This window comes from Aristolochia californica, unplaced genomic scaffold (assembly GCF_029961685.1).
Source record: "Aristolochia californica isolate CCGP_79_NKW_82.1479 unplaced genomic scaffold, dmAriCali1.0.hap1 SCAF_10, whole genome shotgun sequence".
NCBI lineage: Eukaryota > Viridiplantae > Streptophyta > Magnoliopsida > Piperales > Aristolochiaceae > Aristolochia > Aristolochia californica.
Genome location: NW_027181771.1, coordinates 5,050,611 through 5,122,020, shown reverse-complemented (window position 1 = coordinate 5,122,020; position 71,410 = coordinate 5,050,611). Strand labels below are relative to the sequence as shown.

The following is a 71,410-nucleotide window of genomic DNA, read 5'->3' as shown; positions in this document are numbered from 1 at the left end:
TACCATTTCTGTTATTTGCTTCATTTCATCTTCGCAGAACTGCTTCTCTTCTGCTACCTTTTGGAGTAAAAATGGATTGAACTTTGTTTTCAATCTTTGACCAGATATTCTGATAAGAGGGCTTATGGGCAATCTAAACTAGCCAATATCTTACATGCCAAGGAACTGACTCGTCGTCTAAAGGTATCGGGTTCCTCCTATGCCATGTTTCAAGAAAATTTTGTTGGCTGACAAGGTCCCACAATTTGGAGTTCTGCCTGGAACTGAGCTATTCAAAACTTTTAACCATTGAGACAACCTGATTGGTTGGAGTAGTGAGTTCTAGTACTCGATGCAAAATACTGGACATTTTAATACTAGATTCATCGATGATTGATAGAGTTGTTTAGATGGTTTTGAAACTAGCTACCTGCATCAATAACATTTGCTTTTTGCACTGCACAAGGTTGTTGATCATGTATCTATTGTTAAAGAGTTGTTCTGTGGAGATGCAGGATGAAGGTGCAAATGTTACTGCAAACTCTGTTCATCCAGGGTTAATAATGACGAATTTAATGAGACATTCTGCGTTTCTTATGAGTATGTTGTATTATTCTCTTTGTTTGAACTTAATGTGTTGCGACTGAAAAAGATTGGGCAGACTTACGTTCTGATCTTCTTGCAGAGGTGCTGAAAGTGTTCACTTATGTTCTCTGGAAGAATGTACCACAGGTATGTAGTCAGTACTACTTGGCCTGGCAATTTACTATTGATCAGTACTTTGGAAAAAATCATGCTCTCCAGAGTAAATACACATCGATAAGACTGAGAATTGAACATGAATTCTGTTTTTGCTTTACGGTTCTTGGTGTTTATGTTTGATCTCAGATAACTACAAAAACCAACATGCTATCTTAAGAACTTACCTGTTTGGATGCGCTAGGAATCCCTTGCTATCATTTAGCATGGATTTGGAGAAAACGTAAAGAATCTTTATTGAATTGGTGAACTTTCTTCTACTAGATGATTTATATTGTCATCTGACATGCAGATATGTTTTAAGTATTTCAGCATATTACATAGTTTAAGCGTTACGACTCTCGTAAACAATGTTAAATTGATAATCCCACGCATTCTTACGATTGATTCTTATAATGTGGTGAACTTTTCAGGGTGCAGCAACAACTTGTTATGCAGCTCTGCATCCTGGTCTCAAGGGTGTGTCTGGAAAGTATTTCCTCGACTGCAATGAGATGCAGCCGAGTGCACTGGCAACTGATGAAAAGTTGGCCAAAAAATTGTGGGACTACAGCAACAAACTAGTTAACCAAGCTCAACAAAACTGAAGTTTATGATCCCACCGGAATCGGTTTGGTCTTATAAAGTTTCCATTGGATATCTAGGTTGGTGATGCTTAGTCTTGATATTTTGGCCCTATATTTTACATTGTCTGAAAGTATACAAGTATGGCTGAATATACTGTTCTCTATCTTTTGTTTCACTTGGCCTGTTTCTTCACAGTTCCAGATATGTAATTGCCTTTATAACTGGGCTCACTGAATGACCATAGTTAAGCCATTCAAAGTGGGGATTATATTACTATGATCCTCATGTATTAGTTCCATTTAAAAAATGATGTACAATGATACAAACAATCATATGATTTCAAAGTCTAAAGAGATAAAACGAGTACTTGGGCTAAAAACTGCTAACTTTTGATTATTTTTTTTTTTCTTCCTCAATAGTGGTTCTGTTTGCTTTTGTTTACTTTACTTGTAATAGAGGGATGTGTTTCCCAATTGGAAAAAGCACAGTGGTCCATCTATTTATTAGAAGGCCTTTAAAGATGGGCGTTGAGTGTTAAGAATTAAAGACATGTTAACATCTCTTAGCTAACAGATTGATTGAATGTTTGTCTAGTTGGCATGATGCACACTTAAAAAGAAAGAGAAGACAACTTAAATATGGAAACAGTTGATGGAGCTTAAGTGATGAAGGGTGACCAGACTTGGGTACCACTACCGGGCAACGGTATCTAGCTGGCGAAGCCTTCAAAATAATACAGGCTTCCTCTCATATCTTCCACCAATTATCTTCTTGGTCTTGAGATCCCGAAAACATAAAATGAAATAAAATTATGACAAGAAGAGTGTTCCAACAACAAAACTCAAAATTGTACTTGTCGCGCATGCGCCAGCAGATACGCCTGGAGTCCTGGTGGCACGTAACCTAACAGATGCGCTTGGAGCGCTGCCTTGGAGTCCTAGCAGCGCACAACCCTATATCGATCCACGCATGAATATTAGTTCCTATATATATCGATCCACGCATGAATATTAGTTCCTATATATATATTAACAGTGGAAGAAAGAAAACAAGCAAATCGTTAACAACTAGAGTCCTGGTGGCACGTAACCTAACAGATGCGCTTGGAGCGCTGCCTTGAGTCCTGGCAGCGCACAACCCTATTTTGATCCAGGCAGCTTGGAGCGCTGCCTTGAGTCCTGGCAGCGCGCAACCCTATTTCGATCCAGGCATGAATATTAGTTCCTATATATATTAACAGTGGAAGAAAGAAAACAAGCAAATCGATTACACTTCTGTACATAAGAAAAATACATTAGTTCAAAAAGAAAGTTTAAGTGCAACATACACAGATGCATTTTCTGGAAGAGTCGCTTGTCCATAGCAACGAGCTGGTAGTAGCACGTAGCCATGAGCTCATGACAATGTATACTCATAAACATATCTGCCACACTTGAACTATTTGCTAATGTATGTACAATACGAAGTGTTCTACCTACAAATGAATCCATCAACAGTTAACGACAACTATGACATTCATTTGCAGTCACACAAAATAGCCATGATTCTAAGCCCATCTGCTTGAAACACCTACAGTGAATATTTTAAGCATCAATTTGGTATTTTACAAGCACCACTATCTATCATTGCCCATAATTACTTTTTGGAGCATAGATAGTAGTTACAGTGTGAAAAGAAATACAAATTTGTACAAAATTGGGATCGAGCAAGGGATAAAGCTAATATAAAGATACCAACCTTAATAATCTGTTTTAAAATATCTACTTATTCTTCTTCAAAAAATAATTTAGACTTCTTCAAAAAAAAAAAAAAAAAACCTTAATAATTTGTCCCTGTTCACCCTCTTCTCTGCTCTTCACATGCTTAATCTTCAAATTCAAGTCTTTAACTCTCACAGTACTATTGTACTCGAAGAATCGAGTAATCTCCCCAACTTTACCCTTTTCTGGCCCTGAGCACCTTAGCATGCTTCTTTTGCAGAACCTGAAGACTATTTGGTTTAAATTCTTTCAGCTCTTATCTTTTAAGCTGCCATTACATGTTCAAAGGACAAATTATGCTTATTTGAGAAAACAGAATTTCATCATGAGCACTTCCACTCAAACTCTCCAACTAAAAGCACATTTGCCTTAAAGGTCGAGGAATAGAAAGAGAAGATTTTCGACAAGTATGATGGGATTTTCAATTTGGTCTAGTTGCATAATATTTGGCAGGCTATCTGAAGGAGCTTCAGCATAAGAAATTATGATATTCTAGCCTCAGGTTTGGAACAATACACTCCTGCGCAGTGAACAGGACATTTGTATCACAGTTAAAGAAATTATGCTAGCCCGACGGTTTTCACATGCACATATTGTCAAACAAGTAGCCAGCACTAACCAATACATATATCGTGATGCAATCAACAAGGATTGCTCATTTGTTTGAGAAAAAATCAGTGTAAAGCATAACTTGCAGAAATAACAGAGCCTAATAATAATAATAAAAAAAAAAGAACAGAAAAATCTGAGAGAATGTAAAAGGGGGAGACGAAGTTTGCTGCTTGAAAAAGAAGATGAAAATCAAAGTAATGGAGAAGGCTGTAGCTCAAGGGTAAATAAGAGATCAGAAACAATGAAGGTGAGTCAGTGATGCTTTCTCAGAGTGGAAAACAGGAACAAAAGCGAATACAGGCTGAAGAAATGGGTATCCTCCTTACCGTCCCGGATTTTGAAGGCCTGTGATATATAATCAACCACAATATGGAAAAGGGTGTCCTCCTTTCCCGAATTCGGTTTGAGGCAACCAGTACAATCTCCCAAGCAGATGCTGAAGCAGGCGATTACAGGAAGAAAGAAAAAGAGACACAACAAGGGAGGAGGGGGGAGAGTACCTGTAACCTGAGAAGGCACGCACGATCGTACCACTGGCTCTGGCGTCTCGGCCCCTGTTTCAATGTTCACGAGCTGGAGATGGGGGAGGTTCAGGAGCAGGAGAAAGGGGAGCGTTCGCCTTTCCTCCTCCGGTCCCGACTCCGAGTACCTTATTTTACACTGGGTTTATGTAATCGAACCGGTTCACAAGCTCACGAACCGAACCGAGCTTCCTTAGAGTTTATTCCAGCCGAAACCAAACCGAATTCGAATTACTCGCTAACCGGTTTGGTTCGATACCACCCCTACCGCTCACTATTTTATAGAGATAGGGAGGCATTTTGCAAGACATTAGCACATTTAATCACTTTACTATTGATACAACTAAACTCTGAAAAGAGAATAATCGGATTTAGGTTACTCGTTAACTAGATGAATTGGACCATAATATGATGCTTTAAGGGCACAGATACTAGCCGATGATAGTGATCATACATTGGAAAAAGTTTACAATAGAGTTCTTCGAGTTAAACAAGTAATAAAAAATGGTAAAACTACTACTAGTTTTGATGTTGTTCTATATATTTCTTCTTCTATTTCTAGGTCTAAATCATCTAGAGGAATGTGGTAGTGACAGTGGAGGATGAGATCTAGGTCATGCAGATAAAAAGTGTGTCCTTTGTGGTAAGTCTATTCACCTCTTAATGTTGGAAATTTTTTGGAAAGCCTACATGGGTTAATTTTAGTGTGTCAGTGGGCAGTGAAGAAATGGTAAATAGTTAGATAGGGTCATCTGGGAGTACCCAAGAGACACTATAGAAGATACTACATCAATTGGTTCAACTAGCATTAGCTACTACTTCAGCTTCTCAGGCATCCCCAAATCCTCCAATTTCCAATACCATAATGACAAGCTCAAGAATGTTTGCACTTTATTTTTACTCTCCTTTGTCTTGGGTGATAGATTTTGGTGTATGCAGCCATATGTCAAGTATGTCTTCCATTTTCTCAAATGTATCACCATCTTCGTCTCACAAATTAGTTACCTTGGTTAATGGTTCTTATTCATCGATTGGTGGTGAAGGGAATTTTAACCTTTGTCAAGTATCTCTTTAACTTTTGTTTTGTATGTTCCAAAGTTTCCTATCAACTTACTGTCTGCCAATAAAATTACCCAGTCACTTAATAGTTCAACCACACTTTTTTCCATCTATTGTGTATTTCAAGACTTGTAGACGAGGAAGTAGATTAGTTCGGGCATGAGAGTGATGTACTGTACTATCTTGACATTGTTCTAGAAGACAAGTTTGTTTGTATTACAAGTTGGGTCCTCTCATTATGACATTTATGCTGGGGACATCTGTCAATAGTCAAGCTCCATCAATTTATTCCTACTTTTCCTTTTGAAACATCATTTGGTTGTTAGTCATGCTAGCTAGAGAACCATCATCTTAGTTCAATTCCTATCAGTAGTCAATAGAGTCATCGTCCTATTTCTGTGGTACATTCAGATGTATGAGACCCATGTTAGATTTCTAATTCTTTTTTATTTTAAGTATTTCTTGATTTTTGTAGATGATTATAATGGTGTGACTCGGGTGTATATCTTTTGAGAGAAAACAAAAGTATTTGATGTATTTATCCAGTTTATATTGAAATAAAACACAATTTGGTGCTTCCATTGTTGTTTTTCATTCGGATAATGACATTGAATTTGTTAATAATATATTCTTCATTTTTCGCACTAAGCATGGGATCATTCATCAAATAGCTCGTGTGTACACTTCACGAAAATAATGAATACCAGAGCGCTAGAATAAGCACCTTCTTGAAATTGCTCAAACATTTTACTTCAAATGAATGCTCCAATCATTTTGGGGGGATGAAGTTCTCACATGTTGCTAGTTGATTATGAAGATGCTTAGATACTTTTATTTCAAATGAATGTTTCGAAGTCATTTTAGGGGATGCAATACTCACATTTTGTTATTTAATTAACTGAATGTCATCTTTTGTGCTAGGTGGTTGCCTTCCTATGCATTTGTTAAAACCTGGGAGTAAGATATTTGATGTACCCCTTTGAGTTTTTTGCTCAAATGCTTTGCTCATTTTATTAGTCCCTATTTTGATAAATTGTCTCTTTGGGCTATTCGACGTGTCTTTCTAAGGTATTCTTGGACACAAAAGGTTAATTTGTGTTATGATCCTATATCTAGAAAAGTCTATGTATTTGTAGTTGTTATATTCTTTGAGAATACACCTTATTTTTCATCATCTGAAGTACTCGCTTTTAAATAGAATATATTTGTTGTCTTTTTTACCTATTCTTATTCTCAAACTTTCACATACAAGCACTAATCAACAACCACAAAATCCCTTACAAGTGTATCAAAGGTAACATATGTGTGTGCAATCCTCATCAATGAAGAAAGCACAACAACTATCAATAACGCCCATCCCACTATTTCCTCCACCATCTACCTCGAAGTCTGCAAATCCTATTGTGGGTAACCTAGATCTTCATGTTTCTCTTCAAAAAGGTAAACAATCTTGGACTCAACATCCTCTATCTCATCATGTGACATACGCTTCTCTCTTGTGTCTTGTGTTTGTCCAATGTCTCTATTCCTACTAGAGTGTAGGATGATGCCTTAGCTTCTCCAAAGTGGATAAAATGCTTGGATGAGGAGATAGATGCCTTGATTGCTTAGAAAATGTGGTTTTTGGTTGATCAGCCTCCTAGAGCCACTATTTTTTTGTTGTTGATAGGTATAAACAATAAAATAATATGTAGTTGGCATTGTGGAACACTATATAGCTCGACTGGTGGCCATTGGATTCACTCAAAGATATAGTGTTAATGTCTTTGACACATTTTCACTTGTTGCTCGGCTTAGCACTGTTCGGATTTTGATATTAGTAGCGATCAATCAAAGTTGGTTTTTATAATGGCTTGATATGGTGGCCATTGGATTCACTCAAAGATATAGTGTTAATGTCTTTGACACATTTTCACTTGTTGCTCGGCTTAGCACTGTTCGGATTTTGATATTAGTAGCGATCAATCAAAGTTGGTTTTTATAATGGCTTGATATTAAAAAAATATTTTTTTATATGGAGACTTGTATAAAGAAATGTATATGGAGGTATGTTACTCGAAGACATTTTCAAACCTACATGGTATGTTGCTCATAGGGATACAGGTAAAGTGTGCAAGCTTCAAAAGGCCATTTGTGGTTTGACATAGAGCCCACACGCATGGTTCCAGAAAATTAGTAAGGTGGTGATGTCGTTTGGGTTTATCAAAAACCATTGTGACCATTCTCTATTTATTTTGCATAGACAGACTAGAATTGTAGTACTAGTGATATAAATTGATGATATTGTGATCACTAGGAATGATATTGCAGGTATCAAGGATGTGAAGAATTATCCAAAACAACAATTTCAAACTAAGGACCTTGGTACACTAAAATACTTTTTGGGAATAGAATTAGCGATGACTAAAAAAGGTATGATTTTACCTCAGAGAATATGTGAATGATATGTTGAGTACTGACATGGTTTATTGGGTGTCAAACTTGTTAAGACTCTTATGAAAATAAACTCTTGTTTGAATGATGACAATAGTCCAATGCTTAGAGACAAAACTAGGTATCACAGACTAGTTGGACAATTAATTTGTCATGACTAATAGGCTTGATATATCATTTACAGTTAGAGTTGTGAGTCAATTTATGGATACTCCTTGGAAAGTGCATGTTGAGGCAGTTATAGAGAATGTTGAAGTATTTAAAAGGAGCTCTTGGCAAAAGATTATATGATGAATCACATGAACACTTAAACATTGTAGGATATCCCAAAATTAGACAAGAAATGTACTAGAAGTTATTATACATTTGTCAGAGGTAATCTTATCAGTTGGCAAAGTGAAAAACAAAATGTACTTGCTTGATCAAGTACTGAAGCAAAACATCGAACAATGGCTTTATATTATAAATTGAACTTATGTGGGTAAAATCTGCATTAGGGGAATTTGGTTGTGGTCCTATGGAATTGAAACGAGAGAATATTTATTGCTAATAATCCAATATTTCATAAAAGGACCAAACACATAGAAGTGAATTGTCATTTTATCAGTGATACAATGCTGAACAATAAAGTAATATACCCTTGGAAAACGTCTATTTTTTATTTTTGTCCCAAGTTGGAATTAGTAGATATATATACACTCAAACTTGAGGGAGAGTGATAGAGGTTAGGGGTATTTTGGTAATTTTAATTTAAGATATTGTATTATGAAGTTATAGTTAAACATATGTGAATTAGAGTTGTTCATCAATGTAATTTGTACTTAGTTTTATTAGTGTTTAGAAGCTATAAGAGAGCTAGCTAGAGCAAAGGCATTTCTCTCCTTTTCTCTTATAACTACTTAAAGCTAATATAAATGGGTTAGGGGCTGATCTTACCCCCTAACCCTGACAGTTTCTTCAACGTCTTCTCATCACTATCTTCTTCTTCTTCTTCTTCTTCACTTTCTCACTTTCTTCTTCCGAAATTCTTTCTTTTTCATTATTTAACAATTATGACACCTTCATTTATCAGAAGTAGAAAGTTGGAATGTTGCAGTAGAAGATTCATGATCCACGAGCATAAAGGATGACGAGAGTTTTCCGCCCACTAGCCGCTAAAAATGGGGGAAACGAGGAGATCTTGGCATGAAATAACGCATCAAGCCCACTGCGTATCCCTCTATATCAGAATTCAGATACGTCCATCCCAAGATCATGTACCAGAAGCTACATTTTACCCAGTCCCTGCACGAAATCGATAAATCAGATGCGAAAAAACTCCTCCAATTTAACGTTTGCCATTTCTTCATTATTCACTACATCACTGAAGCAAAACGAAAATCACAGGCGCTTTCCAGCTCTCCATCTTCAGCTCCGGAGAGTCTCTCCTCAGCTTGTCCCATTGTTCCCTTCCCACAGCGCCATCGCCTTCACGAAGCAGGCAGACCCTGTCACCATCACGGCGGCAAACAGCGGGGGCACGAGCAAATCCATCTTCGATCTCCCGAAAAGCTGCGCCGGCAAGCATACCACCTGCCCAGGCTCACCCACCGGCACTCTGATGGTATCCTTCTCACCGCAGGCTTTCGAGAAGCTCGAAGACCGGGAAATCGCAGACACAAACGCTAGTTCCGGAGAGAACGACGCCACCGCCACCGTCAGCGTTAGCAGCGTAGTCCACGAGACTGCGTAGGCAACCACCGGACTGTCGCGGATCAAGTTGCGGAGAGGCAACGGGATGCGGAAGGAGCGTGTCATGGCTACCAGGCGCTAGCACAAGCTGTAGGAGAAGCTCTGGTCCTATGCGATTGAGAGAGCTTTTTGCGAGGAATATCAACGAACACTTAACAGACATCTATTGATTTGACTAGCTGGAGCCCCTTCAACTAATCCATGATCGACTAGCTCTCGTCAATGGCAATGGATGACCAGAATTTAAACTGGGTTTTCTCTAATCTGGAAGATGAACGAAGATGAAACCGTTCAACATTAGGCGACCTAACCATACCTGAACATCTATCAGAAAGCTTGGCTGCTTTCGAGAAGAAGCAAATCATGGACACACCGGACAAACGACTCTCCACATATAAAGCATTCTTAAACCATTTATATTGAACAAGAGGAGACTTGGTAAACTAGAAATCTGTCTCAACTGGATATTCAAAAATTAAAAATGCAAGACAATTACGTGAGACTGTCGTCCCTCGAAGATTCAGGAACCAAATGCCCTTTCAAGTTTCAGTGTTAGATAAAGAAAAGAACCAACAGAAATGCAGACTGCGGCAATCATGAATACCACCATGGCCTCAAAGGTGATGTAAGGGCTTGCAAAGAAAACCACTGAGGTTGCAGCACTCTGCCAAACCTTCAGCTGAGCAAAAGCTGCTTCCTGAAATTTATCCAGTTTGACAGAGTCAGCTACAGAGTTGAAAGAGAAGTTTATTCAGCTTAGAAACATGGACAGTTCAGCCTTCTAAAGGATAATTGAAATGGGTGATTAATAGAATTGTGAAAATGGATTGAACTTATTACTGTGTCGTGCTTGAAGAGCATTCCCAATGTTGCATTCAACTGAGTGTTGAAGACCCCATCACCTATACCCCATATGACTGCCACTAGCAGTGGAAATATATAACGAAGTACACCGCTTGTCATGCTGTTCATGGAGATCCAATAAAACCGAAGCAAATTGGTCAATCACATTTTAGGATAAAAGTATCACTGAAGTGAAGAACCAGATACTGAAGCTCACAGCGAAGAGAAACTCATAATGGGTAATGGGCATTATTCAGCATATGACAAAACGCAAATTTACCTGTATTTCAGCAAAAGACTTGGGAGGACAAGGAGCTGAAGGAAAGCTCCACCAGAAACAATCAATGTAATTGAAGAGAGATCAGATGTAAATCTACCGGCAACAACTGAACACTGATACAGATGCATCAACTAGTAATCAGAAGCTGTTAAACTAATGCATACAGGACCAATACAAGGATATCAGATTCGAAACTAAGCTAAGAACCATTTCAACATTTACATACACAACTATGGCAAGACAATCACTGTATCCAAGTGCATACTTACAATAACATCAGCAAAGCCATACACTGCCATTACACCACCAACTCCAGGGACACCTAAAGCTGGTTCTACTACATACTTGTTGAACTCACTCCTGAGGGGGGGGGGGGGGGGGGAGGGGGGGATAAAATAAAAACATCATTGGACGCAAGATCTGAAAAACTTTGTTAAGATGAAATGTATATATATACATGGAGAGGATAAAAATTAATTATGAACTTACCACACAAATGCTTGTTGTAAGCCAGAATATGCAAGAAGAGGTAAAATCAAAAGCATTCTCTTGTCACAGAGAGGAGAAATGACCAATTTCAATAATGATCCAAGAGTTGCATAGAAATTGGTAGAGGAAGGTGGAAGATCATCTGTTTTAGCATCCCTTTTGCGTAGAGAAAACATCAACATAATCCCAACTGTCACACTTGCAAGAAAGACAGTATATAACAAAGTTTTACCACCAAAAGTTCCACCCTGCAATGCCATATCACCTTTTACCACCTTTTGGCTCAATGGCTTGTAAATGAGAAAAAAAAAACCTGAAAGTTTCACTGGGAATTCCCAGCAGTAGATGACAAAATCATCATTGAGTTAACAGCATAAAAATATAAGGTACAAAGACAAACCTTTTCACCTCTCAACAAAGCAAGGGAGACCAAATTGCCAATAACCTGCAAACCAAGAATTTGAACTTCAGCTAAGGGAATGTGTATCTTTAAGGAACCATGCAAAAAAGATTAACATGAAAATGACGACTATTTACCTGGGTACTAGCAAAAATTCCCCAAAATTCTCCATTGAACCTTCCAATGACTGCACCTTCATGCAAATTGCAATCACTTGCGTGACTACGTGCAACAGAAGTGAGATATGTTCCCTAGCAAACCAGAGTAAGACAAAGCCAAGAGATCAATTCCCTCTTTCAATCATGAGAATATAAAAGAAACCTAGTAATTATTATGCTTTCCTTCTTCATACCTGCCCCACCCAAATTATTGATGCAGCAAAACCAAGGTAGACAGAAGCTGGCACCATCGTATACCTGCAATGAAAAATCATCAGGCTGGTCCAACCAAAGCTAAATCAACAAGATCAGATTTCATTTAAAAACTATATCATCGTGGCAAGCAGCTTCTAATGAGACTTTACATCTGCAAAACGGATGTAACCAGCCATGTCAGATTTTACAAAAGGCATAAAAAATAGAGGAGCCCACAAATCTATTAATTGTAAAAGAGGAATGTAATGTTTTTGACAAATAAAAGCCCGAATTGGCTTTCGATTACTCCTAAAAAAACATCTTTTGACTGTTTATTACCTTGCAGCCTTTTCTTCTCCCTGCCTTCAGGTTCTCGCTTAAACCAACGACTGCCACCTTACTTTTTCCATTTTTATCTTTCCATTTAATCATTTGTTTTTTTTTCCCTCTTAGACTAAAACAATTAGAGTTAGAAAAAGTTAAACCCTTTGTGAGAGTTAAAAACTAAAAATACTAGGCTAATTTGATAGTTAGGTTAACTTTTTCACCAATTTTAACAATTCAAACTGTTGGCTCACTGGACCTACTGAATTCACGGATAAACACAAGCAGCACTAAAACAACACAACTTTCTTTCTTGTCAAGATCATAGCTAAAAATTATCATTAGCCACATGTCTTAAGAAGAAACAATAAAAGTATGTAGCATTTCAGGATGACTCGAAACAATCAATCTGTTTTGGGGCAAAAAAATCAACATATTCGCTCTTTAAAAGTCATTGCATTTGCAAAATTGACATGTACCCCTTCATATTTTAAACAATGGTTTTAACTCCACTTTGTGATTTAAAACTGTTAGAAGTCAGAGGTATTTTAGTAATGTTGTGGGTAGTTTTGTAATAATGTAGTCAAAGTGACCTGGGTTAGTAGTGTTGAAGAGCAGGAAAGGAGGAGTCTCACATGACTCTCACAACAAAAAGTCTTACAAAGCCAAAATTATTATGGAAGGAGGTCTCACAAAAGAGTCTCAATTTAAAGATGTTTTATTTATGTTAGTCTTCTATTTATATTCAGTTGTTCAATTATTCGAGGACTTATCTTTTAGTGTTTAACTTTGGGTGTAAATGGGATCAAGGTAGTTTAGTTGTAATTGGACTCTATTTCTTTCCTCTGTTATAAATAAAGGCTCATGTAAAGTTACAACAAATTAGTAAAGTTTTTTCTCTTTTCCAAAAATTGAACATGGTATCAGAGCAGGTTATGTGAGTTGACTCGGTCAACCCATAGAGATAATGTGATCCTTTTCTGATCTATAATCACTACTAGTTTAGGTTTGTATTCCATTTTTTTCTTTCTTTCCCGTCCCAGTACCTGAAGTTTTCTTGGTCAATGGTCATGCTGGCCAAAGAAGAAAGGGTACTCAATTCTGCTAGATTACAGAGTTTGAAATCTATCAAATTCTTTCTCTCAAAAGAAGTATATTTTCTGAAGAAAAGTTATACTTGTATGAAAGGCATTCAAAGTCTAGTTTCATAAGGAGAAAATTTCATGTCAATCTGATCTATATTTAAGGAGATATGTGTATTGGAGTCGGCAAGGTCAAACAATAGAACGAAGAGAATCAAGAGGTCATAAAATATTCAAGAAAGAATTTTTTTATGTCAAATTAGATATCAAATTAAAGCTATTTGACTCTAGTTTCTTGAGCAACAAACCGTTAGTGATTCTAAGCTATATTTTGGGAGATATTGATATTAGAAGTACCAAAGGTCAGTTATGTCGAAAATCTCTCTTTTTTTCCTACTTTCTCTCCTATTATCTCTCCAGGCATTGACGTCAATTGAGTTTCCTTTTCTCTTAAAATCCATGTTTTTTAACCAAATTTGTCTTCTAATCAGAGAGTTTTGGTCCAACTTAATCACTCTATGATGTGTTCATTCAAGATATGTAATATTTTGCATCAATGTTGTTTTCAAGTTTTGTGTTTTTGTTACTTGGTTGTATATCTTCCGCATAGAACTCCGAAAAATTGTGGTCACCCCAAAAAAAGTTATACTTGGTGAAATTTGTTCAGTTATTTCATTACTACCATTACAATCTCCTTTAATCCCCCATTACCCTTTTACTCATGACCTTTCTGCTACCATCCTTTTTTTATTCTCGTTTACCCTCTCAGGCCAATCCCTTAGTACATTGTTTTGGTTGGTCGTCTTTTTTTATATATGGGTGTTTTTAAGTTCATTGAGACTTTTTTATTGGTACCCTTTGGGTTTTTATCGTCATCTTTTGAGTTATAGGAATTACCCTCTTTAGTGATTATTATCACTATTTTTGTTTGAAATCCTTTGAGGTTGGTTTTGACTTATGTTTTATCACCCATTTTGTAACTTTTTGAGTGTCTGTGTCTGTTTTCGTACTTATCCTTGGGAAACCTTGATAGAGGAGAACATTACTACAACTATTTATTTTTTGTTTCAAGTTGGGAACGACCCAGCTTGAAGGGAAGAATAGAAGGAGAAGTATGGGGATGAGATTGGAAGTCGAGTGTTGCAGTGGTTGCACCTCCTTCTAAATTCCAAGTTAGAGAAGAAGTAGTAGTATAATCTACAATGAAGAATTTTATATGTTGTGGTATTACCAAAATATTCAAGAAATGGGAGCACAAAAGATGAATTTTTTGCATCTATTTCCCAAAAAAAAATTGCATCTTTGAAGAATTTTCAAGAATCCTTTTCATCGCAAGCTGAAGTTATAAACTCCAGCTTGAGAGGGAGTGTTGAAGAGCAAGGTTGATATTGTGGTCCAGGGTTAAGTACCTATGCCTTCCGCTCCTAACAGGCCTGTCTTTTGGGTAGTATTGGCTAGGTGCATAACATTTGGTATCAGAGCTAGCGCTACGTCCTGAGTTCGATTCCCAACGAACGCGGGTGATCTCGAACCCCGGAATGCAGGGTTTCCCGGTTAGGCTAGGTCCCTTGTCGCTATGTGTTAAGCCGCCGTGATCGTCGGCTCTTAAGGATGGGTATGATGTTGTGGTCCTGGGTTAAGTACCTATGTCTTCCGCTCCTAACAGGCCGGTCTTTTGGGTAGTATTGGCTAGGTGCATAATAGTATGGAAGAGTCTCACATAACTCTCACAACAAGAAGTCTTACAAAGCCAGAATTATTATGGAAGGTCTCACAGAAGAATCTCAGTTTAAAGGTGTTTTAGTTAAGTTAGTTTTCTATTTATGTTCAGTTGTTCAATTGTTCTAGGACTTATCTTTTAGTGTTTAACTTTGGGTAAAACTGGGATAAGGGTAGTTTAGTTGTAATTGGACTCTACTTGTTTCCATTATTATAAATAGAGACTCGTGTACTCAAATTACAACAAGTTAGTGAAATTTTTCTCTTTTCCAGAAATTCAGCAAATAGTTTAAAGTTGGTGTGGTTAATCTAGTAAATTTTGGATGCTTTAAAACTTTTTTACTCATAATGTATATCCTCTTACCAGGGGTATTATTTTTTCAAGTTGAAAAAATCACTTAAAATGAGATTAATAAAAGACGATGGGAGGAGGATAGGGGTCAACTTTTCCCCTATCGAGCAGTTTGCACCTTGTAGACCTATTTTCTCTTTTCTCCTTATTTCCTCTCTTTTCTCTTCAATATCTCTTCCATCTGCCCACACCTCCAAATTCCCTTGAGGGGGTGATTATTTCACTAGAATCAGCCATAAGCACAAATAACAGGCAGAACAACCAACTAAAGGCTTCACAAAAGCAAGATGCCTACACAAACTATGTGGGCCTCACTTCACAAAGTAGGGTTTGATCAAAGATGTTTGTGAACATCATACATTAAGAGTGAAATATATGTGAATCCAGCCTTAAATCAGTAAAATTGAAGCACAAGAGGGCTGACATCAGTAAGCCAAAAGATGACATAGACACCAATCACTTATGTAATATGCGCACACGATAGATGGGTTTAATCCCAAGTCAAAAATCCCTTTTTTGGACTCTAAGTAGACATAGAACTGCTCAATAGACAGTATTAACCATCAACCTTAGGGTTATAGCAAAAAAAAGATCTCAAAAAACTCAAACCTTGACCCTCAGTCAATATCCAATTCTGAAATCCCCTTTTCTCAGAAGGTGTTGGGTTCAAAGGAGGACGGAAAGGTGTTTCATGGGCTTGAAATCAGGACCCTATCGCTCTAATACCAAGTAAAAAAGCTGAAATATAGAAGATTGTGAGTAAACAAGAAGAGGAAAAAGGGAGAAGAAGACTTTGGAAAAGAGTGCCAAAGAGGAGCTCTCATTGTGGTCTGAATTCAACCCCTTATCCTTTTATTCACTTAAGTGAGAATGAGGACAATGACCGATATACCCTTATTACGCTTAACTGATAGCTCCCAATCTAAACCTCCAATGAAAATTGGACCATAGAGACATCTAAACATGCTGAATAAGATAGTACCCTCTCTATAAAATATAGACCATATGAAAAGACCAAACTACCCCTTATATTATTTTCGAACAAAAGACTATATTCAGATTACTTCAATAAATTTAAATGGATTAAATTATCTAAATTAGTCAAGAGTTGTTAAAAAGTTTTCGATTGCAAAGAAAAAAGCAAAGTATATAAGAGAGGAGTTGGATGCTAAGTTCTATGCAACCCCATGTAAGTAATCAAGTAATCAGTTGTCACACTATTACGGACATGTGGAAGACTCTCAAGTCTATTTTTTATTAAGAAAACAATTTGTCTCATATCTATGAATTATATATGAAGTTCTTGAGTATGAGTAGGGATGAAAAGACTGTTACAAACTATTTCACAAAAATGTGTGGGGTGTTGCAAGAAATAGCAATGTTTTATCCTTTCACTATGGACCTTGTAAAACTATGTGAGAAAGAATGACAAATACAAGAGGCTTGATTTTTGGATAGATTAGGACCTAAATATGAGGCCCTACACTTACAGATGTTAGCTGATGGTAATGTCCCTACACTAGAGAAAGCTTATAACAAGGTGATAAGAACTGAAAAATGTAGTTGTATCCACAGCTAACAGGGACACTAAGACTTCAGATGTTGTAGCTCTTAACTTGTCCTTCACTCCCACTCGATATGAGACATCTAGAGGAAGAAAGGGAGGTCGAGGACGGAGTCGTGATGGAGGAGGTTGAGGCCAATCCTATTGTATTTGACGGTATTGGAAGTGTACAGGGATCTACCAATAGGATGAACTTCAGTAACTTCTTTCATCGACTAGGCCAACTTATAGCTATTCCTACTTCTATTCGTATTGTGGCCAGCACTTCATCCTCAGCCAATGCCACTCGAGCTACACCTGGTACACCTATGCTATGTGTCTTATCAATCTTCACGGATTATTGATTATGAGGCATTAGCCAATATATCAAGTACATCATCCTTGTTCACTACTTTATCTCTTTCCTCCTCTTGTAAGTCAAAACAATTAGCATAGGTTCTTTGTCGTCTGTCACAAGTGAAGAGGTTGTTCACCCAACACACCATTTTTTATTGTCTTCTATCTTATGTTCCTTAATTTTAAGTCAATCTATTGACAATAAGCCAACTCATAAATCTTAAACTATTCTATTACATTTTTCCTTCTCATTGTGTGTTCAAGATTTGCAGATGAGGAGGATGATTGTTTTCGGATATGAGAGAGGAGACCTCTATCACTTGGATATTGTTTAAGACAACAAATAATAGTTAGATCTACTGGCATCTACAGTTGAGATATTCATCATCTTTGAAGTTGGGCCAGTTCCTACCTTACCTTCAGATTTATCTTTTCAATGTCAATCGTGCCAACTTGGGACCACCAGAGATTTTTTCCATTGGGTGGCAACCATTGTCAAATTCTGTTTGCATTAATACATTGAGATGTTTAGGGTAGCTCAAACAAAAAAACTTAAGCGAGAAATAAAACCTGATGGGAGGTAGATTTCTTCCCCATCCAACAGGTTGTTATACAACAACCCTTTCTTCCTTATTTTTTCTCTTTTCTTTCTATTTTTTTTTCTATTTTTCTTCAATTTTACTTCCTTACAATGAGCATAGCCTATCATCCCCAAACAAATGGACCCAAAGCGTTCAATTATTGCTTGGGAACTAATCTACATTGTTTTGTAGGTGACCAACCAAAGGAATGGGTCTCACTCTCCCATAGGGCAGAGCACTACTACGACATTTCTCCTATCATACTCCTATCATGCATCATCCTACTTATTTCAACATATGTTTTAGACACCACCCAGGTTGCAGAACTCGAAAGGACACTGGCTACCCATGATGATATTTTGAAGAATCTCAAGCACCGCCTTACTCTTCCCCAGCACCGTAAGAAACTTCGATATGACAAGAAGCATAGTGAACCCCAACTCAAAGTCGGTGATCAAGTAAACTTGAAGCTCCAACCAGATAGGCAGCAATCAGTAGTTGTCCACGGGCGTCACAAACTTTCTCCTCACTTTTATGGCCCGTTCAAAGTGTTGGCCAGAATTGGAAAAGTTGAATACAAATTGGAGCATCCCTATCACTCCATCAATCCGGTTTTTCATGTCTCATAGTTGAAGCCGTTTATGGGTTCTTATCCCATTGCACACTCAATGCCACCCTGAGCTTGATGGCCTCTCAACCTCGGCCATTGGCCATCTTAAAGAAATGATGTGTTCGCCACAACAACAGGTTTCAGACAAATTGTTGTACAGTAGAACCATACCCTACTCAAGGATGCTACTTGGGAAGTCGAAGATGAAATCCTCCTCAATTATCCAGATTTTCAACCTTGAGGGTAAGGCTGATCTTCTAGGGGAATGGAATCGTAAGGGCATGTATTATGACATAGGAGATTAGTGCAGAGGTCTGTTCATGCATGCCAAGGAGTCTAGAGTCCATTAGGAGCTTCGTTTCAAAAAGCTCTTAAGTTGATAAAGGTGCTTTAATTAAAGTTGTTGTGACTAACTGTCTAAATTAGCAAAGTCCTAGTTTTGCTTATGCTCTAGTTGCTTGAGTTGTAAGTTAAAAATAGGAGAATGTAGAGGGGAGTGCCCGTTGAACTCCATTCCTCACTGTATCTGCTCTCTATCTCTCTCATTCTCTATCTGCTTCTTTTCTCTATGTTTATTCCTGCCTCTTCCTTGTTCTCGCTTAAACTCAAGTATTCTTATTATCTTATTATCTTCATCTTCTTCCCTCACACTTAAAGCAAGTTGCTACTACCGATGTTCATAACACAGGGAAACAGATATGCCAAAGATGAATATGGTCCGAAGAGCTAAAAAGAAGCAATCATAGAAAACATTCAACTCCCTTATCCCATTTTGAGGAAAAACATGGAAAGAGACATACTAAAGATGAATAATTGCCTGAAGAGCTATAAGGAAGCAACGTAGAAAAAAATAAACTATTTTTTCAGCTTTGGTTTTCTTTTTTCTTTTCTAATTGTGTTTAAAAAAAAAAATTTCTAATTGGGTTTGCTTTGGTAATATTTGTGGGCGATGATAACTACCTGAAAATTAATCTTTCAAGGAGACTAACACTTTTGACTTTCAGTTTCCTATGTTTCTCTTCAAAGTACTGGTATAAAGAAGGGGAAGAAGAATAAGAAAAGCTTACAAGGTTGGTTTCAGATGGGAAGCAATGAAAATCCAATAACCAGTCGTCCCAAGAACCAATGACTTCTTCAATCCTAGAACCCTCACCATGGAAGATGCCACTAATGAGAAAAACGTGAAAGATAGATACAATATTCCCATTGAAGTAGTACCCAAATCTTTCTCCTGAAGAGTAAAATATTTTATCAGCTCACCAAAGGCAAATCAATAAAAACCAGGAAACCAGAAACTGAGCGAAGCCCTCCTAAGAAGAAAAAATAACAAGATAAGTGCATAACTAAATTTTGGTAACCAACCGGCCATCAGCGAAAGACCCACGTATCATTAGCATTTTTAAATTCCCAAAACGTCGACAATGGACTCGAATTAAGCTACTCCGAGTTAAGGAAAGAACTGCAAAAAAGTTCTATGAATTGTACCACTTCGCAGTTCTTACCTTATTCGCGGTACTCTCCAGATTCTGCACCGCTCCGTAAGCTGAAAAAATGAATAAAAACGCAAAGCTCAATATATGAACATCTCTTTCATGGCTCCGTGGCGAATTTCCGGGGACAAGCAGTGCTTCCTCCTCGCGAGCATCAACAGACTCCATTCCCCCAGAATTGCTTGCAGTAGCTCTACAATGAATACAAACCTTTGAAAACCCTAAATATAAAACCAGAGGCCATGACGAAAGAGTTGATTAACAGCCGGCCACTAGAAGACGTGAGAAAAAAGTAACTTCAAATTCATCGATGTGATCGAAGAATCTGGTGAATATTTAAGAGCAACACCAGAACAGATGTCACGATCGCTCTCCTCCGGGGTGAAGAGCTTGACCGGCCTGAAGAAATAAAAATGTCAATGATGTTCAACTTGCATTGGCGTCTTACCCAGAGACAATAATTTTATTATTACATATAAAAACAAGCGTATTTATTATTGTCATATTAAAATTTAATACTTTAAATAATTATATGCCTTTGTCATCATCTTGCCTCGGTTTTTTGGTGCCTTTTTTCGGTTCAATTCTTTAACTAATATCACTTTCTTCACAAGAACACTTCATCTGAAATAATCACATAAGATCGAATACAAAGTTCGCGAGTGTTACGCAAATATCGTCATGAGATCTGCCAGCAGCAGATCGCTTGAATTTGTTCATGAGCGTTTTGACTTCTACTGCAGTTGAAGATAAACACAGATGATCAGCTTTAGCGAAAAGATAAATTCTATTTGAAATCGAATTCTCTATTCTCATATTAACAGGAAGCCAGAGGGGGGCTTCATCCTTCAACACATTGAAGCGCAATCGCTTAGGAAAATTGCAAAGAACACGACTCAGGGAAAATGATTTCTTTACATCCAAGATAACAGATGAAACAAGTATAGAAATGAAGAGGAAACATGTAATGACAAATCCTAGCTATCTCTAGGACATGATTCAAGAACTCGTGAAATTTGTAACCGCCTTTCGTCCCCTCCGAAACGGCGTGCTTCGCAAGCTCGCCTGGAAGCACCAATCTCACGGAGGCCTGGATCTCCCGTGACGTGATCGTCGGCTTCCTGCTGTACCTGGCCAACTAGTCGAAAATATCATTGTAAAACCGACTAACACAAATAACAAAGACGGATTTCAAAGAATTTTTCCCAAGATATTATTCTCTTCATGAATTTATAATACATTTACAACCTAATTTGGACTTATAATCAGGAAAAAAACAAGGAAACAAATCGTTTCTATAATTACGGTAACAATTTACACAATTTACAGTTGATTCCGACACTCCCCCTCAAGTTGGTACATAGATGTCAATCATGCCCAACTTGTCAATTATACCATGAAATACTTTCCCTGATACTCCCTTCATGAGCATATCAACCAGCTGAATCCCAGATGGAATAAAAAGAAATTGTATAATCTTTGCATCGAGGTTTTCCTTGATGAAATAACGATCAACTTTAACATGTTTAGTGCGATCATGTTGAACAAGATTTTTTGCAATTTCGATGGTTGCCTTATTATCATAGTGGAGATTCATAGATTCAGCATATTCAATCCCTAAGTTCCTCAGTATATTTCTTATCCATAACAATTTGCATACACTATGAGTCATGCCTTGAAATTCAGCTTCAACACTTGATCTTGATACTACCTTTTGTTTTTTACTTTTTCACGTGACAAGATTACTTTCCACAAAATTAAAGTAACCAGACGTGGATCATCTGGTTGTCTGATCTCCTGCCCAATCAGCATCTGTGTATCCTTCAATGTTAGAGATACTTTTTTTTGTAAATAACAAACCTTTTCCAGGAGCACTCTTTAAGTATCTCAAGATTCGATAGACCGCTTCCATATGTTCTTCACTTGGTGCATGCATGAACTGACTCACAACACTCACTGCATATGCTACATCTGGTCTTGTGTGTGATAGGTAGATAAATCTTCCAACTAATTGGCTGATAACGCCCTTTGTTTGTTGGGATATGATCTGGGAGAATTCCGAGCTTATGATTCATTTCTATGGACGTCTCTACTGGTTTACAATCAAGCACTCCGGTTTCGGCTAGAAAATCCAACACATATTTTTTTTGTGAAAGGAAAAATCCATGTTTCGATCTTGCCACCTCAATTCCCAAAAAATATTTAAGTTGTCTGAGACCTTCATTTAGAATTTAGTGGCTAAATACTCCTGTAAAGCTTGCATTTCACATGGGTCGTCTCCTGTCAAGACCATATCATCAACGTACACAATTACAACCGTTACTTTTCTTCTTTGTGTTTTAAAAACAAAGTATGATCTTAGTTACTTTACTTATAGCCAAACTCCTTCATTGTAGCCGAGAATCTCCCAAACCATGTTCTAGGTGATTGTTTTAGCTTGTACAATGACTTCTTCAATTTACAGACTTTACCTTGACATAAAGAACCACTTTTAACTCCGGGTGGTATATCCAGGTAGACTTCTTCTTCTAAGTCTCCAATGATAAAGACATTTTAACATCAAATTGTTGTAGAGGCCAGTCTCAATTTGCTGCTATAGATATAAGAATACGAATTGTATTGATCTTAGCTACTAGTGCCAAAGTATCCTGATAGTTTATCGCATACCTTTGAGTATATCTCTTTGCAACTAGTCAAACTTTATATCTTTCAATACTTCCATCCGGTTTGAGTTTCACCGTGAACACCCATCAACATCCAATTGTCTTCACTCCTTTAGGATGTGAAACAAATTCCCACGTGACATTCTTTTGTAGAGCCTTCATCTCTTCGTTCATCGCCTTTTTCCATTTTGGATCAGCTAATGCATCCTATACATTACTAGGAATAGAAACCCTGGATAATTTATCAAAAGTAAATGCATACGATTTAGTCAACCTATGGGAGGACACATAGTTGTTGATTGAGTTTTTGGTCTTGGCTTTAGGATCAGGTTCATACTGTTTCTTTAGAACTCCCTTATTCAATCTTTGTGGATATCTAGGAGTTATATTTTCTGTAGGAATACATGTTTCAATAGATTCATCAAACACAGGATTCGTATTTACCTAAGGAGGAACATTCTGGGTTGATTCTTCAGTTGATGGTGCAGACGGAGGCAACTTTGAGGATTCTTCATGAGCAATTAATGATTCACTCTCAGCTTCATGGTTGGGAGCACAGTCTTATTGCACATCATGGAGACCTGGCTGGTTAAAAAATTCATTCACCACTTCTAACTCAGCACCTCCACTATTCTCTTGTTGATTAAACAATTCATTCACCGTTTCTAACTCAATAAACTCAGCCCCTTCATTATTCTCATTACTTGAGCTCTCCCCCAGAAGAGAATTCTGTGAGACTCCCCCTGAGTAATAAGGTTTTAATTCATGGAACGAGGCATCTATAGTTACATGGAGTTTTCAGGTTTGTGGATCATAGCACCAATATCCTTTTTGAAAATCAGAATAGCCAACAAAAACACATCATTTAGCACATGGATCAAGTTTATTTTGCAAGACTTTTGGAATATGAACATATACAATACACCCAAAAACCCGGGGTTCAAGATTCAGAAGATGGGGAATGGAAATTAGGGAGTGCAGTTTTTGTTGAGGAGTTTGAAAGTCTATAACTTGAGAAGATGTTCGATTGATAAGGTAGGCAGCAAATTTGACAGCTTGGCCCCAATAAAACCGAGGCATGTTCATGACAAAGAGAGAGGCACGCACTACTTCCAAAAGTTGTCTATTCTTCCTCTCTGCCAATCCATTTTGTTTGGGAATATAAGTGCATGAGGTCTAATGACGAATTCCATGATTGTTTAGAAAGTTTCCAACATAAGTAGGGGTGGCTTTTAACCCAGCCGGCTCGCGAGCCGCTCGAGTTTAGCTCGGTGCCGGTTCGGTTCGATTAGTTATCTCTCGAGCTCGAGCCGAGCTCGTAATGAAAAATTGGCTCTTTTAAATTAACGAGTCGAGCTCGACCAGAGCCAGGTTCGGCTCGCCGGCTCGTTAATTTAACGAGTGGCTATTCAGGTATCGGGGGGATTTAGAAAATTTTTGGGAGTCTGTCTTGGGACCGGAAGAGAGTCCCGCCATTCCGTCTCTACGAATCCCATACTTCTTTGCCATTTCCCATGCTTCTCTGCCATTTCCATGTCGTTTTAGCATGATTTTCTCGTCGCCCGCCGAACTTTTGCAACCGTCGATCGCTCCCGTGGCCCACCGAAAATCGGCACCCTACAGCCGCACGTCGTCGCTAAGCGACCATCCCCTACTACACCACTCAGCCTCACATCGTTCACACCGATAGCCATAGTGTCGGTGCCGCACAGACTCATCTTTGCTGATGCAGTCTTTGTCATGATTTTGTCTCACCATCACCGCCGTTTGCCCCTCCGGCCACAGCGCCGACTGCCCCCAGCCAGCCGACACAGTACAGAATCCCCGAATATTCCTTCTCTCTTCTCTCGTCGTTGATTTACCGCCGAAATTGGTCAACCCCGCTGCCGTCGTTCACCCCTCCGGCCATAGCGCCGACTGCTCTAGTCTGCCGATGCCACCACCACCCCCCTTGGACGCGTCGTCCTGCGCACGTACGTGCGCAGCTTGCAAACTCGCACGTGGGCTTTCACACATGTGAGTTTCGTGCTTGCAGATTTTTTTTTTATTAAAAAAAAAAAAAAACTCTTCATCATATCTAGACGATGTGATTCCATCCGCCCCAACCACTGCCCTTCCTTCAGATGATGCAATTCCGTCCGCCTCAGCCACCTCTAGTGTCGATGCTCTTCCACCAGACGAGGCAATTCTGAATGCACTAACCGTTTTTAGTGCCGCTGCTCTGCTACCTGATAATGAAATTCCATCCGCACCAGCCACCTCCCTTGCCGCTGCTCTGCCACCTGACAATGACGTATTTTTAATATTTTTAACGACATTCAGTAACTAGTAGTGGAAGAGTATTTTTTTATTTGACAATAACTAATTTTATTTTTTTGTTTTTGTCATAGGTGGAGATTTTGCTCATTCAGGGACGTATATTATTTTGTAGCATAAAGAGAAACAACTATAGTTTGTAAATTTATAATGGATTTATAATTTTTATTTGGGTGATTGTAAATTGATAGTGATATTTCATTTAATTTTGTTCTGTTTGATTATTGTATGGAGTTTATTCATAATGTTATGCAGTGTATAGAGTGTTTAGACTATTTTATGGAGTGTATGGAGTGTATAAACAATTTCATGGAGTGTTTCTGGAATGTATAGACAATTTTATGGAGTGTTTATGGAGTGTTTATGCAGGTATATGTATATAGATTATGCCTAATTTTAAGTAGAGGTCATGCCGAATTTTATACAGGTATTATATACATAAATTATGCCCAATTTTAAGTAGAGTTCATGCCAAATCTTATATATGTATTATATATATATATATATAGGTTATGCCCAATTTTATGTAGAGGTCATGCCCAATTTTATGTAAAATGTATGCATAATTTTATATACAATTTATTTGATATATATTTTTTGAAAAATTTTAAATGTATGTTGAAGCTCGAGCTCAGCTCGAACTCGGTTAAAATTTTTGGGCTCGAGCTCAATAACAATTTTAGGCTCATGACTGGGCTCGGCTCGAGCTTGAGTTCAAAATATTTAAATCAAGCTCGGCTCAAACATAGGCAGGTTCGGGCTTGGCTCGGCTCGATACCACCCCTAAAGAGAAGCATCGACAAACTCAGTACCATTGTTAGATTGCAAAACACGAATCTACTTCTAGTACTGAGTGTGTACCATTTGGTGAATTTTTTTAAATGTTACACACACATCACTCATTTTTATAAGCAGGGATACCCAAGTCATTCTAATGCATTTATCAATAAATGTCACAAAATACCGAGCTCGAGAAATAGAGGGAACCTTTGCAGGACCTCAAACATCAGAATGAAAAACCTCAAAAGGTTCGGAACTCTTATTCAAACTCGGTAAATAAGAGATACGGTAGCTCTTAGCTAGTTCACAAGTGTCACAATGAAAATCCAAATTATTCAAACCTGAAAAAAGTTGTGATCGTAATTTCTTAAGATAAACAGAGGAAAGATAACCGAGTCTTCGGTGCCATAACCATATAGTTGCTTGAGCACTGTCTTCACTACTATCTTGATTTGCCTTACTAATCTTTGATTCCCCATTCTCCGTCAACTCCAAATAGTAGAGTTTGCCCTGTCTAACACCATAACCAAGAATCTTTCGGGTTAGAATGTCCTGAAATACACAAAAGAAGGGCTAGAAAGTTACAATACAAACAAGAGTTGAATAATTTGGCTAACAAACAACAGATTGTTTTCAAGAGATGGAACAACAAAGACAATATCTAGTGTAAAATTATTTGACAAGATAACTAATCATTTCCCAGTAATAGGCGAGGTACGACCATTTGCGGTGAAAATAACGGATTGAGGAGAAGGTAGGACATATTTTAACAGATTGGAATCCCTTGTCATGTGGTCAGATGCACCTGTATCAATAATCCAAGTTCTATTATCAGAATATGCAGATAATACTGATGTTTTACTAATAATACCTGGATGGGCAACATTCGTCGAAGACAACAACTTTTCCCCAACAATCTTTTTCTGAGATTTTTTTGAGAAGTCCCACCACTCTGGATAACCAATAATCTCGTAACTACGTTGTTGTGAATGACCTTTTTCCCCGCAATGAGTACATACCCGGTTGTTAGCTTTTCCAAAGATTGGACGATAGCTCCCCATTGTCTATCTCTGGGTTGATTCGAATTTTGGGTCTGGTCCAGGAAGTGGTCTGGTTCAGTTATGTCCTGTCTGGTTCCGGTCTGGTCCAATATTAGACCGGTTCAGGTCCTGTTCGGTCCTTTCCTTGTTCTGGCCCGATCCTGTTCGGGTCCGATTAGGGTCCTGTTGTCCGGTTCGGGTCCGATTTGGATCCACTAGGTTGACCCATTATCCGTTGGGTTGACCCACAGATAAATAAAGGAACAGTAGTTCCTAAGTTTAAAAAAAAAAATCACTTTTCTTCTTTGGCAACGGCAACGTTGGCTTCCTTCGGCGCTGTGGTCGGCAACGACAACGGGGCCGATGGTGCGGACGTCAACGATCTTCGGCGCTCGCAGGTGACGCAATTTCGGCTACGGGACCGTCGTTGCAGAAAGAAAACTGAGTTTTGCAAGTCGGCTTCCTTCGGCGATAGTGGTGATCGGCGGCGATAACAGGCTGGTGGTACAGTCATCTGCGGTCGTCGTCGATCGTCGGCGACATTCTTTTGGCTACGGGACCGTCAGGCTACTGAGTTGCAGAAAACAGAGTCCTGCAACTTCTTGGTGATTTTTTTTTTGGGCTTTTTACCAAAGTAACAGTTTGAAAAAACTTATTTCCGAAAACAATGATGGCATCAACTTATTTTCAAAAATACCAAACTTTGGCCAGTCCACTGTACTTGTGGACAGTCAAAGGCGACACGTAAGCTTTGACTGCTTACGCGTCGCCACATCATTAGTGAAATATGGTAGATTAATACATCGACAACCACGTCATTATAATTGACACATCATCTACCATCTCAACCGCCACGTCACTACATTATAAATTTTAGAATAAATTCTCAAAAATAAAAAAATCAAATACACTTTTTATTACCTATATCTAAAATAATAAATTATTAAAAATTTTAATAAATAATTAAAAAATTAACTCTTACTTATTTAACACCATTTAATATCAATTAAAATATTTATTAATTAAAAAAATTATTGTTACACTTTTTATTACTTCATATTTTAAAAAATAAAATAAAGTAAAATAATAGGAAAAAAGTTATTTTTGAGTTTAAAAATACAATTTATTTGTATACTTTTTATCACCTTATTTACAAAATAATAATATTTAAAAATTCAAAATATTTATAAATAGAAAAAATCTAACTCTTACCCATTTATTATGGATTTAAAATATTTATAAATTTAAAAAATCTTACTCTTAAATCTTACCCATATATTATCGAGTTAAAATATTTAAATATTTAAAAAATATATACAAAAAAATTATTTTAGAATTTAAAAATAATATACGTCCCTGCATGAGCAAAATCTCCACATATGAAAAAAACAAAAAAATAAAATTAGTTATTGTCAGATAAAAAAATACTCTTCCTCTACTAGTTACTTAATGTCGTTAAAAATATTAAAATTACCATAATGAGAGAAACATGAAAAATCCTGTAGCTGGTAGCATTATCTCTACACTCTTCTTCTCAGGTTGTAATCATAAAACAAAATTTTAATAAATAAAACTAAAAAATATACTAAAAAATATCATAATAAATAATTAATCAAAGAAATTGACCTTTTGATTTTTCTTTACACTGTGAAGAACCCGAACCCAATCACTGCCACAAATCAAAGCTTGAACTGTATTTGGTGCCAAGGAAGAACGATATGAGTCTATTACTCTACCACCAGCACTAAATGTAGACTTTGAAGCTATTGTGGATATGGGAATTACAAAGATGTCTGCTGCCATCTTAGATAATACCCGAAATTTCATATGATTCACTTTCCACTATTTTAAAACATCAAAATCATATTGTGAAGTTTCCTCACAACTATATATAAATTTCCAATTCTGACCTTGGTGAATTAACTACATCCTTTTGTTTCATATAACTCATTAACTTTGACCAACCTGAACTTGATGAAGGCCTACAACTTGTGAAAACACCCATAGAGCTAGTACTTGAAACAATCTCTTCATTTCTAATATCCACATTATATAAGGATACATATTCATCGTAGATCTCATATAAGGTGCGTCGAACTAAATTTATATTCATTGTAGCTTCCTCCTTAGAATATATCACTGGAAAACACATTTCGATCAACTTTAATTTGACCCTTGGATCCAAAACTGAAGCAACAACCATCAATAAATTGCATTTACCCCAGAACTTCTCAAATTTCTCCTTCATTCTACTAACCATTATCCTAATGAAAACATTTTTATTTGTAGAATGAAAATCCAGAACTTCTTTTACCCTATATACCTCACTAAGGTACAAATTAGAAGTAGGGTAGTCGCTCCCAGAAATTATATTAGTAACTGCATTAAAAACTTCTAGAATCTCACACACCATGTCAACCTTTTCCCATTCATCAAAACTTGGCAAACAATCATAAGTTGGTTCTCTAACTGTAAATCGAGAGAATGCATCTTTGAATTTTAATGCCGAAGACAACATGTCATAAGTGGAGTTCCAACGAGTTGGAAAATCAATAACCAACCTCTTTTCACCAAATTCTAATTATTGTACAATTTCAAAAAAAGTGTGAAGTCTAGCCTCAGACAGATTTATGAATTTGACACTTTCACGCACATTATCAATGATATTCTTAATCTGAACAAGACCATCTTCGACTAATAAGTTCAAAATATGAGCACAACAACGCACATGAAACAACTTTCCACCACACACCAATTTTTTTTCCTTGAAAAATCTTGTTTCAAAACTCTGATACAAACATCATTATATGCAACATTATCAAATGAAATACTAAAAACTTTATTTTCGATCTCCCACTCTTTCAAACACTTGTAAGTAGCATCTGCTATATCAACGCCACGACGAGGAGGAGAAACATGCACAAAACTCAAGACTCGTTTTTGTAGCTTCCAATTACTGTCAATAAAATGCCCAGTAATAACCATGTATTCAATCTTTTGATTTTGGGACTTTCAAAGATCCGTGGTAAGACTAATCTTGTTAATCTCTTTTAACAAATTTTCAATTTCTTTTTCTCTGCCTCATACACCTCCATACACTCCTTCTTAATGGTCTTACGGGATATTTTCTCATAATTCATATTTGCCATCTTCATTTGAAAAATTAAATCCCTCCTCTTCTACTATCATGAATGGATGCTCATGCATAAGAATCCAATGAGCAATGAGTACTCTTATTTTACCTTGATCATATTTTCCTCCAAAATCCACAAAAGGAAGTCTAGGTGGACTCTGATCAACATTAGACCCCGCTCCCACTGGTTGAAAGTTTAAGGTTTTTCGTTTTCTCATTGCCACTTTTCTACTAGTGCAACGTTTCAAATATCGACTCATATGTGTGGTCACTCCACTACTAATAACACTCAAATTGATTTTACAATGAACACACTGAGCCTTTTTTGTACCATTGAGTGATACTTCTTTGAATTCCAACCACACATGAGACTTTTTTTGTCTTTTTGAAGTATGGGTAGAGTCACCTTCATCCTCATTTATGGTAATTTCATCTAGGGCCCACTTCTATGATAGAGGGTAGTGACTCTAGTGGAGTTGAGTGGGAGTAAAAATTACAAATTAAAAACATAGAGAAAAGAAAGTTATCCAAACAACAAAGATCCTACACATAATTTAAGATACTTGTCTATTCTTAGAGGAAGGTACGTGACGTTGTGACAATCGGGAACCACCCTTGTCTTTCAATGCAGTGGGGTCTCTTTGAGCCTGTAGCCCTGCACCCAATAGTTTCCAATCCAATATACTGATCTTTTTTTATATATAAATTTAAAAACTTCTAAGAGAAGGAAATAAGCACACCAACATTCTCTTCTAATATTCTGATGAAATTCAACCTTAATACCAAGAAATTAATGATAAAAATGAAAAAAAAAAGCAAACCTTACAGAAACAGAAAGTGTGTTCGCCGTTCAGGGATATCTCCAAAAGTCTTTCCAAGAATGAAGCAGCACTGCTCAAACGAAACAAGAGTTAGAAATTTTGTAGGGTTAGGTCGGCGACGAAAAAAAAATAGAACATTAAATAAAAATCATACCTCCCGTCGGACCGTCGTTTTTGTCTCGTCAGTGAGGAAGAACTTCGGATGAAGAAATCGAAGAGGAAGGATAAAAATCGATTGCAAAAAAGAAAGATAATTTACATCCGTCTGTATCTAACGTATCAATTCAATGAAATATTGGGTCTAAAAATAAAAATTATGTATTGTATTCCAAAATGTTCTGATCAAATATGTATGATGAATACATGCTTACTAGACTTGTTACTAGTCTAACATAACAGAATTGGGTTGAGTTCCATATGCATAAAAAAAAATTGTTTTGGTGAACAACAATTTAATTATTATGGTTGTTTTATGGACCACAATATTATATTTAGAAATAGGAAGAGTTCCATAGGAATAAGAAAAAGACTCATGAAGAAAGAACAAGCTCTGATCAGACCAGATAGATTTTTTTTTACAGTTTTGCAGTTAGGACATGATTTTTGTCTACACAATTGCTTCAAATAGCATGTTATCGTAATTTTAATTCTCTCAAGTTATTGGGGGGAAAAAAAACAGAACCAAGTCACAATAGAAGCTACATAAAAAAGATAAAGACTAATCATTGCATTTTGGATAAAAAAGTCCACTACCAGATAAAATATAATTAATATGGACACAATCTATATGAACAGAGATCAATATAAGTAGTGAACTAGCAAAAGTAGATGTGCACTATATATTGAAAATGTTGATAATCCACATATTGTGACTAGAAGAAGGGCTTTGAGACTTTGTCCACAGGAAAATCGTATAGGATACCAAATGTAGGACAATATATAAATGATGACAGTACAGAATGCAATGTCGAGCAAAGGATGAATGATCCTTTTCAGCTTAAACAAATTCTTAAGAGAGAACAAAAGTTTTGAGCATTTAAAACCAATACCGCTAATAGCAATATAGGTGGAAATTGGAAGGTCAAAGTTTAGACCTGTCAGTAATAAGATAATAATCAACTACATGGTCTGCTAAATTCTCTTCATGCTTAAAAAAAACCACATGATAGAAAACGGATACGAGATAAACTTATTGATTGAGGAAAAAAGATAAAAAAAAATGATTACAATGATGTATTTAACTTTATCTGAAACATATACAACGAACCCCATAGTCCTGTCAACCAAAGGGTAACTAGACTTATAGAAGATAAAAATGAAAAAAAAAATCAACAATGAAATCACAGAGGAAGAAAACGTCAGAAGATAAAAATGAAAAAAAAATCAACACCGAAATCGCAGACGAAGAAAACATACAGAAGATAAAAATGAAAAAAAAAAATCAACACTTACAGAAATAGAGAGTGTTCGCCATTCGGGGATATCTCCAAAACCTTTCAAAGAATGAAGGATCACTGCTGAAACGAAGCGAGAGTTAGAGATTTTGTAGGGTTAGGTCGGCGACGCAAAAAAAAAAACATTAAATAAAAATCTTACCTCCCGTTGGACCTTGGCTTTCGTTCGTCGACGAGGAAGAACTTCGGATGAAGAAATCGAAGCGGAAGAAGATAAAAGAGGAAGAAATCGTAGAGGAAGAAGAAAAAATTGAAGTCTTTGACAAAGATTGAGGAATCAGAGAGGGAGAGGGAGAACGAGGGATTTGAAGACCAAAATCCTCTGTTTCCCATGAATACCCGCTGACGGACAGTGATTTCTGCGAAAAAATCATGCTGAAACGATATGGAAATGGCAAGAAATGGCAGAGAAGTATGAGTTCCCAGACGGCAGGACGGAAGGGAAGAGACGGGACTCTCTTTCCCAAAAAAATTTTAGAACTCCCACCGATTCCCAAATCGCCGCTCGTTAAAACGAGCCGGTTCGCGAGCCGACGAGCCGAACCTGGCTCTGCTTGAGCTCGGCTCGTTAATCTAAACAGACCTATTTCTGAGCTCGAGCTTGATATATAACGAATCGAACCGAGCCAGCTCGGTTCGAAGCCACCCCTACTTTTTATCACCTTATTTACAAAATAATAAATTATTAAAAAATGTAATAGTTAATTAAAAATCTTACAAAACTTTACAATAATTTTAATTTATCTACAATTGACAGAAATTTCATTAACATAAAATCAGAAATTAAACAGTAAATCACAAAAAAAATCAATATAGTAATTAAACACCTGAATTCAAATCAACATTATAATTAAACACAGTAATTAGATTCAATTAACAAAAACCCTAAAAAATCGCCCTACTAAATCGTCTTCTGAAATTCAAATTCGGGTTTGGAGGGTGAGTAGGGCTTCGGTTTTGAGAGAAGGGGCGGCGAGAGGATGAACAGAGGGGAACAGAGAAGAAGAACGAGAGATGAGGATGAGACGAAGAGAGAGCGGTTGAGAGGGGGGTGTCAAGGGCGAGGCCGAGCGGTGGCAGCAGGGGAGCGGTTGTGGCCGAGCGACAGCAGTAGGGGAGAGAGGACGAGAGGAGAGGAGAGGAGAGGAGAAAGATCGAGGAAGAAAGATTAGAACCAAAAAAATATAAGGGAGGGTTTACATGGCATGTGCGATGAGGGGGCAAAAGAGGGAAATTGATAATGACGTGTCAGATGACATGTAAAAATAATGACTTGGCAGCCGATGTGTTCAACTACCATACCGCACTGATGAGATATCGACACGTAAGCAATCAAAGCTTACGTGTCACCTTTGATTGTCCACATGTACGGTAAACTGGTTAAAGTTCGGTATTTTTGAAAATAAGTTGATGTCGTTGTTGTTTTCAAAAATAAGTTTATTCAAACTGTTATTTTGGTAAAAAACTCTTTTTTTTTCCGGCTACCTCCTTTGGCAACTACGGGAGCACTTATCTCTAACCTTCAGCGGCGGAAAGGAGAAGAGAATTCTCCTGCTCTGATACCATGTAAAACCAACTAACACAAAGGGGTTAGTCAACAAACAAGAAATTTGATCTTCATCTTCATCTCATGCATCTACACGATATTCATCTTCGAAATGGGTGTTAGTGTGGACAGTTCATGTTCGAAATCTTTGAAATAGGGTGCTAGTGTGGACAAGTTCATCTTCATCTTCATCTTCGAAATTTAAAACCATTGATTTTATTAATTATATAAATGAGTTAATTAAACCAAGTGTTTGAGTTAACAATATTTTAATTACCACTATTAAATCACTAATACAATAGAGTAAATCAAAAATAAATATGATTAATGAATAAAAAAGTACTATATTAATAACATAAGATAGATTTTTTACATGGTATTAATTAATAATATTTTTTCACAAAATTAAAAGTAATTAATTAATCAAATGCATACTTTAATTATATTTTATTTACCAGAGACTTAAATATGAAGTTTAATATGAAGTAATTAAATATGAAGTTTATTGGCCTGGGTTGACTCGGTTTGGTCTCCCAGTCTTGCGCGAGACTCAGCTTACTGCGTTGACACTGATTTAATTTTCCTAACTTAAGAAAATTTAATCGGAACCCGTCTTCTTCCTTCTGCAACTCCCAAACATTGTGGTCGTCGTTTGCGAAAGCGGATCCTTTCCTCACGGTACTGACTAAGGCGGGTGACAGTCGTCTCTTGCCTCTCTCACAGCACCGACAGAGTCGCCTACTTTTTCGATGGTGAATTGCAGCCCTTTGGGGCTTCGCCGCCTGGAGAATTTTCGAGACAGAGGGCTATTGGAAACGTGTGAATCTCTATTTCTCAGCCCCCGGAACAAAGACCCCTTGCTGAAATTTCGCCTACGGCACCGATGAAATCTCCTGCTTCTTCAGTGACAAAGAGAGGGAGCAGCGACGTCGGGAGCGCTGGGAGACGAGAGAGGGGGTGCGGGAGAGAGGGAGGAAAAAAGGGAAATGAGGACACGAGAGAGAGGGGGGTGCGAGGAGAGAGAGAGGGAAACAAAAAAAAACAAGTCGCGCGCGTCTTTCTTCTCGAAGAAGATCAAAAATGATCTTCAACGAGATGAAGGATTTTAAAACGTGGAGATGAAGGACCGCTTCATCCCCAGTATCCAAATGAAATATCATTTGCGCTTCACTAACGATTTCAACTGATGAAGGGCGTCATGCGGTTGATCTTCATCTCGGACTTCAAGTTGACTAACCCCCCCCCCCCCCCCCCCAAAAGAACAAAGAAGGATTTCAAAGATTTTTTTTCGATGATATTCTTCTCCTCGTGAGGCTTTTTATAATACATTTACAACCTAATTTAGATCCAATTTAGATCTTATAATCAAGAACAAAACAAGGAAACAAATCGTTTCCTATAATTACTGTAACAATTTACAACTCCTTCCAATAATCATTGATGAAACTGTTCATAATACCCATGGCCTTGGAGATTCCAATATCAGGATGAACCTGCTTCAAGACCCTAAAAAGATGTAGATCTTATAGGTCTCGCTGCCCTTCTTCATGAGTTTCTTCTTCTTGTCAATGACGCTATCGTCTTCTTCAGGAAGACGCTTTTATCGGTAATGGATTTCTTCTCCTCAGCTGGTTTATCGAAGGCCGGTTTCTTCTCCACCGGCTTCTTCTTGGCCTTCGGCGCGATCAGACCGACTTCTCACTTCAGTATTTACAGAAGACGAGAAAACAAAACATTTTGATTAGATAAAAAGGGACGACGACAGTTGATATTATTACGACTTAACCAGGTGATTCTCTTCTTCCTAGTTAAAGTCATGTAATTGGGCTTATCAAGCTTCAGGCCCAAAATTTGTACACCTCATGGCTCAAACAGTTAATATTTCAAAGATTGCGCGGATAATATTTCTTTGAATGAAAAACAAAAGATACTCCTTGAATAGTAGTCTAAAATAAAGGCATTAGTACACTTTAGATTTCACAATTTACCAAATTTCTTTAAATTTTTGTTAATTATTCATCATATTCAACATGCATTGACTTCTCGACTCTCATAGATGTAAGATTCATTAAACTCATTAAAGTCTCGACTCCTCGATTTTCATAGATGTCTTGTTCTATATTCTATAAGTTTTGTTATGAGATGAATAACATCAAAATATTCTTATATTGCCTTAAAGCCAAACTTTCCTAATTTCTTCGTTGGTTCTTTTAATACGAATATTTTGTATCCAAAGGTTCCAATATAGGTTATGTTATGAACTCGTGTACCAAAATAAGTTTTGTTGAGAATGGGCCTTCTACTAACTCAGTTTATGATATAGCAAATCATATTTACGTTAAATCCAATCCCAACTCCGATTTTTATGATGAAGAGAGAAACCCTTTCAACCCTAATACCAAAATTTTGATGAGAACCCAAATGAAACGAATAACCAAGTAGAACCTCCTATTGAGCCAAAGAAATTTAGGTTTATGGTTGATCATCCCCTAGAAGAAAAATAGGTGACCCTTAATTTTTATTAGTGTAGTACTATTGTTGAAGTCACTTAATTAAAAAAATTGGAGCTTTCTTTTATGGGTTCATAGGGTGTGATATTTATCATGACAATAAGAGCGCCTTAATAGTTGCTAGCATGCTATGAATCTCATCTTTTATGATGCACAAAATAAACTAAGGTTGACCATCATTTTATTCACCAAAAGATAGAAGATCAAGAGATTGACTTGAATTCTACCATTGAAGACCAGATCACAAATCCACTCACAAAGAGCTATGAATGGGAGCAACACCAATTTCCTTTAAAGACAAACTCATCAAGCTAAGCCTATAATGAGTTTGAGAGAGGGAGATATAGTGAATATAAATTACCCATTTCTTATGGGTAGAGAACATGAACCCATTGTTATGGGGTGAACAAGTCTACCAAACTTGTAATCCACTACTAGTTAGACCAATTGGTATAATAAGGTTGATCTCCATTATTTTGATAACAAAAAAATGAGTAACTTGAAAATGGGTTACTCACGGTATTATTAGTGTATTTCAAACACATGCCTTCCAACATATATATTACGAGGTTTATGGTAAAAAAAACTCAAGACAAAATGATGGTCAATCAAGTTGCCAGTCAAGACCTAAAGCAAAACACTTTGAAGATAGTTGATGAGAAGAAGAACTTAAAAAAAGAAGAAAATGGAAGACTTGAAAACTAGAGTCAAAGTCAAATAAAGCATCTCAAGAACTATAACATGTAAGTAAATAGTCAACCAAACTTCAATTTTTAAACACATTTATGTTATGGAATTTTAGGGCATAAATGTTTTCAAAATCGTCTTTAGTCGATGCATATTAGTGGTTAAAACTTGCTTGAACACCTTAAGAAAACATTTAGTATGCTTAGAAGCCATTTCAGAATACTGGCAATTGGCATTATCATTCTTACTACTAGTCATGATTGATCATCCAAAGTGCACGTCCAGCAAAAATATAGAGCATGATCGATTATACCCACTAAATATTTAAAAGTTTGGATCTCACTTAGAGAATGACTATCTCTCCAAAGAAAGATTGTAAGCTTGATCTTTGCTTTTGTATTTTTATAGTTTTATCTCTTAGAGGTTATCTAGTACATTAAAACTAGGGGTGGCTTAGAATCGAGCCAGCTAGCGAGCGGCTCGAACTCGGCTCGATTCAATTCGGTATCCCTAGATTTCGAGCCGAGTTCGAGATCCTGGATCGGCTCATTAATTTAACGAGCCGAACTCAACCGAATCCAAGTTCGGCTCGACGGCACATTAATGGGCCAACTCGAAATCGGGAGCGGGGGAGCACGAACGAGAGCGAGAGGGGGAAAAATTCTTCCTCCCCTCATCACCGCAGAGCCCCTCCTGTCCGGTGTTGTCGCCGTCGACAGCTGCTCGCCTGCCGGCTTTGTAGTCGTTCGTTCGATTTCTTCCTCCCCTCACCTTCGCCTCTTTTTCCCTCGCCGCCGCCTCCGTCCCAATCGTCATCCCCAATGATAGATCCTCGCCAAAATCGTAACCCCCTTCCCTCCGCGTCGTCTCGGTAGAAAACCAGAACCAGGGGAGAAATATTTTTTTCTCTGAATAAAAAAAGATTAAAATGGATTAAAAAAGATTAGTATATGTGAATTTAATCCATTATTGAAATTCAATCTTGAACCTCCACCTTCATTCTTTTTTTAAAATGAATGCATAGTTTTATATATAATTTATTTGACATATATTTTATATAGAGTATTAAATGTAAGTTAAGCTCGAACTCGGCTAGAGCTCGAGCTCAAGCTCGAACTCAGTTAAAATTATTAGGCTCAAGTTCAATTACAATTTTAAGTTTGAGGCTAGGGTCGGTTCGAGCTCAAGTTTGAAATATTTAAATCAAGCTCGGCTTGAACAAGGTTCAGACTCAGCTGGATTCGATGCCACCCTTATGCCCAATTTTAAGTAAAGGTCATTCCCAATTTTATGTAAAATATATGCATAATTTTATATACAATTTATTTGACAAGTATTTTTTAAAAAAATTTAAATGTATGTTGGAGCACGAACTCGAGACATGTATTTTTTGAAAAGTTTTAAATGAATATTGAAGCTCGAGCTCGGCTCGAACTCGATTAAAATTATTAGGCTCGAGCTCGAGTTCGAAATATTTAAATCAAGATCGGCTCGAGCTCGAATTCGAAATATTTAAATCAAGATCAGCTCGAACATAGGTAGGTTTGGGTTCGGCTCGGTTCGATGCCACCCCTAATTAAAACTAGAGGATTTGGGTTTCTAGAACCTGGAATCTAGTCTTTGTATTAGATCTCTTGGAGAAAGATTGAAATTGTGTAATTAGGGATTACACATGGCTTCAAAAGAGACAAAGTCTCTTTAGAGTTGTAATTTCAACTAATAGAGCATATTAGTGAAATATTTCCAAGTAATGGTTATTGGGCAGTGACTACCACTAGTGGAACATTGAGAACAAAAAATCTTATGTTCTTTTGTTGCGTGTGCACGTTTTTTATTTGTCTATCCAATTAATTTGTTTGCACTATTGAGAATATTTAATTTTTTATTTTGTATTTCAATTCACCCCCTCTTGAGAAACTGCCTGGGCCAAGACAACTCTCCCCTAATAAGGATCAATTATTGTAATTAAAATAAAAGTTTAACAAGTATAAATACCAACCTAAAATAATGAGATTATTGAAGGAGGACTCTTCTATGAACTAGAAAGTGCCAGGTGTCATGAGGAACAAACCAAGATGGAGTGAATAAGTTTGTTAACTTTACTACTAATATTTTGACTCTTTTTAATTTAAGCTAATATAGATTTATATTTTTTGATGATCAATGTGCTAAATTAATTTTACAACACACGAGCAATAACTTAAATAACAAACAAACCAGAAACATGCAACTTTTTATTGTGGGTCACGATCCTCTCCAAGGATTATTGATCCACTCACAAGGTGTTTTGCACCTAAGAGTTAATTCTCTATGATTGGGTTGGTCATATAGCATCTATATTTTATCTCCTTTAAGCCCAATTATAATGTTGTCAGGTAATTATGCCACTCAATTCACTATAATAGCCAATTTACAATGCACCCTTTACAATAAAAAAAAAAAGTAGGCAAAAAATTAATCCCAAAAAGGGATGTTCCAATAACTAATTGGTTACACAAACCTAGACCATATAGGGACTTGCAGTAGTTCATTAGGCACATCCACCTGGAGCCACATTTGGGATTTTTAGCACAATCTACTTGCTCAAAGTCTTATGGCTTACACAACAGCAAAGACAAGCTTCTCAGCTTTTACCCCTCAACCACATAAATTTTTCTCAATCAAATTGAGATGAGGACTTTATTGCCTACATGAGGCTTGACTAGTGCTTACACAGATTGCTTACTTACACTTCAATGTTAAGTTGTGGAGCTTAATCAACATCTTTCGCTGAATTGGTACGCAGATCGACCTTCGTGACAATGTCATTATAGGGGTTGTAAGGGGGGCAGAGCCATTGAAAGGTCCACGATATATTGATTTTTGTTTTATTAAGAGTAATTTGGAGATTTTACTCTTGTATTGTGGTTGCCCTAGTTTTCTCTTTATAATTGGGGGCACCGCTATTAGGGTTTCATCATCATCATCACAAAGGACTTTGAGTTGTAGCCTGAGAGAAGTTTGAGAAAAAAACACATGTAAGTGTGTGTGATTCCTCATATAAACTATTTCATCATTATAGTGGGTTACTGCAGCGGAAGACAGGACGTAATTTCACCTTGAGGTGAACCTGTATAAATCTTGTGTTTTTTCGTGCTTGTTTTTCCTTTCTTTTGTGATTATTATTATTATTCTCGTTAGTTTAAAGTTAGGGTGTCTAATTCCTAACATTCAACACCTAAAAAAGCCTATTCAATCATTTAGATTTGATAGTTCAAACACATATATACAAATACATCAATCGTAAGTACCTACTTATGCAATAGCACTCAATAATCATTAAGGACAATTTCAAAATATGATAAAAAAAATCTCTTGTTAGCTTTTCAAAATTGGGGGAGAACACAATAAACAACTTAATAGACTAAATGATTTCAAAGCCTAAAAGAAGTAATTTGAAGTTTAATGAATGATTCAAAGTGCAATATAACTTGGTGAATGTATTCGACCAAGCATAATTAATAGATTTCAGAGTATGAAATAAAAAATTCACGAGTGTAACAAGTTTAGTAAACAAATATTTCAAAGAAGTACGGACATACCTCTAGAAGAAATTACTCAGTTTTAACTTCCTCTAAACGCTTGAAAGGGCAAAAATCTCAAACCTAAGTGTAGAAGCAGGCAAGAGCACTTTGAAATTTCCATTTGGCAACCATTGGAAACATGTTTGGGTCATGATTTTCTTTAAAAGAAAAGTCTTTCCAACATTCAAAAAACTAGTTTTTAAAGATAGAAAATTACATTTTGAAGAACTTAATAGTATTTATGCTCCAAAATTATGGGATGTATGCAACAAATTATATTTTTGAAGTTAGTAACAATGGTAGGTCAATTTTAACCTTTTTAGATAAAAAATCTGGATTTGAACTTGCAAAGATGAGGATTTGAACTTTTTTTACCATGTGGTTGACTACATTAGATGAATTGACTCCATTCCATGTGGTCCACTATAGTTTTACATCTTAAAAGCTTCTGTTCGATTCAAGGGTGGACTCCTTTGAATTTTACACAAGTCAATGTAGCCGATTACAAAATACATTCAAAACACTATTTCTAGATTCAACTACTTTTGGTTTTAATTCTTCCTTGTTCATACAGAAGTGGTCAACTTCAGGCATGTTGTCGACTCCTTTTGGTTCTTATACTTTATTTTAGAGAAATTTCTTTAGTGTATATTTTGAAAAGGGAAACGTTGTGTATATTAAACAAAGAAACATTATCCTAACTAATAACGATATAACTGTTTGAACATCATTATTACCCCCAACCCCTATGAGATTATTTCCACTAACAACAAGGTAATGAGGGACAAATAGAAGAGAACGTAAGTAGTTATCAAAGAAATAGATTATGTTATTAAAAGGAAGAAAGTACCTCACACGAGATCACACATCTCTGCATTTGGAAGATTTCAAGGCCCATTGAAGCTGATGTTCCAATTGCAAACTCCATCCACGTTAGTAGGATAAAATCTCCGGTTGGCTTTTTACTCCTCAATAACACCCGTTTGTTATTCCTTATATTACACACACACACTAAAGCTAACTATAATTTTTCCAACCCGCTGAGTCAACCCACAACTCGGAAGGAACAGGTGGGTCAAGAGGGTTAGAGAGTCAAAAATAGCCTTTATCAAGCTCACATTCTCAATGGACTCAACAAATTCAACATTCCAAAACTGCTAATACCACGAAAAACCACTTGACATTCAAAAGTCAATTCACTACCAAACAAAATCTCCAAACCTGCAAACATAAGCTTAGCTTAGCTTAGCTTCAACACCTCATACATCAAGCACAAAAGTCCCATGGCACACTTTCCAAGCTGTTAGCTGAGGACTAGAAGATGCCCTCTTCCAACTAAATCAGTAAAAAGACCCAAAGTGCCTGCAGAACTACAATCATTCAACAAATAAGTTCCACCTTCATAACAGCCTTTTATTTAAGTCATCCCATATTGGAAACTAAACTCATTAGACATGTTCTATCGGATTGCCGATAGAACTCATTTTGCAGCTTTCGTATCACAGCTCAAGATTTTTCTTTCATATCCGGTAACAAAAGTAATTAGCAAGGGATTAAGGATTTTCAGAATACATACATTTCAGCAGCTCAAAATCCTATTTCAACTTAAAAAAATCCTAGAAAGAGTTGAACAGCTAGCCTCAAGCTAAAGGGTATACAAGTTAGTAATCTTAGATAAGCCGCATAAACTGTTTGGTAGTAGAGAAGAAAAGTTAGGTATCATTCATTCTGCAAAAGAGTGTTTTATAACACACAAAATACTGTAACATTTTGTAACAATGCAATAACAGTGAGCATGAGATGATGAGTAACCTCTGTCAGCAAATAGAACATGCAGCAAATCCAAAAGGATATTGTGTAGGCTTCTGCATAAACATCATATTGTTTAATATTATATGTTAATTGAGCTGAATAAATACTGTATTAATTGTCAAAATAAGTCTGCAGATTTTTTTTCTTTTTTGAGAAAGATCTACAGAAAACACCCCTCAGAGACTCAAAATAGGAAAAGATCAAACCCGACTTTGACCATATACTTACCATGACTAATCAGAAACCATCATCTGCAAATTAGTTAAAAAAAGTGACTGGAAAAATACTAAATTATGGATTGCAACTAGGTAAAAGCAGACCTTCTCACAAGGTACAGTGATAGGCAGAAGTTAGCCTTACTATTATTATTACTATAATCTTAACTGACATCAATTTGCCAGGCACTTAATCTTATATGAAAAAAATAAATCTAAAAAATGTTTCAGCAGGAGGGAAGCAAGTAAAAGATGCCTGGTAACCTAAAGGAGTAAAAATCACCAGCAAGCGCCAAAAAGGTGGGTCATTTTAAACTCAATGCAGCCCTATCCAATACAAGATAAATACTTGTCATAAATGGCATAAAAAAGAAATAAGAAAGGGCTGCAGAAGAAAGGAATGACTAAACACCCACTACCAAGACCAATATTACATTTCACTGAACTTTCATCTAATGCTATCACACATAATTCCTCAAAGTTTACATGGGTCATTCAATATACATGCAACATTAACATTCAAAGTGAAAAAAAAAAGAAGGTAAAATGCTCTTCCCAAACCAAATTCAAATAGCAACAATGGTTAAAGCATCCATAGCAAAGTTGTAGAAACAACTATAGGTGTTTCCTACTCCCACAAACTGTTACATACCATTAGCTTGTAGACATAAAAGTACTACAAGGAGACACTTGTAAAATAAGCTCCACAAATAACAAATTATATGAAAGTACTTGAAATCACCACCCTTGTTCTAGTCCAAAAGAACTGTATTGTATAACTGACCAACAACCCAATAGCATATCTAACCAATTTGTCTCACAGAACTATTAACATTTAACTTCAACAACCAAACTGTATGGAGGAAATCTCCACTTGAAAGTGCTCAGTTCTCAATTGGCACGGCCTCTAATAACATCAAGGCCCATTTCAGTTGGATCAGTTGCTTGCAGCTCTACCTGGATACCATCTAGTTCCCTCTTGAACCGATCCTTGGAACTTGCATAGAGCATCTTACTCCTCACCCTCGCCGTATCGGGAGACCTTCAAACAGAAAGTCAAAACAAAAAAAAAGGATAAAACAGATCAACTTTAGCTACTGCACAGAGCTGAAGGGGAAAAAAATTTACCATGCAATGAAGAAAATTTTGCTTTTCTGGCAGTTCTCTTCCGTAACAAAGTCAAAGTCATAGACAGCATATCGGCACTCATCAGTGGGCAGGCTAGCACTGAAATCTTCATAGCTCTGTGAGGGTTCCCCAAGCTTTTCAACTATGATCTGCTTAAGCTTCTCCTCTAACTTGAAGACGATGAAACGATAGGTCCTCTTTGCTTTCAACTCCAGAAACCTCAGCTTACAATCGTCATTGACGGCCATCCCAGACGCTGCGTTGGCCTATTAATTGAGAAAACAAAACTATAAGTCCAGGAAATTAGCAGAATCTGATGAGCCCATGTAGTCTACTGAGAGAGATAAATAACCAGGAGTCCAAGTGTTCACTGATTAGCAATAAATTGCATTCTAGAGTTGCCAATAGCACTGGCAGAGAGTCTTAAAAAAGGACTGCTGAGTAACACATCTATGTACAGATCAAAATGTGACACAAGCAGCTATAAGTTCAGACATCCAGACAACCATAATAATAAGTTGCAAAATTGATTTATCACCTTTTATTCTGCTGGGGCCTCCTAATCTTATATTTCAAATATTAATGTTTCCGCACATCAGATCCGCAGAGAAATATAAATAAACGTTCGACAAATGCCTTAGAAGAATAGGTCGCTTGAGCATGTAAACGTAGATATCGAAAGAGAACCCTAAAAAAAAAACCATGAAATGAACTTATGCAACAACGACAATTACGCAAAACCTTTCCAACCACAACAACATCCACATCTTAAACATGACATCCATATAGCAACAAAGACTAAAGCTCTACCAGCATTTGCGATCAACGAAAACACATGTCAACTAAAAAGATGAAGAAAACCTAAAAGCAGCAGAACCAGAATGAAACCGACCTAAAGCAAATCTAACATGCAACATATTAGAAGGACAAGAATCAGATCAAATCCATCACCACCGTTCCCAATTTGAGGAAACGAAGCAAAAACTGTCACAGATCAGACAAATAAAACCAGCCCGGAAAAAACAAAAAAAACAAAAAAAGTATAAGCGCATATGAATATAAATACAGAAAATAAAAAATAAATGAGGAAAATTACAATCTAAAAAAAAAAAAAAAAAAAAAACGAAAAGTGACAGAGAAGCAGGATAAATTAGAGAAATATCTCACCATATTTTAAGGAGACGATCGGATAGAGAGCTGGAGAGTTGGCAGTCGGAGAGGAAGAAAAGGAAGCCAGGAAAAAATCTAGGTCAGTTGAGCGAGGAAGTAGTGAACGAGAGAAAACGCGACTCCGATTTCAAGGGCTGGGGAAAAAGCATCCGCACAGAAAATAGCGTAAATGAAACCCTGGCGTTCTCCCATGGCGATGATGATGATTATAGAGATCATACATAAAAGCACCGTCCCCAATAATAAACCGCCACGTCATGCTTAAGTTAGAAACATGGGATGGATGTGCCCCCCACAATCGCGTGCCTGAGTCGGCTTCTGGATCCGTTTTCCGCTTACCGTCAAATTACGAAAACGTTCTCCAAGCCATCATTTAATTACCAAATTGCCATATGATATTTCGGTTGTTAAATTACGAGTGAGGGAGTGAAATCCTTTTTGTATTTAAGAAAGCAGCTATCGGGATCTGATCTTAAAAATCAAAAGGGCCCACCACATGAAGTGGGGTGTGGGTGGGCCCCGCTCATAGAAACGTAGCTTTTGTTTGAAGCTGGAGGCGGAACGGGCGAGCTGTCAAAGCCTCTCAATGATGACTTTTAATGATGGAGCAATTGGTCTTGAAGTTAGATTGATTTATTGGTAGCACAAAGCACACATGGGAATTAATACATTAATTAAGTCATGTTATTACTAAAAGTAATTTTTTAATTCTCTCAATAGAATACATAAAGTGGAAAGAAAAGAAAAGGACGAGAAGAGACATGTTACCTTGTGACAAATACATAGTGAAATATGGGTGTTCATGTTTTAAGGATATTTCAATTATTAAAGTATTTATTTGATTTGATTTCATATAATTAGATTTTACATGTTTTAATAAGTATATTTTAGGTTTTAAGATATTTTAATTTTTTATATTGTCCTATGATCCTTTGGAGCAATAGAATTATAGGAAACCCAGGCCTTGTTAGTGCCTATTTAAATATAAAACTAAATCACACATATTACTTTAAATTATTTTTCTTTTAAATAATAATTAATTAAAATATATTTTATTTTACTTATTTTACATAGTATATAATTATAAATTTTGTTTTATAATATTTTAAATATTATATTAAAAACATTAGGCAAAATAATTAATTTTTTATTTATTTTATATAGTATATTATTATAATTTAATTTCTCAATAGGAAGTATGAAGAAGTATTATTTAAATAAAATAATTAAGAATAAATAAGTATTTATGAAGTTTAAATTTAAATATTAAATCGAAATATAAGAATTATTATAATATGTATATAAAATTATAAATAATTATATTATTTTTTAATGCAAAATATATAATTATTTATTTTATTTTATTTTATTTTATTTGAATTATATTTATTTATTATATATATCATTTTTAAATTTTAATATTTAAATTTTTATAATATGATTTTTTCTTATACATTGATTATGAATTTTAAAAAATTAGGTAGTGCATGTGAGGATAAGACAAGGACATGGCTTGGAAGCATCAATTGGATTTGAAGATGAGGTAGTTAAGTAGAGTCAGAATATTCATAAAATTTAATCCAAACCTTACCCAAGTTTTTGTGATCGTTATCTTAGGACCCTCAAAATCTAAGTCGACTTAGTTGAGACAATTTGTCTTGGTTGAATGAATCACAACAAGGTTTTTCAACTCAAACAAAGTCTAATTGCCACAAATAGAAGCTAATATACTAATATCAATATATAACTTTTAAAAATTATACCAATATTTACAAGGAAAATCTTATTAAATTTCTAGACATTTTCTAGTACACCATTAGTAAGATTTCCTTGAAAATTATCGACCATTTATGCATTTCTAATTTTTCATAAGGATACACATTTTTAACGGGACCTTAGTTTTCTAGTTCTTATCCATTTTAGCTCTTGAAGGGAAAAGAGGAGTCGTGTTCATCTTCCAAAATTGACACAAATCCAAGAAAATATGTCCACTAAAAAAAGGTTTGGTTTGTTATAAGCGCAAATACACCCCAAAATTCTAAAAAGCTAACATTGAGTTTAACATTATTTATCCTTCCACAAAAAAAAAGATAATAAAATTATTTCTTTTAAAATTTAGGCTGCACTATATGACTAAAGCTAGGAGTAAGCCAGCAAGGTATTGCATAAGCCATAAACAACAACAAAAATGTTTCGATTGCTTATAATTGCACATTTAGCTAACCTTTAGGAGGGCTTAGTACATTTTGAAAGTTAAGTGAAAAGTGGAAGTGAAAGTGATTTATGGATGAAAGTGAAAGTGAGTTACGGATGAAAGTCAAAGTCAAAGTAAGTTACGGATGAAAGTCAAAGTCAAAGTGAAATATTTTTTGTATTAGTGTGTTCAATGAAAAATGGAGAGGGAGAGACAAAAGGGCGAGAGGGAGCAAAAGGGTGCAAGGCAAGAGGGTGTGAGGGGAGAGAGCAACGAATAAAAGTGAAATCACAAAATTAGGGGAAAGGTAATTCAGTTAAAGGCCCGTTAGGGTTTAAGGTTTAGGATTTCATTTTGAAAGTGAATTCACTTTTACTAACAAAAAGTATTAGTGTGCGTTTTTATAGGGGGGGGGGGGGGGGACTTTCAAAATGCACTAACTCCCATCTTACACAACACGTAAAAATACACACTAACTTTGGCTAGTGAAAGTAAATTCACTTTCACTTTCAGAGTATTCTAAGGGCTTGTTAGTGTACCATGAGGGAAAATGAAAGTGATTTCAAATTCACTCTCGCTTACCCAAAATCATTAGTGCACGTACACGAGGGAAAGTGAAAGTAAATAAACTGGTTTAATCACTTTCACTCACTCTAGTGTAAAACAAGTGAAAGTTAATTCTGAGGGTGAAGGTAGTTCTGGTTTAATCACTTTCACTCGTTCTAGTGTAAAACAAGTGAAAGTTAATTATGAGGGTGAAGGTAGTTCCCAACCCTCATCTCTCTCATCTAACAGACCGGTCTTTTAGGTTGTATTGGCTAGGCGTTTGTCATGGTATCATAGCTGAGCACGCCACGTCCCATTTTCGAATCCTGTGAGAGGTGGTCAAGAATGGGCGGGGTAGGTGTCAGAGTGGTTTCGTTCACTCTTGTAGGCGGTAGCTTTCCGCACCTAATAGATCGGTCTTTTGGGTATATTGGCTAGCCGCTGTCACTCAAGCCCATAAGACCAAGGAAAACTCACACATACAAGAGATGTGGAAGATGGTCTTAAGGCCCATAACTCCACTTTGTGATGGTAGGATGGTGAATAAAGAATCATCTCATAGAGATGACATTGATGTAATTAATTTATGTTCCAAGGGTATTATTATAATATTATAGTTTTATTAATCTATAAATTGAGTTTTAGGGGGAGGGTTAGGACACAAATCTATAACCCTAATTCTCAAGGCTCTTTCTCTTCTACAAATTAGTCACTCTACTTCTTCTGTTGAGGAGAAGATATGAAAGGCTCTTATATGACTCTCATAGGAAGAAGTCTCCTAAACCCAAAATTAATATGGGGGAGTCTTACAGGAGTCTCACAGAAGAGTCTCAGTTTAAAGGTGTTTTAGTTACATTAGTCTTCTACTTATGTTAAGTTGTTTTATTATGTTATGACTTATCTTTAAGTGTCAGGTTTTGAGTATAAACGGGACAAGGGTAGTTTACTTTCCTCTATTATAAACAAGGGCTCATGTACTCATATTACAACAAGTCAATTAAGTTTTCCTCTTTTTCAACAATTCAACATGGTATCAGAGCAGGTACTCGTATATGGGCCTCCACCCAAATTATCCACATGTAAGAGCCTAGAGGGCCTACACGTGAGGGGGAGTGTTAAAGGAATAGTTTCACATGGATTAGTGAGAACAAATATGTTGAATTTATTAGTTAGAAAAGAGGTTTCCTAAGTTAATTCAACATGGTATCAGAGCGGGTACTCGTATATGGGCCTCCACCCAAATTATCCACATGTAAAAGCCCAGAGGGCCTACACGTGAGGGAGAGTGTTAAAGGAATAGTTCCACATGGATTAGTGAGAACAAATATATTGAATTTATTAGTTAGGAAAGAGGTTTCCTAAGTTAATTAGTCATTTTGGGATAGGTCTTGGACCCAACTTCACATCTTCTCCTCCTATACCTTCTCCCCACAACTTTTCTTTTTCTTCTCACCCCTTAATCTTCTTCTACTTTGATTATACATCATGAAATCCTAAGTTTCAACATGGTATCAGAGTGGGCAATGATTTGAGATGTGAAAGAAGAAGAAGATGAAGAAGAAGAAGAAGAAGAAGTAGAAGAAAAAGAAGAAAAAGAAAAAGAAAAAGAAAAAGAAAAAGAGGAGTTTATCTTTTTTCCTTAAGTCTTATTTGTCAATTTTCTATATTTCATTGGATGTTTTACTCTCTTGCTGTATTTTTCATATATCAAATTATATACCGTTGGAAATATATTTGAGTTTAGTTTCCAACTCAAAAATAATCATTGAAATCAGATTTTTCTAGAAAGAGAACTCAACATCTAAAGTAAAAAAGGTAAAGCAGCAGAAAAGTTTTGTACAATAGCTGAAAACTTTAACTTTCAAGTTGCTTTATGCCACCAATAACGAGATTTTATATGGAGAATCATATATCAAAAGAAAGATCTATAAGTATATTTTATTACCTAGTAAAGCAATTCTCATTCTGAATTTTTTTAGATGGAGATATTAATCTTAGAAGAGTCAATGGTCATGCATGCAAAAGGAGAAAGAGTATTCAGAGTGCGAAATATATCAAATTACAGAGTGTGAAATATATCAAATTATTTATCTCAAAAGAAGTATATATAATGAAGAGAAATTAAACTTGGTTGATAGATATTTTAAGTCTAGTTTCATTAGGAAATTTTTTTATGCGAATCTGATCTATATTTTAAAGAGATATCCGCATTGGAATAATTAAAGGTCATGCTGGTATATTGTTACATGCGAAGATCCAAATTTAAACCAAATTTTTTGCTTAACTTTTAGAGTTGTTGTTATTGATCAACAACACCAGGAAAATATCTCATGATCTACCCTTGGAAAATTTCTGTTTGTTAACTAACAATATCTAGAAATAATCTTTTAATGATCATCTTACTTTCAGAACTTTCCTTGATTTATTTGTCAAAGATTGTCTTGCATAAAGATTTTAAGAAAAAAAAGGCAAGGAAAGGTGTCTTATTTGGTTTCTAGGTTGTCACCAATTGAAGGAGGAAACTACCTTATTTAAAAAAAAATCTAGCCATGAATTTTGTGAGATCTTGTTGGTATTTTGAAAGATTAGAAAGAATTGATTTGTTATCCTTGCCTACAAAATTAAGGCAAGAAAAGATTGACATATTTGGCTTGGCTTGAGTTACTTGGTTTCCAATATTCACTAGCCTTCTTTTACTTGATCATATAAGAGGTGAATTAACACTTAAATTTGCAAAATATTTGTTGACTTTAAGTTGGGATCATTGACATTATCTCCGAGTTTGAGGGGGAGAATAGAAGGATAAGTATGAAGGATGAACACATTGGAGATTGTTTAATTTATTGATTATCAAACAACACTTGATTCAACTTATTATTGGCAGTCTATTACTCGGCTCGCTCACTGTCAAAGCTACTATCTGCTATGTGCTATCTGCTATCGGCTTGACTCCAGTTTGATTATTACCTTGGATTATCTTTAATTTATTACTTGGTGCATATCTTCCTTATTGAATGATGGGCTTGTTGCAGATTATTTTATATGTCCTTATTGCTCTTAAGGATTTTTACTACCTACTGGTTATTCACTAATACATAACTGCCTATTTGGTACGTGTTATTTGGGCCCACACCCATTTCAACTGTTGTTATTGTGTCTCTCTGATTGAGACATTATTATTAAAGGAGGAATTTTTGGTTGCTGATTGTTGCCAACATTTGTTATTCCTATGAAGAATAAAGCACATAGTTACCCCAAAATATTATCTTTTGATGATTACCCTTTTACCCCCCTTATTTAGCATTTTTACTCGTACTATTTGAGAGTCGGTGCCCTGTGATGGAGGAGTTTATTACTATACTTATGAGTAATGCCAAATACTCACTAATTGCAGAGGATAGGAGTGTGCCCAAAATCCAACATAAGTCAAGTCTTTTATTCACCCAAGAGGTGTTTTTTTTAGCTACCTTGAGAAAAATGGGTAAACTTTGTGCCCCATATTAAGGCTACTTTTCTGCCTTTGAAATTGAGTGGAAAATAATTTTGACTATAACCATTTAACCATAGTATGGAGCGATGTCTTATGGCTAGGAGTGATTTTACTCTCACTTATACTATACCAGCTGGGTCTTTTGGAAAAGACCACCAACTTGAGGGGGAGTGTTGAAAGATATGGTGGACTGCCATTTTATATGGGAATATCCTATACACCATTTGCAACAAGCTGGACGTTCATGATGTTCTCTCACCTTAGCATGAGGGGGAGTGTTGAAAGATGGGCCCAACCCCACATAACTAAGGAAGGCCCACACATTCAAGTGTGTTAAAAGATGAGCTCAAGGCCTATAGACCAAGGAGAAAGACCCATATGCCCACATAGTGATGGCATGATGGTAAATAAAGAGTCATCTCAGATAGATGATATTAATGTAATTAATTTAAATTATAGGAGTATTTTTGTAATATTGTACTTTTATCAATCTATAAATTGAGCTTCATGGGGAGGGTTAAGACAAAAGTCCATAATCCTAATTTTCAAGCCTTTTTCTATTATCCAAATTTGTCACTCTCCTTCTTTTCCTCCTAAACTTTATCTCCATAATTCTCATTCTGCTTCTCAACCTTTAATCTTTTTCTACTTTGATTATACATTATGGAATCTTAAGTTCCAATATAATTAATTAAAATAATAATTTTATTTCACGTCATAATTATATTATTAATTTATCCTACACTAAAATCTATCTTATTAATAAAATATTATATGATATTTATTATTACTAATATTATATTAAATTAGTAATTTAAGAGCGATAATTAAGATAATGTTAAAGTAAGAATTTGATAAGTATCTAGACATTATAAAAGTAAACATTTTTGTTTAAGTATTCTATATTTATAATTAATTTAATTAATAATAGGGGTTTAACTTGTAATTATTGTATTAATTTAGACTAAACTATACTTTATCTTAATTTTTTAATAAAAATCCTACTTAATTATTAATTATGTTAATATATTTTAATATTATATTAAATTACTATTTATAAAAGTAACCATATTTATTTTGGTTTTAAGTGCACTGACCCTAACAGAGCTCCGTCACAGTACTTTCCGTGACCCCGAGCTTTCTGGTTTATTTGTTCGAGAAACCCTAAACCCACCGCGTCTCTCTCTCTCTTCGCACTGCGGCGTTCGACGTTCATTTTGTGTCTGGCCGCCAGTCCGGAAAAACTAAAACTACAGCCAGACACCCTACTGTACTCGGTTCCTTTTATTTTTCGTGCATCTCGCTCAACTCTCCAGCTCCCACCTCCTAAAACCCTATACTCCACTAGCAGTGCAAAAGAGTCACAGAACGCCAGGGTTTCATATACGCTATTTCCTATGCGCAGATGCTTTTCTCCAACTCTTGAAATTGAAGTCGCGTTTTCTCTCCTCGCTCAACTGCTCTAGATTTTTTCACGGCTTCATTTTCTTACTCTCCGATTTCCAGCTGTTGAGCTACCTACCCGAACGCCGCATAAAAAATGGTGAGATATTTTCCTGATTTATCCTATTTCTTTGCCGCATTTTCATTTTTATTAATAATTTTTTTTTCTGCATTCATTTTTATTTTCTGTATTTATAATGGCATATATTTTTCCCCATCCCTGTCTTACTTGTCTAACCCGTAACTGATTTTGCTTCATTTCCTCAAATTGGAAAGGGTGGTGATGGATTTGATCTCATTCTTGTCCCTCTTATAAATGAAGGACAAGTTGCATGTAGGATTTACTTTAGGTAGGTGTCTTTTAGGCTCAAACCGGTTTTTGTTATTTGTTCTTATATTGATCTCACGGTTAAGAAGTAGATGTAGCCGTGGTTGAAAAGGTTTTGGATAATGAATGATAGAGTTTTTATGAATATTCCCTTATCGTATAAGTGGTGCAGAAGTTCATTTCATTAATTTTTGTTAGGGTTTTCTTATAAGCAAACATCTACTCTTACTTGCTCAAGCGACCTATTATTTAACAGCATTTGTCAAACAATGTTTATTTGTATTCGTCTGCCAATCTGATGCGTGGAAGCATCAGAATTTTTAAATACGAATTTAGGGGGCCTCAGCAGTGTCGAAAGAAATAAATTCCATTTTTCAAAATATTATGGACTTTATATTTTTGTGATGGGATGGAAAATTTTATTTAAAAAAAAGGGCCACAAGGCCAACACAAAAGGGCCACATTGAGGCTGAAAATTTACAAGATGGTTGAGTGTGCCCCATCCTTTGCAAAATGATCAGGCCTGGAGTTTACCGATCAATCCATGTGAGACCATGAGGTATCAAGAGATGATACTGTGATCTTAATATGGAAAAACTGCTATTTATACCTCCTGGGGTGTGGGGAATCCTCTCAATCTCCTTCAGGCATCACCAGGGCTGAGAAGTGTAGAGCATAAAGAGAAGAGGTCTTCAGAAGGCCATAAACCTCCACCTTTGTAAGGTCTAGGTCACCAAGAGGGCTGAAGTATGAGAGCAGGATTTTCCCCTCGTGTTCATAAGCAACAACCCCACGCTGGCCCCGGTTTTCTGTGAGAACTGCCTCTAAATTTATATAGAGTTTTTATTGTCTTTATGTCTGAGCTATTAGTAGTTTGTCTCACTTTTACATCTAAACATGGTTGTGTGATTGCTATTTGCCTGTATAACTGAGAGCTTTAGAGTGCAATTTATTGTTAATCATTTTGGATATCTTGGTTATTTTTGTGTCTGTGAACACTTAAATTCCTTGTTTATTTATCCATCACAGTTGACAAGACAGGTATGATGTTATCAGATTCTGCTCATGTCCTAGACTCATTTCCATGGTTTTACTGTTTTTCAATTAATAAGCCATGCAGCATCTGATATGGCCATCAATGAGGTTCACTATCCAGTGAAATGTTTTCTGCCTGCTTGTAAAGATTACGTAAAGTGGAGGCATTTACATTCCTTTCTTTCTTCCAGGGTGCAGGAAGGAAAGATGAGCCTCAGGGTCAGGGAGATCGTGATGAACATGCAGAGGCTAGTGAACGAGTTGAAGAGAGTGATTCTTCAGAAGACGAGGTACAAATTTTAATAATGATGTTGTACATATATATAAATATATTTATGAACCAAAATAGTTCAGAAATAGGATTCTGATAGTGGTGCATTGCTGTTTTTAATATGTAGAATTCATATGCCCCTGTTTAGTTTTGCAGGTTGAAAATCGAAATACGGTTGGAGATGTTCCACTGAAGTGGTATGAGGATGAGGAACACATTGGGTATGATATTACTGGAAAGAAGATAAAGAAACAGGCTCGGAAGAGTAAGCTGGATTCATTTCTTGCTCAAGCTGATGATTCTAAAAATTGGTGGGTTTTATCATGTCAAAGAGATTTTTTTATACTTATTCTGATGCAAAGAATTAGGGGATGGTGTACGAGAGTACATGTTTGACAAAGAATTGTTTCTGTAATACGTCTATGTAAATGAGGAGATGCCATTTTAATACCCCTTATTTTCTTTGTAGTTAGAGTTTGGCAGCTGCCTTTACCATGCTCATATGCAGACATATCCCATCTTATGCTTTTGAACTGTCAGTGTTATCAAATATTTTCACGTAAAGTTCTTTGTCTTGTTTGTAGGCAAAAAGTTTATGATGAATACAATGATGAGGAAGTGGAACTTACAAAACAAGAAACCAAACTTATACAAAGATTGCTTAAAGGGAGTACCCCACATGCTGAAGCGAATCCATATGCGGTTAGTGACTGACGATTATTTTCACCGTAGCCTTTCATTGTCATGAAACTTGCTCAACCTTGCTTTGACAGATCCTTATTTATGCAGTTTGAATATTTTGTATCTTACTACTTTTACACTTTGCAGCCCTATGTGGATTGGTTTGTGTGGGACGATAAAGGCCATCCACTCTCAAATGCACCAGAACCAAAAAGACGATTTATTCCCTCTAAATGGGAACATAAAAAGGTAAGGTGATCTACTTCTTTCAAAACATTCTTGTTTTCTGATTTTAAAAGAAAAATTTTCTTGAACATTGTTGCACTAATTGTACTTGTGGATTTATCAATTGTGATTAACTTTCAGTTGTGACTTTGTCTTCCCTTATGATGTGTTATACTATCTGTTTTTTATGTATTTAGGTCGTTGAATATGTTAGAGCTATTAGGAAGGGTTTGATAAAATTCGATAAACCAAAAGAAGAGCCACAATTTTATCTGTTATGGGGAGATGATTCAACTTCCACAGAGGCGAAGCGGCATGGTTTAAGTTACATCCCACCCCCGAAACCAAAGTTGGCAGGTACTCATTTCATGTTATGTATGTTATAGGTTCTCCATTTATTACAGGACCAACATATGTTAGGTTTCCAATCTTTTCATTTGGCTAATATTTACTTTCAGGTCATGAAGAGTCCTTCCGTCCATCTGTAGAGTATATCCCAACCCAAGAAGAGATTAATTCTTACCAGCTAATGTATGAGGAGGATCGTCCTAAATTTATTCCACGGAGGTATTCATGAATTTTCGCTCGTTCCTATCATAGAGTGGCAGCGTGGCAGCTCTTGCAGTTCTCATAGCTTCACTATTTTTAAACTTTTAACATTTGACAGGTACAATTCACTTAGAAGTGTCCCAGCATATGACAATGCTCTCAAAGAAAGTTTTGATCGCTGCTTAGACCTGTATTTGTGCCCGAGAACTCGCAAGAAACGTGTATGTGTCATGAAAACTTCATTATATCCTGTTACTTCTGCTTTCATCCATCTGTTTTGATGCTGACATATGTGGAGACATCTTGATTAAGATTTGCTGCACTAAATTCACAGATAAATATTGATCCTGAATCCTTAAAGCCCAAGCTCCCTAGTAGGAAGGATCTGAAACCTTATCCACAGACATGCTTCCTCGAGTATAAAGGCCACACGGATGCTGTTGTATCAATTACAACGGATGCCTCAGGGCAGTGGCTTGCTTCTGGTGTGAATGTCATCTAAACTGATTTCTTGCTCTTTATTTTTCTTAACAGCTGTGGTTTTTTTGAGATCATTGTTCTCAATTGTGAGCTTATAATTTTGAATATTGTTCACTAGGTTCAACTGATGGAACTATCCGGATTTGGGAGGTTGAAACTACCCGATGCATTAGAGTCTTGGAGATCGGTGAAGCAGTGCAACATGTTGCATGGAATCCAGTTTCTGAGCTTCCAATCTTGGCTGTTGCTGTGTAGGTTTCACCTTGCTTGTGTTGTTATAAGTTTAGTGTGCTTGTTTTTCTGTACTTCACATCTAAATCTATGTAGGTTTCATCTTGCTTGTGTTGTTATAAGTTTAGTGTGCTAGTTTTTGTCTGTACTTTACTTCTAAATCTATGTTTATTTTTTCTTGAAGGGGCACGGACGTCCTTCTTCTTGACACTGGAATTGGAAATGAAGAGGTAAAACAAAGGATTAAAGACTTGTTGCATATCGACGCTTCTGCAGCACCTGACGATCTTGGTCTGTTGATTTCGCTCAACTTCGCCTCTCTTTTTTAGGAAACTTACGAACATCTAAGTGTAACTGAATCTTTAAGTTTTTGGTTGTCTGAGTAGGTAATACTGCATCTCTTGTGAGCTGGCTTCAACATGAAAAGTATGGAGGCCTGAGGTTGAAGCACCAAAAGGTATTTCTGAATATAAATTGCTCAGTTTGGATTGATGTAGCAACAGGGTTAGTATGTACTCTAATGTTTGTCTTTTCGTCTCTGACAGACTGTTTCTAAGGTTGAATGGCATCGTAAAGGAGACTACTTTACTACAGTTGTGCCTGGGGATATCCTTTTTAGTCATCGTTGTGTTTTTGTACAGATATTTTTTTTCGTGCTGGGTAGATTTTGTGTCCTTTTTACTTTCTACTTAGCCATTCTCTATCAGTAAGTAATTGGCCTAATTCATTTCACCAAGGGCTTCAAGTTTGTCATCATTGTCTTTGTGATAATTTGTGCTTGCAAAGCATTTTCCATAGCATCTATTGTGATCTTATTTCTATGCTTGCTAGCAATCATTGGTTTTGTGAGAGATACATCTTATATTTTGTTGAATCTTAGATTTTCTTTCCTTTCCATCTATTTCTTAAATTTATTCATTTGCCATTAGGTTATTGCTGAAGAAAGAAAAAAATAACAAGTTAATTAAAAAAACTCAAGGATTTCCACCTACAGAAGTTGCTGATCATGTTGACGGCATTGCTTGATATGGCTGGACAACCTTCTGTTGTCAGAGCCTTCTAATTTTGGTATTTAGTCTCTTTTGTCTTCTCGCATTTTGAAAGCTGGGTTCATCTGCTTAGTTGTTTCTTTCAATTAGTTTTTTGGTGGAAAAACTGCATATCCGAACTTCAGTTGTAGTTTTTGATCTATTCCTATTTTTACTTTCTATTTCTTTCACAACAGATGCAAGTTGGTATTTCTTTTTCTTTTCTTTTTCCTTTTTAGCTATTAATGCATTTCTTTCACTACAGATGCAGGTAGGTATTTGTTCCCTCGTTTTAGCTAGTAATGCATCGGCATCTGTATTACTCACTTTAGATTATTCCTTGACTCACTTCTGCACGTGATACCAGAGCTATACTGATACACCAACTCTCGAAGAAGCTTACTCAAAACCCTTTCAAGAAATTACATGGCCTTCCTGTATCTGCAGTTTTCCACCCTACACGTTCTGTATTCTTTATTGCAACAAAGAAGAATGTCCGTGTCTACGATCTTTTGAAACAGAAGCTTATTAAGAAGCTGGAGCCGGGACTACGTGATATTTCCTCCGTTGCAGTCCATCCCACCGGCAAGTTATTTTAACCCGTCTTTCACGTATATGTTGTAATTCTTAAAATTATATTAGTAACTTTGAGGAAATAATTTGTGGTATATCATTCTGTCCTTTTTGTAGGAGATAATGTGATAATAGGGAGCAAGGAAGGGAAACTCTCTTGGTTTGACATGGATCTGTCATCTCAACCATACAGGACTCTAAGGTATGTCGCTTAAATCTTAAACTTCTTTTCTCCTTCTTTCTTCTCGTTTTTGTTGAATTGTGATCTTTGGTATGAAAATTTACAGGAATCATCCAAAGGATATTACAAGTGTGGCCTTCCATCGTTCATACCCTCTTTTTGCTTCATCCTCTGAGGACTCCACTGCTTATGTGTTTCATGGCATGGTTTATTCTGATCTCAACCAAAATCCTCTTATTGTTCCGTTGGAAATCCTTCGAGGTCATAAAAGCACAAACGGTAGAGGTAAGTGTTTTCTTTTGCCTGTCCTCGTTAATTTTATCATTTCGAAGATGGTGAATTTTTGAAAAAGAGAAATAATACATTGACTGATTTAATGTGAGTCACTTTGTAGGGTAACTCAAAAATTTATCACTCGAGTTGGCCCAATGTTAGGGCAATAAAAAGAGTCTACTTATTCTGTAAGGGTAGCTAAAAAATACAACCTGGTTAAAAAGAATAAAAGAATTGATTTAAACTGGATAGTATGCACACTCTTGTTCTTTATAGGTAGTGGGTCTATAGGCATTAATCCAAAGTGATAAAAAGAAAAGATTATAACTTGAAGAAATACTAGAGGAGCACAAAAATAATAGTACTTATACTTCAAATAGAAGGAGGCGACAAAAAGAAGAAAAATATACTCATCAAATCATAGTTGGGTTATAGATTGTATGCCAACAGATTAGACATGGATGAATGAAGTGTTGTTTGGACTTCTGAGTTTTCATCCGAGTCCCCTTCATTTAGTTATTTTCCTTTTACTTTAGGAAATGTCATATGTGTTCATGTACTTCCTGTTTAAGTGTCATATATCTTCAGCTTTATGTAAGGATTCCCCTCAAATTAATTGTGGGATTTCTACTGTTGTTTGCAGGGGTGTTGGATTGCAAGTTTCACCCTAGGCAACCATGGTTATTTACAGCCGGTGCAGATTCAATAATCAAGCTGTTCTGTCACTAACCGTGGACGTAAAATTCTGGCAATGACGTTTTGACCTTTTTTTTTCGCATTTCAAGTCTGCATACAGGGCCTGTATTATTATTCTTCCTGCTTCACCTTCTGTGCCAATCGCTGAATCCTAGCTCGGAAGAGTGAAGACATGAGATTGAAGAAATGACATTTTGGATTACTAAAGGAAGGCGAGTAACATATTCAGGTAATTCGAGCTTGTCGCTGTAGCCCAAAATTTCTGATAAAAGGTGGAGCCACAATTTTTGACTGGGTTGATTTCAGCCTTTGCTGAATATGCATTAATTATTATTTTGTTACTATGGAAATTGAGAACTCGTGACAGCCGAAGTAGTGGTTTGAAGTGTAGTTATGTTTTGTCAAAAAATTTCAAAGATACGCATTTCCAATATATTTTTAGATAAAATCTTTTTATTTTTTTACTAGTAAAGTATATTAAATTTTAACAATTTCTTATGAAAATTAAACGAACCTTTTAGAGTTTTTTTTCTTGGGAAATAAATAAAAAATAATAATAAATCTTATACACTATTATATTTATTCGATAATTTTTTAGTAAAAAATGAAATGTTAAATATAAGATTTTTGCCTTGTGTTAGAATTATAACAACATCAATCGTCAAATATTTATTCAATTTTTTTTTTTTAAGAAATATGATATTTTCTTGGAAAAAAATAATGAATAAATTTTAGAAATGATAGTTGATACTAATAACTAATTTAATATAATAACATTATAAATATAATAAACAAATGATATAAAGTATTAATATTTTAATTATTAATCATAGTAATGTTTTAAGAAATAGTCAAGTTTAAGCATTAATTAATAACTATACTAATTAATAAAAATAAAAATCAATGATGAAGAGTAAATAATGAACATACTATTAATATATTTGTAATAATTAACAACAGCATAATGTCAATTTAATTAATTCATATGGTATTATGTTTTATTTAACTTTTTGAAACAATAAGACTCAATTTTTCTATAATAAAAATAGAAAATAATAATTGAAAAATTTCAGCAATAATTATTGAAATAATAACTACTAAATAACATTGATTTAATTTTTTATATTACCTAAAATAATAGTTTAAAAATAAACCACATAAAATTAAAATAAATTAAAATAAATTAAAATAAATTGAATTTAGAATACATTTTTCAAAACCCAGATAGAAAAATTTAATCTTACCCTAATCCACTTGGGGTAGGGATAAAAAAAATCCATCCCCACCCCCCATAGAGTGAAATAGCAACCCATGGTTAAACCGGGTTGAACCGGAACCAACTAAATCACTAATTTGTTGACCGGTTCGATTAATAGAATAATATCAGTGTGTGATTGTGACTCGTGAAATTCGTAATGGAAAGGGCAGAAACGTTATAAATCTCTCCCAGGTTTATCCGTTTGTATTTTGCTGTTTTAAGACTCTTCTCTCCATCTCCGCGAGCGCTTCTTCTCTCAGTGTCTGCTTCTTGTACTCGTCTAAACCTCTACGAATTGCCCCAGGTAGTTTCTCCAATTCCTTGCTTGTTTTTTCCGTTATTAATTTTATCTTCATTTCGCAGTAAGACCTCTTCCCTTTTCATGATTTGGTAACGAACATGGTAAAGTTTCCACTCAGCATCATTTTCTTGTTTTTGGCTCAGCTCTGAAAATTATGTGTTTCTCGTCATAAATCCAGTCACAGTCTGTCTGTCCTCATGGTTTTCTTTGAGGATTGGGTGTAGTTGCATTTTCGGGCTTCTGCACCTTTTTTCTGCCGGTTGTTAATTATTTCTATACAGCACGGTCTTGTTGTTTGCTGTTATTATCAGGAAATTACTGTCCAGGTTCCTCTGTGCTGTCTTCTAGTTTGCTTAATTATTATCTCAATGGCCTTCTTCTGTTCGCTAAAGTTTCATTCTGCGGTTCTCCTACAAAAACCGCAAAACCCTTTTTACTCTAATTCCAACAGATATTCAAATTTCATCTACTTTGCATCCTTCCCACACCATGAAGAACTCATCATGTCATCTTCATCCTCATCTCCCGCTGCCACCACTCTTTCTAGCATTTCATCCTCAAATATCCAAAACATTCCCTCGGATTTTACGTCAAAAGACCTCCTTGGAGTCCTCCGCCAGCAAAAGGATGCTGAATCTGCACTTCATCTTTTTAATTGGGCCAGTAAGCAGCCTCACTTTACTCCCACTTCCTCCATCTACATGGAGATTCTTCAGCAACTTGGTCAGGCAGGATCTTTTGATTCAATGAACCATCTTCTACAAGAAATGAAGTTCTCTGGCCGTGAGATGAAACATGTTATTTTCATCATTTTCATGGAAGGCTATGCAAAATTTGGATTATTTGAAGAAGCCGTTAATGTGCTCAACCTGATGAAAGAGTTTGCAATGGAACCAGATACACATATCTATAATCACCTTCTAAATATTCTTGTTGAAGAAAACAAGCTTAAGTTGGTTGAGTTGGTCTATTCTTCTATGAGAAGCAGCAATGTCAAACCGGATGTGTCTACCTTCAATATCTTGATCAAGGCGCTTTGTAAAGCCCATCAAATTAGGCCAGCCATTCTGATGATGGAGGAGATGGGTGACTATGGTTTATCCCCGGATGAGAAAACATTTACTACCATTATGCAGGGCTTCATTGAAGAAGGGAACATGGATGGGGCACTGAGAACCAAAGATAGAATGATGGATTTTCATTGCGCCCCAACCAATGTGACCATTAATATTTTGATCCATGGATTCTGTAAAGAGGGTAGGGTAGAGGAAGCACTTAATTTTGCGGAAGAAATGGCATTTGAGGGATTTCAACCTGATAAATATACCTTTAACATACTGATCAATGGTTTGTGCAAGTCTGGGCATGCTAAGCATGCCCTTGAGATGTTGGAGGTGATGCTTCAGGATGGCATTGATCCAGATATTTTCACATATAATACTCTGATATCAGGATTGTGTCAGACAGGGCAGGTTTATGAAGCCATGGGAGTTCTGAATCAAATGGTATTAAAAGGTTGTTTTCCGAATATGGTTACTTATAATACAATGATAAGTGCTTTGTGTAAGGAGAATCGGGTTGAAGAAGCTATGGAACTCATTCGTGGACTTTCAGCCAAAGGTCTAGTGCCAGATGCTTGTACATTTAATTCTCTGATAAACAGTCTCTTTAAGAGTGGAAATTACAAACTTGCGCTAGAAGTTTTTGAGGAGATGAGGAAAGAGGGATGCCAACCAGATGGATTTACTTACAATATGTTGATTGAAAACCTCTGTTCTAAAGGGAAACCTGAAGAAGCTCTGGGGTTGTTGAAAGAGATGGAGTCAAATGGATGTGCTAGAAGTGTTGTAACATATAATACCCTGATTGATGGCCTTTGTAAGAATGACAGAGTTGAAGAAGCAGAAGAAGTTTTTGATCAGATGGAACTGCAAGGAATCGCCAGGAATGTGGTAACTTACAACTCACTGATAGATGGTCTTTGTAAGAGGAAGAGGGTGGATGAAGCTGATGAACTTATGGATCACATGATTGTGGAAGGACTAAAACCTGACAAGTTCACCTATAATTCCTTGCTCTCACATTATTGCCAGGATGGCAACATAAAGAAGGCAGCAGACATTGTGCAATCAATGACTGCAAATGGTTGCGAACCTGATGTGGTTACATATGGAACTCTTATTAGTGGTTTGTGTAAAGCAGGTAGAGTTGGAGTAGCTGCCAAGCTCCTAAGAACAATACAAATGAAAGGGATAGTACCAACCCCAAAAGCATATAACCCTATAATCCAGTCACTCTATAAACAACAGAAAACGAAGGAAGCCATGAGGCTCTTTAGAGAGATGATGAACAAGGGAGAACCTCCAAATGAAGTTACGTATAAGATTGTCTTTCGTGGTCTCTGTCGCGGAGGGGGACCAATTGGGGAAGCTGTTGATTTTGTGGTTGAGATGATCGAGAAAGGAATATTGCCTGAATTTTCCTCGTTCTCCATGCTAGCTGAAGGACTCTCTGCCTTGGGCATGGATGATACGTTGATCCGCCTTGTTGATCTGATCATGAAGAAAGGGCAATTCTCAGAGAATGAGGTTTCCATGGTAATGGGTTTTCTTAAAATTCGTAAGTTTTACGACGGATTAGCTACATTTGGCCGTCTCCTGAATAGCAGACGACCATCCAGAAGATATTCTTAAATGTATTTCTGGTTTAGAGTTGGCAAAAGAAACCCTTGTCTTAACTGTGATCTGAAAATGTTTTAAGTCAGATGCCTTGAAAAGAATATATTGAAGCAGCCATAACTTTGGTGCCAAGTTAGCTACAAATTCAGAGCTCTCTCTAAGAGCTGGAATCTAACCCAAAAAACTAATTATTGACCATAAAAAAGTTTCAAGTTGAAAGCTCGATTCTACTTGGCATTAGTCATGTTTCTCAAAATCTGAACCCGACATCGATCCCTAACCTAAAAACTCAACCCATCACAACCTTGTTTTATATCCTCATCTTGTCCCCAAGGATCAAGTTTGAGTGCGTTTGGAGAAACCTGTCCCCAAGCTAAAATCGGGTTTTTTTCCTCGCTCCATCTCCGACCAGTTGGGTGAAACCAAAAACCTGAACCCGGAGTTTTCAGGTCAAGTCGGGTTCCGGGGAACCCGACTTGATGCCCACCCCTACTCTACCTATCAAATTTTTATCAAATAAAATAAAATGTAAAAATATTAAAACTCTTCTCCATGCATCTACAACCACTAAATACATACACTAAAATTAAACAACATAAAAATCTTTTCCATTAACAAAAAAAGTGATAAGAGATAAGGGTGAATTCCCTCTTCCAAGCAGTAGTTCCACTACATGGATAACTTTGTTTTTATCATTTATAACAAAATGATGTAAAAACATAAAAGTATACTTAATTTTCCAAAAACCTCTTCTTATTAATTCTCAAAGTGTCTATAATAAGAAGAGATATAACAATTAGATATATCCAAAATAGTTCAACACATTCGTAGGAATAACATTTGTAATGAAAAGAAATCTATTCAATAAAATTTGTCTTAAACATCAATTGTTTGATCAAGCCATTTCATCATAAAGAAAATTAATTTCTGAAGTACTCAAAATTGCATGAAATACTTTGCTCAATACCCTACCAGGAGAGAAATTGACTTGGGCCTTTTCTGTAGAGTTGAGAAAATCTGTAGAGAGGACTCAAAACGAGAAGAAGAATCTCCTAAAATCAATGTTTACTGCTGTGATACCATGAAAAGGTGTAACATTCAGAGGAAAAAAGAATAGAGGAGAAGAAGAGAATGGAAAGCGACCAAAAGAGAGATCTGCATGAAAATTAGTCGCCAAAGCTTGAATGGAAAGTAACCAAAAGAGGAAAACAAATGATTATCTCACCTGGTTGTCTTTACGGCTCTGATACCATGTCAAATGGAGAGAATCAACCAGGAAAAGAAAGAGAGATTGAGAGAAGAAGCAATGGAGAAAGTTGTGGCAGGTTAGAGAACTACTGCATGTCAAGTTAGGGTCTACCAGGGATGGCTAACCTCTTTTTATTAATTATAACAGTAAGTTACATAAAAAGGACAGAAATGCCCCTCTCTATTACAGCTAATAGAACCCATAAAAAATGACATAATTGAAAAATAAAAAGACCTATCTTTGTCCCATAACCAAGATTAGTTGATACACTAGAGAGAGAGAGAGAGAGAGAGAGAGAGGAGGAGACATAAATGTAAAATTACCGACACTGTCCTTTATATTCTAATACAACCAAAACAGGAAAATCAAGAAACAGAGAGATAAATAACAACACAAACAAACAGACAGCACCAAGATGAAATTGATGTGAGGCTCGTTCTAAATCAAGCAAATTTGTGATGAAAATCCATCATGCAACAAGAAAAAACCAAATCCAGAAGCATTCTCTGTTATCCTGGCGTACTTAATTGATCAAAATGCAGCATTTGAAGCTCTGTTGTGTCTCTGGGACAGAAAAGGAAGACGTCACGCCCAAAATAAGTAGCTATATCGAGATTCTGATGCACAATGTGAAGACCAGAGAACAAGAACAATCCCCAAATTTTTCCTCATCTTACATTTCCTTGGAGCACAATCTCTCCACCAATTTTTCCTATTTTTTGTCACACCCCACAACTTACATTGCTCAGATGCCCCAAATTCTCCTTTCTGAAGTCTCAACACTCTTCAACTTTCTCAACCCTCTCACCCACTGAATTTTGGAAGGCTTCTCAACATTTCTGCCTGATTTTTCAGCACCTATCTCCATAGTCTTAAGTCTCAAAGCTCATAGCCATTAAGAAGATAAGATTTTCCTAAAAAACTCAACCTCCCTTGCTAGACTACATATGAAGATAATATCCATCAACCATTCAATGCTATGAATTAAGGAAGACTTTATCAATGAAGTTACCATATATAGCTGTCTTTGTGTTGCTGTTAGTGTGCCTGTTTGTTTAAGAGAATATGCTTTGGCGTTTGAGCTCAGACAAATGTTAGCAACACATCCAAGAGGAATTCTACTACCCCTCATCCTCTTAAATAGTGAAACATGATAAAGAATAAGATTTTAATCAGTCCATTTAAAAGAGTAAAAAATCTTTAGAAAGCTTGCTAACATCCATGTTGCATGGCTACATGCAAGGCCCAATGTAGCATGTCCATCCTTCTAACTCACCAAAGTGATGAAACACATTTCAGTATGAACTTATAAAAGAAAACTATTTTTAAGTAGGAAAACTGTTGATTGATCTGTTGAACCCTACCATTACCAGCTAAATTTAGTGACCAAAGTGTAAACTTGTAGTAAAATTGTTTCTAACAAAGTCAGAGAAAGCAAAGAAAAACTATTTTGTGGTCTTTGACATCCTAGGAATAAAAAAAAAAGAGGTGAACCAAAATTCCCCATTGTATTAGATTTCTATTCTTGATCTTGTTTCCTGCATGGTATGCAAGAAACTGAAACCAATCAGCCTCAGCTCATTGTAAAAGATGTTGGTTATTGTTATAGCGAGCTACAAAATTATGATTGGTCAAATCTCCATTCAACTCATAAGATAACATCCAAGAAACTATGAAAGATGAAAAGCTAGGCTAAGGACAGAAAGCTAAGGGCCTTCCTTGTTAGGAGTTCATAGAGCAGTAAATTTCAATTAGAAGCCTGCCCAGCCATGTTACTAGCAACAGCAGACTTTTACACAATACAGTTAGAAGGTATTGAATATATTTTGTTTATTTGAGGTAGGTTATAACTTATGGTTGGTCTGGATGCTCAAGACCTCACACAAACAAGTAGCGGATGGGACCGTTGGCCCAAGGGTGCATCCACCTTGTTTGAGTGAATTCAGTGCTAATGTTTATATTGTGCATAAGATACTGTTTCAAAGGATGATTGAATGATCATTAGAGTATTTGAAAGGAAATAAAAGCTGCAAACTCTCACACTATCATTTTTCAGTTAAAGAGAAGAAGGAAAATAAGGTACTGGTTATTTTCCACCCATGTGTGCATCATTCTGTCATCAGTAAACCAGCAGAAGAGAGAATGAGGAATCATCTGTAAAATTCACTTACATGGGTGTTAAACCCAACTTGCTCTGTAAACAGGTGTTGTCGTAGTTAATAGTGCACAACCTTGTTGTTGAGCATGCTAACTTCTTGCCTTGCACTCAATAGCAGAAAGTTAATTTTCTGGTCCATGGGAAGCTTGTTGAAAGCTTAATAGCAGCTTTTTCTGGCAAAAGTACCCTGAATAAGTATGCAGGCCTACCATCCTTGACATCAGACATGCAAAATTACCAAGCAGGGTTCATTCAGTCACTTTGAAATCAGCATGCTAGTGTAAAACCTTTCGTGGCAGCAATTTCAAGGATGCATTTGTGAGAAAGGAAATCTTTTATTCTCAGAAGCCAATGCAACATCAGTTAGTTATTTCTAATATATGCAGCATTAAGGCATGACTTGCTTAGTAGAAAATCAAATGAGTGAGCTGAAGTTGTCAAAAATAACCATCAGAATTCAGCTTCTCCATACATTTAGTAAACTATATCATACAACATTCAAATTACATATTTACAAAAAAAATGGAATTCTGGTAAAGTGAATCACTCTCTAGCAGAATTTGTTTGGGAGAGGCTATGGCCTAGGGACATGTTATGGTTCCCTTTATCTAACTATAAGCTTTCTCCTGAGCTCTTTACAGTCATCCTTAAGGTTGTCTGGTGCTTCGATACTGTCTCCATTTTAATTGAAAAAATTGTTTTCTTAGCGGAGCCTTTAGAAAAGAATGTAGAATAGAGAAGAAGTCCAACAGTGACCAGTGAATGGGACATCAGCTGTTTGTGGCCCAAGGTTTTCCCACTGGGTCATCTTGACATCTTCTACCATTTTATGTCTGGAATCACTATATTACACCAGCTGCCCCAAGCATACCCGGATTGTGTAGCATAATCACAACTAGCTACTGTTCAGAAATTTCTCTCTAATAAATCATGTGGATTCATTACCACTGCCCATCAAACACGTTCCATGGAGAAGGGTACTGTACGTAAGCCAATTAGCTTTGACTCCACTTTTCAGCATGTCCTCGTGCAAGTCAAAAGCCCTCTTAAGCTCCCCATTAACACAGCAGGCATATAATAAAAGATTGTATGCCAGTGTATCAGGTTTTATGTCCCTGTTTACCATCTCATCCCAAAATCTGAAAGCTTTCCACAAATCCCCTCTACTGCAGTGTTCATGAATAAGGGTGGAGTAACTAATGCAATCTGGCTTCACTCCACTTTTATTCATTTCAACCAAGAGCTGAACTCCATCCTGTATGCTGCCAAATTTACAAAACCCCCTAATCAGAATGTTATAAGTCACAGTATTAACTAGCAAAGCTTTCAGCATGGCCTCATGCAGCTCCACAGCTTTAACCATGTTTCCATCTGCAGCATAGTGGTCTAAAAAGCAGCCAAAGGTGACAACATTAGGAACTACCTTTCTAATCAGCATTTCCTTACAAAGAAATGCTGCTTTATCGAGGAAACCAGCTTTACACAATCCATTTATCAGTACTGTGTATGTGACAACATTTGGGAGACAACTTTCATTAACCATCTTATTCCAAAACCCAAAAGCCAGTGTAAAATTACCAAGTTTACTGAACCAATCAATTATACTTGTATAAATCACATTGTCAGGGCTGAAACCAGTATCGACCATCTCTTTTAATAGATTAAATAATCTCACCTTATTGGGATGTTTCAGAGCCCCATAAATCAGTACACCATAACAAACAAGATCCATTTTGACCCCTCTTTCCACCATATCTTTGCGTGCTCTCTCAGCTTCTTTAAATCTTCCTTCCCTACTATAACCATGTAGTAGGGCACTCAAACACATCTCATTAAGCTTACATTGATCATTGTGAAGATCGTCTACAAATTCTTGGGCTTCTGATACTCTATCTGTCATGCAAAGTCCAGTTATCAAGGCTCTATAAGTGTATGTATCTGGTACAAGTCCTTTTGCAATCATCTCATCAAACAGTTCAAAAGCTTTGATTGTGTTACCTATCCTGCAGTACCCATCAATCAGAACATTATAGGTTACTTCATTTGGCCTCACATTTCGTTCCACCATTTCATCAAATAGTTTGACTGCTTCAACCATCATATTGGCACGGCAGAGACCATTAATTAATGCAGTATATGTGTAGGTGTTGGATAAGATGCCTCTCTCACTCATCTGATTGTGGAGTTTATAAGCCTTTTGCACTTCTACTTCTTTACAATACCCGCTTATCATTGACGTATAAGTTACAACATTGGGTAACAACCCCTTTTCCACCATATCTAGAAAAAGAGTTTCTGCCTTAATCAATTCCCTGTTTTTGCAGTAAGCACTGATCAGGGAATTGTAAGGATAAACTGTTATCCGTATTCCAGCCTCCGACATTTTTTGAAACAGAAGAGTGGCCTCATCAAACTTGCCCATTTTGCAGTATGAACCAATAAGAATAGAATAAGTAACATCATTTGGACGAAGCCCTATGTCCACCATCCTCCCAAAAAGCAATTCAGCTTCTTCTAACTTCTCAGCCTTACAAAGAGAATGAATCAATGCATTATAGACAAATAAATTAGGAACTATCTGAAGTTTTCCCAATTTATTAACCATCATAAAAGCTTCTAAAACCTTTCCATCATGTCTTAATGCCTCGATCAAGCAAGAGAAAGCAGCTTCACTTGGAATAAACCCCAAATCAACCATTTCATCAAGTAGCTCTACAGCCAAATCCACCTTTCCAGTTTTACAAAAACCAAGTATCAATGTGCAATAAGTAATCATATCAGCTTTCAACCCTTTCGATCCCAGTGAGTTTTTAACTTGTACTGCTTCTGAAACCCTGAAATTCTTACATAACCAATGAATCAAAACATTATAAGTCACCACGCTTAAGTTACATCCACTCTTTTCCATTTCACTAATCATCTTGGAAGCCCCAACAAAGTCCTTTATTTCACAAAAAAGCCGAACCATAGAACCGTAAACAAACATATCAAGAGAAACTCTGGCACTCACTATCAATTCATAAACCTCTAGAGCCAAGCTGAAATGCCGTGTTTTCACTAGTATATTCAAAATATTAGAAAACGATCTAATTTCAAGCGTCAATCCGAAGGACATTGCAAGTTTAGCAATTATAACCGCATCCGAAGCCCTCCTATTTTGGATATAAGATTGAATTAGAAAATCAAACCCGAGAGAAGAGGAGAAACAGCATTGCTTGTAAGCGGTGACCATACAATGAAAGACTTCCTCGGGAGTCACGGGGCGAGAGATAAGGGTCTGGAGAAGCGAGGATGCTGGCCAGTGATGATTCGATTGAACTAAAGAATGCACCAAAATGCAGAAAGACAGATTCGAGTGACTGAAATTCTGGTGAAGTCCGAGAAAATTGAAGAATCGCAGAGCTAACCTTGGATCGTCTAACGACTGAAGAAGAACCTTTTCAACGTGGCGAGGTTTCAGACGATTCGAGATGAACGCTGAGTTGAAGGCAACTTTCCAGCTTTGGTTACTTCGAATAATTTGGTGAAGGATTGATATAAAACCCTCTTCACAATCGTTGGTTTTGGAGGAGGTGCACAACGTTTGGTTTAGGAAGGAGAGTCTCGAGCTACGCGCAGATAGAAGAAGGGAGTGGCGTAACTTCATTTCTCAGGAACAAGGAGCTCCTCCATCTACCCTAGAGCTTCAAGACTGCACCGATATTGATTCAAATGGTGGCGCCCAGCCTGGCATCAAATAGAAATCTCGGGCAAATTGTAATCGATTTTTTTCATATATAATCGAATAATTTTACCCTACTATCCGATTTTTTCATATATAATAATAATTTTACCCGTTTAAATAGAAAGATAAAGTATTAAATATTCCATATCCATTTACCTGATAACTGATAGAAGTGAATTCCAGGGTGATTTATTTTCCCTGGAGAATGTGCTATTTTGTGTTAGTATGCACAATGTAAAATGCACTAAAAAATTATTTTTTGTGTTAATGCGTACATCAGAAAGCGTAGAAAGAATTTATTAATAAAATATTTTGATATATTTAACTTTCGTAAGATAATTTTATTTAAATTTTCTATTAATAAACTAAGATAGATTTAACATTTCTAACTTAATAAATAATTAAAAAATTAAATTAAGGTTATTTATTAAATTAAATATATAAAAATAAAATATTTAAAAAAATGCTTAATAAAATTATTAGTTTTGCAATATTTGAATCCTCATGCTTAAATTAGTAATTAAATATAATATTAAAATAATAAATTTATATAAATAAAAAATAAAAAAATTATTATATAATATTACTAAGAATCCTACTATGTTGTAATTCTAATTTAATTCTAATGTAACACTTATATATATATATATATATATATATTATTCTAATTTTTTTAAATATAATATAAAAATAAGAAACCACTATTTGTAAAGGGCACAATTCATATAAAAATATATTTACTGTTGATATTAATGCCAATTTAAATAATATGAGTACACATGGAACTTGTAAAAAGTTTTATCATTATATTAGAATCATTGCCCAATATGTTTCCTAAATGGCAAAACAATGAAAATGAAATACCACTAGGCTCATACATTTAAATATTTAAAATATTATACCTCAAGTTAGCACTTGTAAAACACAACGGAAATGTTCATTTTTTATTAAAATATAATAATCAATAGTTTTGTCATATTTGAGTTGTTAATTGTTAAATAATAGTCCCACATAGATTAGTGAGTACAAAAATCTTGGGTTTATTGGTTGGAAAAAAAACTTCCTAACTTCATTTTGGGATGTGATTTAGACCCAACTTTATATGGTTCCAGAGCTGGTACTCATACATGGGTTCC

At 36.2% G+C, this 71,410-nt stretch overlaps 7 protein-coding genes and 1 long non-coding RNA gene across 9 annotated transcripts in view; 3 read left to right on the top strand and 5 right to left on the bottom strand.

The window, feature by feature from the left end:
* LOC137934383 (short-chain dehydrogenase TIC 32 B, chloroplastic-like) overlaps positions 1-1,480 on the top strand; it is a 3,953-nt gene extending 2,473 nt beyond the window's left edge. The window contains exons 6-9 of the mRNA XM_068778674.1: positions 105-183; positions 495-579; positions 665-711; positions 1,152-1,480. Of these exons, the coding sequence (XP_068634775.1) occupies positions 105-183; positions 495-579; positions 665-711; positions 1,152-1,325 (385 nt within the window). The 3' untranslated portion in view covers positions 1,326-1,480. The remainder of the gene's footprint in view (positions 1-104; positions 184-494; positions 580-664; positions 712-1,151) is intronic.
* A 566-nt stretch (positions 1,481-2,046) lies between these two features.
* Positions 2,047-4,296, bottom strand: LOC137934393 (uncharacterized). Of its 2 annotated transcripts, none has more exons than XR_011109167.1 (4): positions 4,178-4,296; positions 2,633-2,779; positions 2,396-2,499; positions 2,047-2,288 (listed from the first exon to the last, which is right to left on the bottom strand). It is a non-coding gene; the product is annotated as an uncharacterized lncRNA (long non-coding RNA). The 2 variants fall into 2 exon arrangements; XR_011109166.1 differs by having other exon boundaries at positions 2,047-2,258.
* Positions 4,297-8,899: 4,603 nt separating this feature from the next.
* LOC137934376 (uncharacterized) lies at positions 8,900-9,781 on the bottom strand. Its single transcript, XM_068778666.1, has one exon. The coding sequence runs from the start codon at positions 9,485-9,487 to the stop codon at positions 9,119-9,121; it is 369 nt and encodes a 122-aa protein (XP_068634767.1). The 5' UTR covers positions 9,488-9,781; the 3' UTR covers positions 8,900-9,118.
* Positions 9,782-9,860: 79 nt separating this feature from the next.
* On the bottom strand, positions 9,861-21,025 carry LOC137934366 (UNC93-like protein 3). The gene is made up of 12 exons (XM_068778655.1): positions 20,514-21,025; positions 20,194-20,243; positions 19,857-20,065; positions 19,422-19,585; positions 11,786-11,849; positions 11,571-11,684; positions 11,434-11,478; positions 11,034-11,281; positions 10,814-10,904; positions 10,545-10,657; positions 10,262-10,385; positions 9,861-10,118 (listed from the first exon to the last, which is right to left on the bottom strand). The coding sequence occupies exons 1-12, from the start codon at positions 20,525-20,527 to the stop codon at positions 9,942-9,944; spliced, it is 1,413 nt and encodes a 470-aa protein (XP_068634756.1). The 5' UTR covers positions 20,528-21,025; the 3' UTR covers positions 9,861-9,941.
* Positions 21,026-42,931: 21,906 nt separating this feature from the next.
* On the bottom strand, positions 42,932-44,864 carry LOC137934362 (actin-depolymerizing factor 1-like). The gene is made up of 3 exons (XM_068778647.1): positions 44,680-44,864; positions 43,513-43,778; positions 42,932-43,426 (listed from the first exon to the last, which is right to left on the bottom strand). The coding sequence occupies exons 1-3, from the start codon at positions 44,680-44,682 to the stop codon at positions 43,276-43,278; spliced, it is 420 nt and encodes a 139-aa protein (XP_068634748.1). The 5' UTR covers positions 44,683-44,864; the 3' UTR covers positions 42,932-43,275.
* A 7,173-nt stretch (positions 44,865-52,037) lies between these two features.
* LOC137934351 (ribosome biogenesis protein BOP1 homolog) lies at positions 52,038-59,339 on the top strand. Its single transcript, XM_068778638.1, has 17 exons — positions 52,038-52,455; positions 53,910-54,008; positions 54,146-54,300; positions 54,574-54,691; positions 54,818-54,919; positions 55,093-55,252; positions 55,354-55,462; positions 55,563-55,665; positions 55,779-55,929; positions 56,043-56,175; positions 56,340-56,446; positions 56,542-56,612; positions 56,701-56,761; positions 57,541-57,768; positions 57,874-57,958; positions 58,044-58,222; positions 58,854-59,339. Exons 1-17 carry the CDS (start codon positions 52,453-52,455, stop codon positions 58,937-58,939), a joined length of 1,950 nt encoding a protein of 649 aa, XP_068634739.1. The 5' UTR covers positions 52,038-52,452; the 3' UTR covers positions 58,940-59,339.
* Positions 59,340-60,395: 1,056 nt separating this feature from the next.
* On the top strand, positions 60,396-63,286 carry LOC137934342 (pentatricopeptide repeat-containing protein At3g53700, chloroplastic). Its single transcript, XM_068778628.1, has one exon. The coding sequence runs from the start codon at positions 60,834-60,836 to the stop codon at positions 63,156-63,158; it is 2,325 nt and encodes a 774-aa protein (XP_068634729.1). The 5' UTR covers positions 60,396-60,833; the 3' UTR covers positions 63,159-63,286.
* A 3,734-nt stretch (positions 63,287-67,020) lies between these two features.
* LOC137940710 (putative pentatricopeptide repeat-containing protein At5g59900) lies at positions 67,021-69,817 on the bottom strand. The gene has a single exon (XM_068785850.1). The coding sequence runs from the start codon at positions 69,780-69,782 to the stop codon at positions 67,479-67,481; it is 2,304 nt and encodes a 767-aa protein (XP_068641951.1). The 5' UTR covers positions 69,783-69,817; the 3' UTR covers positions 67,021-67,478.
* Positions 69,818-71,410: the final 1,593 nt, after the last annotated feature.

Excerpts from the sequence above, each read along its gene's own strand:
- LOC137934342 (XM_068778628.1), top strand. The coding sequence starts at position 60,834 with ATGGCCTTCTTCTGTTCGCTAAAGTTTCATTCTGCGGTTCTCCTACAA.
- LOC137940710 (XM_068785850.1), bottom strand. The coding sequence starts at position 69,782 with ATGGTCACCGCTTACAAGCAATGCTGTTTCTCCTCTTCTCTCGGGTTT.
- LOC137934351 (XM_068778638.1), top strand. Across the intron at positions 56,176-56,339 it reads CCAATCTTGGCTGTTGCTGT|GGGCACGGACGTCCTTCTTC; the intron begins GTAGGTTTCACC and ends TTTTTCTTGAAG. Across the intron at positions 56,762-57,540 it reads TACTACAGTTGTGCCTGGGG|GTGATACCAGAGCTATACTG; the intron begins ATATCCTTTTTA and ends TCACTTCTGCAC.
- LOC137934366 (XM_068778655.1), bottom strand. Across the intron at positions 20,066-20,193 it reads CGATCGTGACATCTGTTCTG|GGTTTTCAAAGGTTTGTATT; the intron begins GTGTTGCTCTTA and ends TTTTATATTTAG. Across the intron at positions 10,905-11,033 it reads TTACAACAAGCATTTGTGTG|GAGTGAGTTCAACAAGTATG; the intron begins GTAAGTTCATAA and ends CCCCCCCCTCAG.
- LOC137934376 (XM_068778666.1), bottom strand. The coding sequence starts at position 9,487 with ATGACACGCTCCTTCCGCATCCCGTTGCCTCTCCGCAACTTGATCCGC.
- LOC137934362 (XM_068778647.1), bottom strand. Across the intron at positions 43,427-43,512 it reads AAAATTTTCTTCATTGCATG|GTCTCCCGATACGGCGAGGG; the intron begins GTAAATTTTTTT and ends TTCTGTTTGAAG.